This window comes from Lutra lutra, chromosome 13 (genome assembly GCF_902655055.1).
Source record: "Lutra lutra chromosome 13, mLutLut1.2, whole genome shotgun sequence".
NCBI classification, from domain to species: Eukaryota; Metazoa; Chordata; class Mammalia; order Carnivora; family Mustelidae; genus Lutra; species Lutra lutra.
The window spans coordinates 76,570,083-76,642,171 of record NC_062290.1 but is presented as its reverse complement, the minus strand read 5'-3'; the positions used below and the strand labels follow the sequence as shown (position 1 = coordinate 76,642,171).

The window sequence follows — 72,089 nt, the reverse complement described above, 5'->3', positions numbered from 1 at the left end:
GCTAGTAACCAAACCACACTTTTTAGAGAGTTTGGGGAATGCTATGTAAGTCGAAATAAAAGGCAACCGTATGTGCAGGGAGAGGCCCCATTTTTCCTAACAAAATACCAATAAAAATATAATTTTAGTCAAAATGAATATATAACATTTTAGGGGTACATGAGAAAGACTCATAGTTCTGTTCTCAATATTTATTATGACAATTAAGTTATACCAATACATCTAAAATAGTCTCATATATAAAATTCTATGAATGTGGAAAGACTGTTTTCTCCCACATGCATCTTCAACATCAGTGTCTTTGTCATGACTAGAGCCATTTTTGGGAGTTACCTCTCTCAGTTTTCCAGAGCATATCATCTACACTTCTGCTTAAGGGCTATGAGTTAATCCATAAATCATAGTCACATAGAAAATATAACCACAGCAACAGTACCCATGTTCCAAACATTCAAAAATTTTGTTTCTGTCAGTCTTCTGGTATGTGTCTGTGTTACTTAAAGCATAACCTCTTAGTTCTATTATTTTATGAGGCCTTCTGTTTAAAGCTCATTTGCACTTTCCCCTATCATTTACATTGGACAAACAGAATCCAAGAAAACTTTTTGAATCTAGGTTGGATTCTAACTAACTACATTAAAAGAACTCAGTAAGAACCTGAAATTTGCATTGTTTGAGGTCATTTCAGACTAATTCTCTTCCTCCACTATTATATTGGTGATGGAATAAAATACATTGTGAAAGCATGCCATAATTTGTGACACTCCATGAGGAGAGGAGTTGAGGATGAAGAAACCCCCTTTTCTTAGGGGTCATCAGGGAGTGAGCGGGTAAAGACCTTGCCTTATTATCAGGACATACACAGTAACACTTTCTATAAAATCTATTTCATCCTATGAATAGCACAAACATATTGTAATGTATTTGTGGTGTTACAAATTCTAAGTTGTTAAATCTTTACATTTATCTTTACATTTAAAATAACACAAATTCTGTATTTTTGTTTTTTAATCTTTAGTTGAATAGTAAATTCCCCAACTTGTAAATAAAGCCTACCACATCAGCCCCTCTTCCCCATACACATCTCCATCTTTCTTGTCTTGACTTTTTGCTTTCTCATTCTCTCAAGCAACACTGAAATTTATTTGTTCATTCAAGCAATACGTCATAAGCCCCTGTACTCCTTAGTATCTTATTAGCTCACAAACCTCAAAAGACAGACCAGCCTCATGTGGCCACAAGTCAATGGCATGTGATGCCAATTCATTCTGATCATCTTCATTAAACTTAGTTATTTCTTATTCTAATTAAAATAGAGTTGGGTTGTTTCTCTTGCTTTCCAAATGGTGCTTAAATCAGTTTCCTTTATCAATCTCTTGACTTTTCAGACAGCTCTCAGCATGACCAAAAATGGAAAGGCTGGAATGAACCAGACATTGAAGGGGAATTCAGGACACTGGCCTGCCCTAGCAGAAAACTCATGCCAGAAAATGGCGCAAGAGAATGTACAAAAAGAGAACCTGACCAGATATTTGGACATTAATTTCAGGCAATGGGAAGCCTCTGAATATTTTTTAGCTGATAACAGACATAAAAAAAAAAATCTACAGTCCACTTAACATGAACATTAAGAACACAGTCTTTGGAATCAGAGAAAACATTATATTAAATCTGTTTGCTTAATAACTACAGGATCTTAGGTATCTCACTTCCCATAAACTTCTGTTATTTAGGTGAACATAATAATATACACTTCAGAGATTAGAGCAAAATTTAAAAGACAATGAGTATATAATGGTTAGCATAGAACTTGGCATATAATAGGTACTCAATAAATGGTAGCTGTCAAGTCATATTACAAAGTCATGTTTGGGTAAAAGTAATCTGTTAGAAGTGGGTACACATGATAGATTAGAGGCAAAGAGATGATTGCAATATACAGGAAGTTTGGGTTAATGGCTTGGAATCCTACAAGATTTGGTGATTAAGAGAACACTTGGGACAAGACAGAGGACAGACTAAACATGACCAAGACAGTTAGCCAACTAGTCATCTAAACCAGGGAATGCTAGTGCCTTCCAGAAGGAATGTTGGGACAGACAGAGAGAAAAAGGATAAAAGCACTAAAGATAACCCGAAGAGGCCAGCTAATGAGCTGAACAGGAGAACGTCAGTGCTATTCTGAAGGAATGTCAGGACAGGGGAAAGAAAAGGATAAACTTGCTTGTGTTCCCTCTCTCACTGTTTCTCTCTCTGTCAAATAAATAAATAAAATCTATAAAAAAAAAAAAACCAACAACCTTGCCTTTAAACACATTGAGATTAAAATGATGGTAACACAGCTAAGGAAAATGTTGGCACATGTTTACTAGGAAGTTGAAAGCATGAAAGTATGACCTGGTTCCAGCATGAAACTCTCAGTAGATAAGTCACAGTAAGAAAAAGAGACTTTGGAAAGCCTTCCATTGTCCACAAGGATAGGGGGTGGGGGATGGGACTCATGAACCACATCACATTGAGTTCATGGGGAAGGCACTCTTACACACTGATTTTATTCTGATTTTATTTCCTTCCCTGCTCGACTCAAAGCTCCAAGAGTGCAGAGAACCTGTGAACAGGAATGCTTAGCACTGAATCTTCAAAGCCAAGCTCGGGGTTAGGCTCAGAGTAGGCTCTCCCAGAATATTGTTCTACTCATCCATCATGCTTGAGATAATCAGAGACCACAGCAATTTTGGGTTTGATACTAAACATTTTACAGTCATTGTCTTTAAAATCCACTCAACAACTCTTTGAGCTGTATATCATTATGTTGTTATTATGTTCACCTAAATAACAGAAGCTTTAATTGGAAAGAGATGCCCAAGATTTTGCAGTTATTAAGTAATGAACTTACTATGGTCAATCTGATTATCTCATGCACTTCGGAAGCTCTAATCATCCCTTCCTATGTCTTTGTTTCTTGTAAACTAGGCAAATTAATTACTAGTAGGAAATATCTTTCAAAACAGTTTTGTCAGACAGCAGAATTGAAGAATGGTAAGACCACCTGTGATGGGGAAGAGATGAAGCTGCTATGGGCAGGGCTTTCAAAGGAGAGGGGATAGAGGCAGTCAAAAACAATATAAAGGTCAAGAATTCTAGAGAACAAAAAGGTGTATGATTCAGCACCATTTGCCTGAATGACCAAAACAGGACCCTCTTTGGGAGTGGGGCTTGCGGGGGCCAGTGCTCTATAGAAGAGGATCTAACCATGTCCCTGATGGAAGGGAGAGGAAGGCAGTCCCAGTTGGAAGACCAGTTTGGCTCAGACCACCCCTGTTTGTGCAGTCCCTCCCTGTCAGGTTGGGACTCTGCTTGCTCACACCTCACCAGCTCTGCTGGGTACTTTCCTCTGTTTCATTCTAGACTCACAGCCTACCATATTCCAGTGCCTGTGTCACTCTCATCACCCAACTGGAATGAATGCCATCCTCCAGGCACACTTTTCAAGTGGAATCAGTACTCACCTCTCTTTACAAACAGCAAGAGGGAGAGAGAAGGTAGCCATGGAAAGCCCAAAATTCAGATAACTGAAAACCAACCACATTTGAATGAGGCTATGATCAGACAGGCTTTTCAAGACATTTCTACCACCATCATGATGGAGGGAATAACTCTAGATGGCCTAAGGAAATCAACCCTACAAAGATCAAAACCACTGCACCTCTTCAGTCTCCCGAAGAGTTCTATTGTGTGTTGCCAAGTCAAAAGAGGGGTTTCAGGAAATATCCCCCTTAGGCAACCTGAGTGTGTTATAGTATATAACATATATACTATAGTATATATAGTATAGTAAGCATTCAGAATCGACTAACCTTGCCCTTGGAGAAACAAAACCAAAACAAAACAAAAATCCCTAATTACTAGCTTTGCTTTCCCTCCCCCCAAAAGGAGGATGGAATAATAATGAATCAGATATTTCCCCTCTAACATCAAAATCTAGGGTGTGGAACTGACCCACCCTTGTGACTGGCTGGTCTATAGCAGAGGTGACTGCCAAAAATAGGGATTTGAACCACAAACCCAAATACAAAACCACAATTTGAGGAAACCATGTGCATACCTTTTCCCTAGTCCTCTTGCCCCTGGAAGGGGAAACCATCTATGGACAGAGTCCAAGGCTATTTTTCCTTCTCTGAAGTGGTTGGTGACCAATCTTGTTTTACAAGAAGGAAGAGGGACTTTTGCTAACTCCAGAAGCAGAGATTGCCAAGCCTGGGCAAGGCCTGCTGATGCAGGAGAGCATATGATTATCACCCAGTTCTCTGAGCATATTAACCTCAGAATATGCTCTGGGATGCACTGGAAAGGTGTCTTATTGGTGTCACACCAGGCCTAAAATTGACCCCTTGCTAGTCCCAAAGCTCCTTAAAAGCACAGATTTTATCTGTCTTGTCCCCCGATGCATAGTACCTAGCACACAATATGCACTCAAAAAAAAAAAAAATCAGTTGAATGAATGAATAGATGCCTCAAGTTTGGTTTCTATTTAGAATTAGTGATTACTTTAAATAAAAGACACCTGGCATATCACTGGTCCACACCAACAAAAGAGCTTCTGAAGGTGAGAACAGATGTGTAGGATGGCCCACAGGGTTCCAGGGACTTTCCTTTCCACTAACATTTCAGAAAAAGCACTGATTTGGGATCAGATAGAACTGGACTCAAAACCTGGCCCTACCACTTTTTCTCTGGGTAAAGTTGGGCAAGCCACTCTACTTCTTTGAGTTTTGGGTGTCCCTCTGTTAAATGGGAACAGTAATACTTATTTTGTATGGCTTTTGTGAGAATGAAACAAATAGGGCATGTCAAATGTCTAATACAGTACCAAGCCCATAATATGTATTAAATGTTATATAGCATTGCTGGTGTGATCATCACTACCAAGGACAAATAGTGAGTGACTTCCCAATGTCTGTTATCTCCATCCCTTTCCAGACACATTTTTCCCTCTGCCCAAGTTCATGACAGCAAGAAGGAAGACCACGCAATTCAGTATTCTAGAGGTCCATTCACCACAAACCTTTTTCTATCTTAGCCAGTGTTAGGCTGCTTGATGGTAAAGGGAGGGGAAAAAGAGACATTATTTGTAGCTTTTGCCAGTTTCCATGGTGTAATCTCCCAGGGGCCAATTTCAAGCCAGTATGATGTCATGAACACAGAGGGAGTAGGAGACAAGTACTAACACATCCTCACATGTGTTTTCACCATTCTGATACAATAGCTGTAAATAATCTCAATACAATAGATGTAAGTAGTAAGGAAATGATTGTAATAGTAAAATGCAGTGAAATAATTAAAAAGGATATCTTGAATATTCCTTACCTTTGCTTTCATCACAGTTCGTTTGACTCTAAGTTTATATAAAGTCCGATAATGGCTATGTTACACAACCAGCTTGCAAAATTCTTGAAAATTTGACAAACAAGCTGGTATGACCTGGTTCCAGCACATTGCTCATTCTAGCTACGTCTGCCCGATTATCAGTGTCATCAGAATGGAGTCAGGCATATGCAGTAAGCATGGACACTAAAAGACTCCAATGACTTAGAACAAGACTTCTCTAGAATTCAAGAAAAGTTTCAGGGCAATAAATTCTCCTTGGGCCTCCTCTAAAAACACCTCCAGGAGAAAGAATCCTTCCTTCAATGAAGAATCTCCTTCAATGATCATTCAGTTCTCCTAGTTCAGTGCAAGTCAGGACACGGGAATACCGGACACTTAACCTGTCAAGTTGGAGTGACAGAACAGTATTTGGAGAAAAGGGCACAGGCCATCACCTGCCTCTGCTGCCAAGTGACTGTGTAGCTTTGGGCAAGTGACTTCATCTCCCATGGCCTCATTTTCATCATCTGCAGAATGGGGACAGCACCTACCTATACATGTGGCTGATGAGATCATGTATTCCAATTGTCCTTGTGAACTGTGAAGCATCATAAAAATGTAAGGCATTGCTCCTATGTGGGGAATGATACAGAAACCTAGAGTCAGAACAAGATGGGTGGGGAAGACAAGAGGCAGGAGGTATCCAATTTCAAGAAGACAATGGAAGAAACCAGGAAGAAGAGTTTTGGAGTAGGAGGAGGATAAGGGAAGTGGGCGAGAGACGGCAGTGAGTAGCCCATTGCATCTGTAGGCATTGCCTCAGTATTTGTCCAGCCCCCTGGTCACACTCACTACAGTTGGTTCTTCCTTATTTCTTAACAGTTCCTGTATCATACTAGGACAAGATTTTTACACCATCCCTACCACCAAGAATAGATTCTCATGCCTCATGCCTCCTCAGACTATATACCATGTGCCCTTGCTGCCCATAGGGACTCCTCATCACGATGGAGCCATCTCAATGGCATTGTTGGCCTTGGAATTCTCTGGCTTCCAGCACTCGATTTTGACCAAAAAAAAAAAAAAAAGTCCTTTTTGAACTCAACCATCTTTCTGTCTCTGTCTGGCATGGGGCTTGAAATACTGCTGAGCCTCAAATGAGAAAAAATGAAAATCAATTTTAATCAAGGCAATGGCTTGCTTCTATAATGCCTACATTAATCAGGCTTTTTTTTTTTTTTTTTTTTTTTTTTTTTTGTGCAAGGATTCCTGATGGTCTCTTTCAAAGACTACCTTCTCTGGTCAAAGAGGGACAGAAATGAGACAGATGGGATGAAGTTCAGCGCTGAGACTTTTCAGATGAGACAGGCTATATAGGTAATGGATGGCTTCTCATTACAGGAGGGATGCAGAAGAGACTGGACAATCTTTTAGTGTGCATGTTGCAGAGGTGTTGGAAGCACCCAATACACTGGCTTCTCAAGGTTCTTCCAATCCTGAGACTGTCTTGCTACTATTCACATACACCCTTCCTCAGGTCCCATCCCTCAAGTTTCATAGCAGGGTTTTTTCACCCTTTGGCAGGGCTGTTGTTAACCCTTCCCCACTCAACACACCCAGCCAATAAAATTACAGGGAGTCTATAAAACAGTATTCTTCATGAGGCTACTTCTTTCCCACAGTGTCCCCAAATCCCAGCTATAGTTACACTCCTTAGTAGTCTTTGAGACCATCATAGAAACTTGGGTTCAGAAATATTTAACTTTATAGATAGGGAATCTGAGGCCCTGAGGATCACCTCTTAATTTTATTTGTATCTGTCCCTCTATCCTATCTTGCTGGCCCCTGCCTTAATCATCTCTCAGTTGGACAAGGGCACTAGGCTTCCACTGGAGACCCTATACCAGCCTCTCTCCCCTCCAACTCATCCCCTTCACAGCTCTGAAATGACTATTCTGAAATGCAAAAGTGACCATGTTCTTCCTCTGCCTACAATTTTTCCATGGCTTATCACTGTCCACTGGCATGAAAGTCTTAGTGAGCTTGACTTATTAGGTCTTTATGAACTGTGCCCTCCCTTTCTTCACCATACAGCCTATGCTTTGGTGGTGCAGATCACAATTCATTAACTGAAGACACTATGCAGCCTCATGCCTCCATGTTTTGTGCGAGTTCTTTCTCCTCTGAGAACAGTGCCACTTGATCCATCATCACTCCTACTCCACCAAGGAAAGACCTCTTCTCCTCTTAATGCCCATCTCAAACACCACCTCCCCTTGAATACCTTCCCAGAGACACTCCAACAGATTCAAACCCCTCTCCTTACACATTCCCATAGAATCTGGTACATCCCTCATCTCAGCACTCATAACTCTCCTCTTTCATTCATCAGTGTTACCTATATGTCTCTCTCAGAGCTGTGGAGACTGAATTATATTCATCTCTATCCCCCAGGGGCATAAAACAACACATAGGTCTTTTAGAAATGACTTGCCCAAGGCCACCACACTGAAAGAGGTCGTGTGTGAACTAGTTCCTAATAAACTCATTTCCTCTCTTGCTTTCCCTCAATCCCTCAGATCTGATTGTTTTGTTTACCTTTCCTCATTTTCCTTTCCATCCTTTTGTAACACAGAGAACTGACCCAAAAACCCCTAATTTTCACCTTTAAGCTTCCCTGATTGAGTGATCCAAAGCAACACCACTAACATCTATGCTGCTCTCTCTGCCTCTCCATCTGGTTATGAACTATGATCCAAAACAAACACATCTGGAGATTCTCCCAGAGAGAAATTTCAAAGAAAGGAAAAAGATGGAAGCCAATTTTTTCCCAAAATACTTTCATATTCATTATTGAATTCAACCCTTTTCACATCCACTCATCCCACTTCATCTTCCAGACAAGTCAGTAATTCAGAGAGAATGGAGGACTTACCCAAAGTTGCATAGACCTTAGGAGCCCCCAAGGTTCTAAGAAAAGCCAACTCATTCAACCATTCATTCATTCACTCATTCAGTTCTTACCATAAGCAGGGCAATATTCTAGGTCCTGAGGATACGGCAGTAAAAAATGAAGTCTCTGTCCTCATGAAGCTCACACTGTAGTCCCTAGTCTTATTTTTTATGAATTCATCTGAAACACAGGAAAGACTTATTTTTCAAAGAAGCCTTGAGCAAAAAGAAACACAATGAATATAGAGTCAGGAAACCAAAGAGAATTTGATTCCAACAATTGTTCTAGGCCACACAACACATGCTGGTCCATTATAAAGCAAGACTTTGCTTCCCAAGGAGAATTCCTCCCAGGAAGACATAACTAGCTGGCTTGGCACAACTTTGGAAAAAGAGAGGCAGAATCTGGCTGTAAAACTCCACATGGTAAAAGTCAAGGTGTGCAATGTAAAAATAACCAAAACTCATTTTCCTCCCAAACCACATAACTTGATTTAGGAATGTGTGGAATTTCAGCCCAAAAGAACACAAACATGAATGGATTACTGTACAGGTGCTTATTCCCCTTGATGGCTTTAGTTCCTTTCATTCTCTCGTTGTTTGGGCTCCTGCCAGTCACTAAGGGCAAAAGAATAGGGCTAGATTCAGCTGTGACTAACCACACCAAGTCAGTCTTTGTCAACCAAAGATTATGGTTATACCAGGTTATTAAAAAATCTTACACTAGATAATATAGAATACCTGCTGCTGAGTCCCTGTGTCAAAATAGGCAGTCCTTCCCTTTCCCCCTTTCCCTGGGCCTCAGTTTCTCTTGCTGAGACTAGTTGGACATCAGTCCAAGGAGGCTTTATGGACTCTGATAAGTTAAATATTCCTAGACCCCACATTCGCTTATTCAATAGGGATTCATTTGACACTGGTTATCAGCTGGCCAAGTGATCAGGAGACTGAGGCAGACCCAGTCCCTACCTACACGGGCTGATTCTTACACATTTCTCTTTGAAGCATGCATTTCTCTCTTATGCATTTCTCACATGGGTTGTTCATTCTGTTCCTTAATGCAACAACTATTCATTAATTCATTCTGTATGAAGCATGGCCCTAATGTACTGGGAATCCAAAATTGGGTCTGTTATGAGACCTCTTTCCAAGATGCTCAGATTAGTAGGAGAACTATGTACATACATATATACACATCAAATTCATCACAACCAGGGTAGAAAGGGATAAATGGATTGAAGAGACATGATGAAAATGTCATGAGAGATCAGATCAGAGGAAAGCAACTTATGGGTCCACTGTGATTTAGCAAACATCTACTAAGCCCAAACTCGGTAGTGCTAAGTGCTTTTAAAGATATGTCCTCTTTGAATCTTCACAACGACCACATTGCTATCCCCAGGTTGCCAATAAGGAAACTGAGTCTCAGAGAGCTTCAGGATAACTTGGTCAAGACCAGAAAACCACTAAAGTACTGGGATTCACATTCAAGTCTGTATGCTTCCATCACCCTTGCTTTTATACCTGTGAAGTTTCCTGTTTTATCACCAGGCACCCTATTAGGGCCTACAGTTTAGGCACCCTGTTGAGCTCTTGAGATAGAGAATGAAGAAGAATTTGGTTTCCAATCTCATCAGTTTGGTCTGGAAAAAAATGTGACTCTGACCCAGACAAATTTTTCACACTTGCAGGCATGGCTTTGGAATGAAGAAATTCCAATCAGATGAAGACAGGGTTGTGCTAGGCAGAGGAATAGAGACATGAAAGATTAAAGGAAGCAACGAGTCCAGAAAACTGTAATTCAAAGGGGGGGTGCCCAAGGAAGAGAGGTTTGCTGGATGCTTTGGTAGCAAGCCATGTGCAGCTTTAATTAGATCTTACCACATTTTGTCTGAAGACTATTCTGAAGTCCCTAAGGCTGTATTGGGTAACAAGGAAGAGAGGTGAATATGAGTCTGAAGAAATTCACGAGGGATAAGCAAGAATTGACTCCAGTATCCTCAAGGCTGACTCGAACTCAGATTGTCCTCCAGGCACCAACCTCCAGGACAGGAAAAGATCTACTGATTAAGATGAAAAATTAGTTTATTTTAGTCTCAAAAGATGAGAAGCATGCTAAAGACATGGCTTGGGGCCTCGGAGAGTTTCTGAAGTTCATATGTGGCTTGGAGTAGCAGAGGGGTGGACATAGCCAAAGGGCCAAGAGCTCTGCCACAGCATGAATGCAAATCTTGACTCTGCCTTTCTCACTGTTGAGCTCCACAGTGTCCTTCATCTCTCTGGGCCTTGATTTCTTTGGTGGAAATAGGGGGAAAATATTATTGACCTCCCTCATGTAGCTTTTGCAAAAGTAAGTGAAATTGCAGGTGCCTGGGTGGCTCAGTGGGTTAAGCGTCTGCCTTCAGCTCAGGTCATGATCTTGGGGTCCGGGGATCAAGTCCCACATCGGACTTCCTGCTCAGCAGGGAGTCTTCGTCTCCCTCTGCCCCTCTTCCCTGTTTGTGCTCCCTCCCTCTCTCTATCTCTTTCACGCGCGGGTGCGCACGTACACACACACACACACACACACACACACACACGCTCTCTCTCAAATAAATAATAAAATCTTAAAAAAAAAAAAAAGCAAGTGAAATTGTGCATGTGAACTGATTTAGCAGTTTCCCCACACCCGGTTAACACTTAATAAATGGTAGCTGACATTCAACTAAAATGAGCAATTTGTGTGAAGAGGAAGACTGAGCAAGTGTTAGACACTCAGTGAGTACCAGGTGCTGAGCAGGAATTATTTTATTTAGTCCTCACGATGGTTCTTCCAAGGAGTTACTAGCATCCTAATTCAGCATCCTAAGAAACTGAAATTGAGGTTTTGTTATTATACCTAATCTTTTCTTCCCCCCCAATGTCATTTCACTCATTCATAATCTGGAACCTGATTGCCTTGGATTCAACTCCTAATTCCACTACTTCAACCTTTGTTATGTAATGTAGTTTTCATGTCTTCAGCTGAAACTCAGTGTTCCCATATAAACTGTAGACCTACTGCCCCTAGTTGTGTAAAGAATTGATGAGAGGTCATAATGTAACGTGACGGCAGCCCCCACTGACCATTCAGAAATGACGTTGGCCTGGTGGTGAATGTGCAGGGCTATGAAGTGGTGGAGCTGGAGTTTGGACCTATGTCCAAAGCTCAGGTTCTTTCCTCTAAATCACATGATGGGGAAGCAACCCCAGTGTGCAACTCTGTACCCAATGGTAGGCTACATGACCTCTAAAGATGGGGAATTTCCCAAAGGGATCTAGCTGCTCCAAAAAGTCTTTCTAAACCTATCTCAGTGCTTCAAATTCCTACTATTAGTTTCATTTCATTGGGGCAGAGTTCAATGAAAAGTCAAATGTTTCCCTTGAGAGGTAAGGTAACCATATTAGTTCTTGATAATGTGTTATGGACCTCCTTTTGCATTTGAAGGCCATCACCAAGCTAAAAGTGGGATACAGGAAGTAGAAAACCAAAGTCATACACTTGAACAAAATAAACAGAAACATCAGGAAAAGACTACCATAAAGACTTCCACCACTGGTTGAACAGACATGGAGGTAGGCTCCCAGAGTGAGACAGCACAGAGCAGGAGAGAGAAAATGAGACTCCTAGTCAAGAGACATGGGTCATAACTGATAAATAAGTTCTAGAGAAAAGCTATACAGCATAGTGCCCATAGCTAACAACACTGTGCCATATACTTTAAGTTTGCTAAGAGGGTAGATCTTATGCTAAGTGTTCTTAACATTATTATTACTATGATGATTATAATTATAATAATAAAGGGGATGGAAGGAAACTTTGGGACATTTTCGTGGCCTTAGTGGTGGTGATGACTTCTCAATCCCAAACTCGTTGAGTTATATACATGAACTATGTACCGTTTTTCACATGTCAGTCACACCTCAATAAAGATTTTATTTTACTTATTTTAGAGAGAGAGATCGGAGCAAGGGGCAGAGGTGAATAGGGAGAGGGGAAGAGGGAAAGGATGAAGGTAAGCAGACTCCCCACTGTGCACAGAGCAGGATACGGGACTCAATTCCATGAGACTGAGATCATGACCTGAGCTGAGACCAAGAGCCAGATGCTTAACCAACTAAGCCACCCAGTCGTCCCCCAGTTTTTAAAAAGAAAGAAAGAAACTTGGGTCAGTAAGTGCTCTTACCGTAACTCACTGGGTCATCTCGGCTAAGTCTATTCCCTCTTCCAGGCCTCAGTTTCCCTCTCTGTAACAAAGGGCTCAGGTCAAATATTTCTAAGCACTTTCCAGCACTGACAGTCTAAGTCACTGGAGAGCAGCCAAGAGGAGACTGAATGGGGTAGGTGCTCCCTGGGGTATCTTGAGAAGATAAGGAGAAGTTAAGGAGAGAGCTGGGGTGGCCTCTGGAGACAGGCTTTCCTGAGCAAGCAGGGACCTGACTCTTATTGTCTGACTATAGATACGGGGCCATCAATCCCCATCCCATTTTCTGGATCACTCCTAAGATCGACACTCAACTCAGAAGTATCCAAAACATCTTGGGCTTGCATTATTCTATTAGTTTGGCTGAGAAGAGGTCAAGCTGATTTCCCAAAGTCAAACATCCTGAAATTGAATTTATAGAGAACTTACCCCAAAAAATGTCTTTTGTCAGTTGCCAAGTTGGAGATGAACTTCAAACCCACCCGCATCCAGTGCTCCTTCGGCTTTACCAGAGAGACTCCAATTCTGATTCCTCTGAAGCAGTGGTTCTCCACCTGGCCAACTGTGTCCTAACAGGGAACATCTGGCAATGTCTGGAGACATTTCTGTTGTCCCAGTTTAGGTGAAAGGAGTACTGCTCATAGTTGAGGTGAGTAGAAGCCAGGGGTGCTACAAAACGCCCAAACATGCACAGAATAATGCCCACAACAAAGATGTCCCTGGCCCAAAACACCAGTAATGCCATGGTGGAGAAATCCTGCTCTAGTGCCCACCAAAGGCTCAGCTGGCTTTTCAAGTTACATCATCAGGAAACCTCCTTAATAAATTACCTAATGGCTAAGCTAAAAGAGACGCGCAGGTCATACAGCTCCTGATTCTTTGACTCTCTTCATTGGACATTTACATCACAAACAATATAGGCTCCTTGTTAGGTGCAGAGATGGTCTCTTCTCTACCTTAATGTCAAAGATAAAGTCACCTTGAGCCACATTTCTACTGAATCAGATCATCTTCCTGTTGAATTCCTAGAGATGGAAGATGGAAAGATGAGCCCGAGCCAGTTTCAGGACTGGCCATGGACTGTTCATACATCAGTTTCTCTAAGTCACTGCCTTGGTTTCTTCACACTTTCTCACATCTACTCTCTGATTGAGGCAACACAGCATATCATTCATTGGTGCTACAAACACCTAGTATAACAAGGTCCATGCTGGGCACTGACTGGGGGTTGCAGAAAAAGACACATTTGCTGCCCTAAAAAAAAAAAAATCATATTCTAGTGGGAGAGGCAGACCTGTCCACAGATGCTCACAGCACAGCAGTGTAACTGCCTTAGTGGGAAGCTCCAGAAGATGCTTGATCAGGGTTAGGGATGAGAGAAGTTTCCCAGCGGGGAGAGTGAACTCTAAGCTGAGGCTGGCTAGAGTTACCAAGGCCAGAGTCAAAGTGGCAGTGTTCGAAACCAGGCGAAAACATATTCAGATGGTTAAGAGAAGGGAGAGCATGGGGATTGCCTTCCAGAAATTCTGAGTGGTTCAGTATGGCCAAAACCAAGAAAAAGAAGGGAAGAGAAGCCCAAGGTGAGGACGAAGAGAAGAAGCTGGAGCCCAGATGAGAAATGCTCCAGGGCCGGTTAAGGAACAGGGCTTTCTCCTGGGAAGGAGGACGTAGAGACCTGGTCAGAGGCACAGCTGAGAAGGATAATTCTGGCCTCCCTGTCTGGATTGACTGTGAAGGTCAAGAGTGGAAGCAGAGAGCATCTTTTGGCACCCAGGGAAGAGGTATGGTGACTGGCCCAGGGCAAGGCAGAGAGAGGAAGAGAAACAAACAAATGCATGGTGAGTGTAATGGTGGGCTCCTGGCTACCTCTTGGCTGTGGGAAGTGAGGAGGGAGAAGTCAAGAATGACTCCCAGACACCCAGCTTGGGTGACTGGGGTCACTAAGAAAGGGGACAGAGTGTGGAGCCAATTAGGGGCAACATGTTTCAGTTCTGGTTGTACTGACTGTGGATTTTCCCACCAACCACTTTCTCTGCTGGTCTGAAGCTTTAAAGAAATCCCCAGACACCCGGACAGTATGGGACATGGATGAGGTGATACACTGTGGTATGAGGTTTCCATCCACCCCGGGAGCACTATGCCACACCCAGGGCTGAGGGGAAGGAATGAAAGGCATGTCAGCAGTGTTTTTCGTGTTGTCCAATGCATTATTTAGCCAGAGAAGGACCTGGTGTGCCAAGCATCTCTCTACCTCATTTTGACCTCCAGCAACTTACAACATTGGTATTACCTTCAATTTAACAATGCAGAAATGATGCTCAGGAGGACACAGTGACCAGTTCATCATTGTGGAGTTGACATTCCAAACAGGTCTGCTTGTTTTGGAGTCCTGTGTTCTCATTAAATCAACTGTATTGTTCACTGTTCAAAAGACCCCCTTGTATTTAGAAACCTTTAAAGCAGCGAGGCATTACAGGCTCTGATGTTGGGAAAACATGGGTTCAAATCCCAGCTTCATCATTTTTTAGTATCTCAACATCCCCATTTGCAAAGCAGAAGACATGCACATCCTTTGGATACTTATATGGGAATCTCTTAGCGCTGTGGCTAACATAAAAAAGTACTCAATAAATGTGATTATTATGATTAAGTACTCTTAGGTCAATGGTTCTCACCCATGGCGATTTTGCTCTCCCCACCCCCAGGACGGCAATGTCTGGAAGCATTTTGGTTGTCACAACTTGGAGGAGAGCTGCTCCTGGCCTCTACTGGTTAGAGCCCAGGGCTGCTGCTAAATATTCTATAATGCACAGGACGACAAAGACTTACCCGCCTATAACATCAATAATGCTAAGGTTGAGGAATCATTCAATTATGAATGATCTAATCTCACTTGTGCATTTCACCAAAGAAAAAATTCCCCTTCACCAAAGAAAGGGAAAGGGACTCATGTCCTGGAAAGGGATTGAAGGAAGATGCAGAAGGCACTGTCGACAGAGTTGGATGTCTAGAATTTTCACTGTGAGAATGTCCCCATACCTTTCCTGCCATCCTGTTTTGGGACAGTGTTGGGACAATTCCTTTCTAGCCTCTTCAAAAGGAGAAAGGATGGTCCAGTGAGGGGTGCCTTGGTTGAGGGCATCCTGGCTCATCCCCCTGGTGGCCACAACCCAATCCAGCCGTGTGTGTCCCAGTTAAAGGGAGGGATCAGGGATATCTGTTACACAACATAGCCAGTGCTTTAGGAGCCTTGTGTCATTGACTCTGCATAACACGTGGTCCTATTGCTGTCATCCCACTGGGGATGATGAGGACACCAACGCCTAAGGAGACAACATGGTTCACCCACAGTTACACAACCAAGGGATGCTGTGGGGACTGGCAGTTGGGCAGTGGGGCTGCTGGGTCCACATTGACCCATTTCTCAAGACTGCCACCAACAAGACCCTGGCCTGGGCCTCCAAACCCACTGTCTCCTACATGTTTATAGGAAGCTGAGCAAGCTTCTTCCAAATACATAATTCCGGTATCACTAAAATCCCACTCAGCCCGAATCACCAGAAAGCACCTTTCACTGGAATAGTCCCTTCTTTTTTTTTTTTAAAGATTTTTATTTATTTATTTGACAGAGAGAGACCACAAGCAGATGGAGAGGCAGGCAGAGAGAGAGAGAGGGAAGCAGGCTCCCAGCTGAGCAGAGAGCCCGATGCGGGACTCGATCTCAGGACCCTGAGATCATGACCTGAGCCGAAGGCAGCAGCTTAACCCACTGAGCCACCCAGGTGCCCCGAATAGTCCCTTCTTTTGCTCCACAGATGAGAACCATGGATCTGGGTGGGTTCTCAGCCAAAGAACCAAGAGGGGCTGTCTTTCCAGAGATCCAAGAGGGGTTGTGGGGCCTGAGATCACATAGCAAGGTCGTGGCTGGTCTCCTGACTCCTGTCTGTTTCGTATTTGGAAACAGGAAAGCAAAAGGAAAAACACCAACTCGGAAAGTTGCCTTCTCCAGGGCGGGCAGAGGCCTAACCTCTGGGCAGTTTCCTTCTGAGCCAAAGATATTTGCATGAAGTGATTCCCCAAAAGACCTTGGAGAACAGATTTTCTTGTCTCCTTCCTCTGCCAGCTAGAGCAAATGAGACTCTGGATTGTTAAAATAGCAACTTAAAAGGGGTAAGTAAAACTGCAGAATGAAAAAGAAAATCTATTTGCAGATTCCAAGCCCAAACATCAGTTTCAATTCTGCAAATTTTCAAGCCAGGACCTAAAGATCCACTTTCCTTTTTAAAGAAGAAAAGGGACACTTAACTGGTCCCCAATGTCCCTTTCATAGCATCCACCTTTCAGCGAGAATGACATTGATTCATTCATTATTCCATAGCTCCCTTCCTCCCCAAAGGTATTTTGAGGCAATGGTCAAAAGTACAATATTGGGGTGGGGTGGGGAAGGAGGAGATCAGAGTCATGAGGAAACAAGAGTCAGATAGGAAGATGAGCCAGGGAAAGTCAGCAAACAGCAATGAACAATTCTTACAATAAGCTTCCTTGTAGCCAAGCCAATGACAAAAATCAATCCCACAATGCCCATAAGGGAAAAATAAGATTAATTGTTCAGGAGAAAAAGAGCTTTTTTTGTTTGAGACTCTGAGATATGGGGAGGTTGTCTGTTGCAGCAATAGCATGACTTACTGACAAATCCCCATCCCTCCACCAGCATCCCAGCCAACCCCTTCCCTTTAAAGGCACTCACCTAATGTTGAACAAAGGAATGAGCACCAGCTCAGTGTCAGGCTCTCTGATTTCCAGGTGATGTCCTGTAATCTTACCACTAGATTAGGATGTTAACACCTTTAATCCTTAGAACAGAGTTTCTCAATCTTGGTCATAAGGACATGGGACTTGGACATATGAAAATGGGCAATCCTTTGTTGCCGAGAGCTGTCCTGTGCCTTGTAAAATGTTTAGCAGTACCCCCTGGGACCCACAAGTTACCAGTAACACCACTGCCCCCAGTTGTGACAACCAAAACTGCCTCTATCTTTGGCTAGATGTCCCCCAGTTGAAAATCACTATTCTAGACCTCTGATTGAAAAGGCAAATTATATAGCCTTCTCTCCCAGCAATCCTTACCTGCCAACACACATACCACACATCAAAGACAGGACAGCCACAGTCAACACACCTGCTTAGAAAGAATGGGGAACACACAAATCCTGCCAGGCAGACTTCAGGAAGGCTCCTGCTCTGGGTGAGGGACTGTGAATCTCTTCTCAGGGTAGCTCGTGTTTGTCCATGATTCTTATGAGCACTGGGTCCATCCTTTGGGAGCCATGACCTTCCCTGGACTCATATGAAGTGGGTATCTGATATTACAGCCCTCCTTGGGCATGGTTTCCTTAGTCTAGTTTCTATTCCTGGAAGTGGGCATCCCAAGAGGGCTCTGAGACTCAAAGATTTCCTAGACAGACTCATGATGTCTTTTGCATTGTTTCACTCAATAGCATAACAGATTTCTAATCTATTTGCAGTAACTGCCAGCAAAGTTCCCTTTAAGATTCACTTCTCAACTCTCTTTTTCCTTGATTTTTCACTTCCTTGCTTCTTGTTCTCTTAAGCTAATGGCAGCTACCAGCAGGCTATATGGGAAAAAATCAAAGAAGAATCTCTTCTTTTCATCTGCTCTGTGCTCTGAGTCACCATTTTTCCAACTGAGAGGTTCTACTAGGCTGTTGTCACTTAAATCCTTTGTGAATTCCATCCCTTATTGTTTAGTATCTAAAGCAGTATGCTATTTAAAATTCAAGGGCTCACATTTATGGACTCTCTCTGTTATACGTAACTTCTGTTTACAATCCACCTAATAGTTCCCCGAGCTTATCTCACACCCCTAATACGAGTACTACAGAACACTCATGAAAGAAATTGAAGAAGACACAAAAAGATGGAAGACCATTCCATGCTCTTGGATCGGAAGAATAAACATTGTTAAAATGTCTATACTGCCTAGAGCAATCTATACTTTTAATGCCATTCCAATCAAAATTCCCCTGGTATTTTTCAAAGAGCGAGAGCAAATAATCCAAAAATTTGTATGGAATCAGAAGAGACCCCAAATCGCTAAGGAAATGTTGAAAAACAAAAATAAAACTGGGGGCATTACGTTACCTGATTTCAAGCTTTACTACAAAGCTGTGATCACCAAGACAGCATGGTACTGGCATAAAAACAGACACATAGACCAGTGGAACAGAGTAGAGAGCCCAGATATGGACCCTCAACTCTATGGGCAAATAATCTTCAACAAAACAGGAACAAATATACAGTGGAAAAAAGAGAGTCTCTTCAATAAATGGTGCTGGGAAAACTGAAGAGCTATATGTAGAAGAATGAAACTCAACCATTCTCTTACACCGTACACAAAGATAAACTCAAAATGGATAAAAGACCTCAACGTGAGACAGGAATCTAATACATTACCAAATACCTACCATTCTATCTCCAATTTTCCTACCTCTTCCCCGTGGGATGGTGAATTTCATGAAGACAGAACCTACCTTTCAAGCTGTTGTAGGCAAAAACCGTGCAAATACCTCTGCCACTACATGCCCTGGCCTCCATCTTTCAGTGCCAAGTCCAATTTCCTATCACTCCTGGTCACTCTACTAACATCATATATTTGATGTTCTTGTTTTGGAGCACTCCACCTCTTGTCCCAATCTCTGCATCAAAATAATGAACAATAGCTCTCAAAACAGACAAATTCTAAAATTTTGGTAGATCACACCCTAAAGGTTTATTTCTCACTTATTCAAAGTCCAATGAAGATAGGCTTCCCCTTTCTGTTTTGGAGCTGCAGATAAGCCAATTGCTTCTAGATCCCAAGCAATGAAAGACAAGATTTTTAAAAGGCATCAGGGGATAAACACCCAGTAAAACCCCGGTAGAAAGATCATAGTGCAAGTGTGTTTCCTCTCCCTCTCTCTCTTTTGTGGCCTTGGCAAACTGTAGCTATAATACAGAGGAGAACCATTCGTGGGGACAGTCACCTGGTGCCCCCAGGAGCACCACCTTCCTCAACTTTCTTGTGTAGTACTGGCTCTCAGACACTGGAAGGAATATCAATAAATCATAGATAAAGGACTAGCTTAGTGAGAGAGCTAGAGACAATAGTAGGAGAAGCCAGTTCTTATGGGTTGTGTCATTGTTCACAAATATTTTCTGCCCCTTTTTGGGTGCAGAGTTCCCATGCCCACCTCTTGGACATAAGACTCTGGTCAATGCAACATGATTGAAGGTGACATGTGTCACTTCTGGTAGAAGCTTCCAAGACCAGTGCATGGAGACCCACATCCTCTTTCTTCGACTACCACGGGTCAGCCATGTTTTAGGTAGAGGCTGCTTGCTCAGCCTGGGTCTTGGGGTGAATGGGAATCAGAGCAGTGGTCCCAGCCTACAGCAAATATACAGGGTAAGCAAGTGGCAAGTAAACAAGGGTCTCTCTTTTTGGCCAAAATCTACTCAGGGTTCTGTGAACTCTTCTCAACTAGGCTCTGACTTTGGAGCTCTGGTGTTTGTCTCTACACTACCCCATCTTAGCAAAAACCTGCCAAGTCAGTCTAGCCAGAATCCTCCTTCCCCTGTATCTGATCACTCTAGATATCCAGTCAGGCTCTTCATCCTCCATCCTCTCCCAGGTCACGTCTGCTCACCCTGGCCTGCCTTCAGTAAGAATCCTGTTGGGTCAGTCTAGCCAAAATCCCCCTTATTCCCAATATTTCTTCTCGGTAATATTCCATCTGGTGATCCGCACCCTACTCCTTAGCTACAGATTTTCCACTTGCCCAGCTGACCTCAGAGCCAAGTGCAATGTCTACCAGGCCCCATCGAAGCGGTCCCTACACCCACCGTGATAGCTCCCTTTCAATAAAGTCTGCCTTACCATTCTTTAGCAAGGGTCCTGAATAATTCTCTCTCTCTTTTTTTAAGATTTTATGTATTTATTTGACAGACAGAGATCACAAGTAGGCAGAGGCAGGCAGATAGAGAGGGGGAAGCAGACTCCCCCCTGCTGAGCAGAGAGCCCGATGCGGGGCTCGATCCCAGGACTCTGAGATCGTGACCTGAGCCGAAGGCAGAGGCTTAACCCACTGAGCCACCCAGGTGCCCCTGAATAATTCTCTCTTTAATGTTAGAGTACTATTTTTTCTTTAACACAAGAACTCAACCTTTGGTCCTGAGAGCCCCTGAGATCCTGGGATTGTCTGTTACTACAGCATAACTTAGCCCGTGCTGCTGCTAATACCAGTGAAGGAACTGCAAGTGATCCTGAAGAAGAGAGAATGCAGAGGGAACACGGTCATTGTCATCAACCACCTGAAGAGTTAAGCAGAAAAATAGCACTGGATTTGCTAGTGCATTTCTCCCAAACTGGAAGACACAGGGAGGTAGCCCAGCCCAAGGAAGAATGTTTTGAGGGTCAGTACTGAGCAGTTGGTCATTGGCTGTAACTACAGAGGAGCAAGCAGGTCTCTGGGAGGGGAGGATAGGAGGAGGGCTGTGATGCTGTGAATATAAGGAAAATCTATACCGTAGGTGACTTTTTACCCTGGAGTTTCCACCTGCCAATCAGGAAAACACAGAAACTTAGCACAGGCCAGTACCTCAGCTAAGCCAAAGAACACATGCTCCCAGGGAGGCCAAAAGGGCCCAGATGCAGTCCTTCTCAGGGAACTCATATGTATTTTCTCCACCAGACACAGCTACCCATTGGGTGTTTATGTCACTGTCCCCCTTCCTCTCTTTGTCCCTATCTCTCTATCTCCCTCTTTCTCTCACCACCCTGGTTTCCATGGATCTCCAGGGTGTTATCCCTCTGTGTCTCTGTCTTTGTGTTTTTCCTTTATCTTTGTGTATTTCTGCCTCCATCTCTGTCTCCCTGTGTCTATACATCTCAACCTCTTTCCCAGCTTCCCCTCTTTCCCTCTGCAGCATGCGTTGCCTCCTTCAGTGGACCACTCAGATGTTTGGGATGAAAAATGGCTCCAATGAAACCAGTCCTCACCACAGCTGGTACTAAAAGCACTGACTTGCTCAGCCATGTCGTTAGTCTCTGATTCTTTATTACCACTTCCTTTTCACCTGTAGAGTGGAGCTCCTCCCCAAGTCAGGCATTATTCATCTCCAGCCTCCGGGTTTCCAGCTGAAATCTTGTTCTCAACTTCTCCCTTCTAAATTCGAAAATCCGGTTCCAAAATCTGGCCCTGGTTCCAGGAGAGTGCCTTGCCCTCCTTCCCAGCCTGAGCCCTCTGTCTAGCTCCAGAAACATTCCCCAGAAAGGCCATGACAAGGGTGTGGCCACTGTGAACTTTATTGGGTACAAAGGGTGGAGGTTTAAAGACTCCAAATAGAATGTTCCCGGCCAGGGACTCCCACCCTGGCCTGGGGAGCTGCCCAGCCCTCTGCCTCACCCTCATTCCTCCTCTTCTCCCATGAAGTCCCCTGGGTGCCTTCCTCAGCTCCTGCCTCCCGCCTAGGCTCTTGCCCTGACCTCCAATGGCCACACCCTCTATGGCTGGCAGTCTGACAGGAGGGCAGAGAAAACAGAGCACAGACCCAGGAATGTGGAGGTCTGGGTTCAACTTAGCTTTCGCTCTTCTGCTCCCTTTTTGGGTGGTTCACTCCTCTGTTGTCTGTTTCTTACTCTTAGACATTGGAATTATAAGCCCACCTGCCACAGGTGTGTGAGAATCAGGTAAGACCACGTACAGAAAGCTCCTGATGCAGAGCTAGAGTAAAGACGGTGACCACGCAACATTTATTCCCATCCTATCTCTTCACCCAAACCCCAGGTCCCTCCTCATCTTCCAGGCTGACCTAACTAGGGACAGCAATACGGACTTCTTGCCACCAGTCTACTCTGATGAGTCAGGGGACATGCAGTCAGTTGTTATTTACTTTGAATAGAACCCTGCCACTACCACCATCCCTCCCCACCTCCATCCTCCCTTTTCTATCCATGACACCCACTCAAACCCCAAACATCAGCACTCCCTCCTCTCTGAGATCTCCTGGACCCCTCTGAACCATGATCATCTGTCTCCACTTTGAGTCTCACTCACTGGGCACCGAAAACAAGGTGTGATGAGTCGCGCGGTGTTCCCCCAAACCTTCATTTAGCATCCACTCCAGGCCCTGAATTTGGGAGACTTGGCAGTGAAAAAGATAGAGTCTCTACCCTTGCATTGTTTCCTGGCTACTGGGCGGGAGAGCTGTATAAATAAATCATGACAATGCAATGTGATAAGACTTCACTAATTGAGATGTGGGCTGGACACGCAGAGAGGAGGGAGCTCTACCTTGACCTGGGGCTGTTGCTAGGAATGCCACTTCAAAGCTTAGCCCTCTGCCCCTCTAGTTTAAGAACCGCTTGACTCAACCAAGCGCTGAGAGCCAATACTGTCTATGTTGAGAGGTAGGGCTACAACCATGGACAAAATAATCAGGGTCATCTGACTCAGATCTGGGTCATGTCTATATCTTCAGTTTCTGCCTCAGCTGAGGCCACCAAGTACCTAGGGAGTAAGGGAAGGCCTACGTTCACAACCAGGCTTCACAACCTAGCAGCAGTCTCGGTTGAAACTCAGTAATAACGTGAAGGCCAGAGGAAGAGCGCAAGAGACAGGGTGGTGGTTTGGCCTGGCCAAGACTTCTCTGGCTCCATTTTGCTCGCTCCAAACCTGCAGGCAGGGTGTCACTATCTGGTATGTCTTTCTGCCTCTTAAGTCCCTTGCTTCACTCTTGGACCTTTGCCAACCCTCTGTCCACCTGAGCACTCCGCTCCCAGCTGGAGTGTGCCATCTCTCTAGAGACAGGGCTCCCTCTAACTTCTTCCCACAACCAAATGATCAAAAAGTGCACAATCCTAACTTCAGGCCCTTTTAAGGGAATGCATATGAGCTCTAACAGCGGGATCTGATTCAAGACCTAATTTATTTGGCAATACAGGCTGCCTGGACCAGAATCAGGAACATTAAAAAATAAATAAATAAATAAATAAAAACTTTCCTCTGTGAAACAGACAAAACAGACACCCTGAAATCTATTTAACTAACACTCGTCCACATGGTTTGTCAGAAGTTCTTATCAGGACCACACACAGCACCCACTGACTCTTGTTTCTTGTCTGGTTTTGGGTCTCAGAAGGACAGATCTGGGACTGTCATCATCCTTGGATCACACCATTGTCATGGCCCGTGCTTGGCCTGCTTTTTATATCACTAGTTAATTGGAACATTATAAATATCTATGAACCCACAACATAAAATGAAAGACAGGATATTGGGGCACCTGGGTGGCTCAGTCGTTTGAGCATCTGCCTTTAGCTCAGGTCATGATCTCGGGGTCCTGGGATCCAGCCCCGAATTCCCTGCTCAGTAGAGAGCCTGTTTCTCCTCACCCCTCATCACCACTTGGACTCATGCTCTCTCTCTCTCGCTCTCTTGCTCTGTCACTTTGGAAATAATCCAAACACACTTTAAGTGGGAATTGTTAAAATGAACTGTCATACTTCTGTTTGAGAGAAGGTCTACACAGCACTGAACAACTTTATTCCTGGAATGCTGCCATTTGGTGAGATACACGGAAATTAAAATGGGATATACAAGGTGAGCCCTTGTTTAAAAACAAGAAAGAAAGGCATAGAAAACTAAATTGGAGGGAAATACTCCAAAAGGTCACTACCAGTTTCTAGACAGTATAGCCCAGAGGTCAGAAAACTACTGCCCACAGGTGAAAACCAGCCAGTCCTGCTTCTGTACAGTCTTCACACTAAGAACAGTTTCTACCTGCAAATGGTTCTATAAACATGTATATGATACCTTCAATTTTGCCCCTCAGTTCACAAATTCTAAAATACTGACCATCTGACCCTTTGGCAAGGGGGACCGTGGGTAATTGTTTTCCTCCCCCACCCCAACCTTTTTATTTTTGGTTCCTAAAGTCAAAATATGTTACTTTTATAATCAGGAAGAAAAGTTGTGTTAAAGTTGTGAATTATATTTTAGAAAGGTTTCCATTCAAAATGGTTGCCTTATTTAAGTTGTCCCTTAGAAGGCGTGGGTCAGTCATTGGAAAGTCTTTCATCAAATAGCTCATCTGCTGAAAGAACCAGAAAGGGAAGGCCCTGCCACCATCTACACCATTCCAGGAAGGTGGAATTGTGGCCTAGATTAGCCGTCTTGCCGGAAGCATGCGGATATTGCACAAGTCCAAACACGCTTGGATGTCCAGAAGTCATTACCAAAAAAAATAACCATTTTTCCCAATTTGGGAAGCAACAAGGAAAACGTCTGCCTCCCCACCCAGCTGCCCATACTAGCTATTCATTGCACATCCTGGGAAAACTGCCACATGGCACAGTCTGGAAAGGGGGTTACTAAGCAAACAAGGATATATAGAGATAGGTGGGAAGAACAATGAGTGGATTGAGAAGCATAGAGACCCTGAAAACATCAATGGCAGCAGTATCTTCAGCAATCAAAATTCGGCTCCTTGGTCCCATTTTATAGATGGGGAGAATGAGGCCAGAAATGATTTAGAGTCATTTCTGTCTCAGTGAGATCAAGAGCTGAAAAAGACCTTAATTTTAACAATCTCTCCAGTAATTGAGTTTCCTCTAAAATATCCCCAGTACAGGGTTGTTCAGGTCCCACCTCTGGAAACAGCATGAGGAGTCATTGAATAACATTGACAGAGTCTTAAAATTGAGCAAAAGCATGCTTCTCAGTACCTTCCACTCATTGGCCTATTTCAGCTCTCTGGATGCCACAAATCCAAAATCCAAAAAGCCCTAAAAACCTGAAAGCTGTTATAATGCACTTGGCAGAAAAAGCTAAGTTGAAAGGGTGCACACGTGTGTGGGGAGGGGGGGTTCTTACCTGTCTGACTTAGCATGAACATGTTGGGAGGCAGAAATATTTCTGTGTTTGGTTATAGGACACTGTTTCAAACCCCACTAAGAGTATTATGTAATATAAGGCAAATGGAGGGGATTATTAAAGTGAACCATATGAAAATATTATTATTTTAGGTCAAAACTGGTCAGATAATGGTGATATCATAAAGCTCAACTTAATGCTTTTCCAAAACCTGACACCAAAGATTTTGAGTGAAGAAACGAAGGATCTGTGATAGAGAGGAGCATTCACTTTGGAGCTCTGTGTGATAGGTGCTGTGCCATGTGAGATTCTCAAATTAATTTTGCACCCACACCTCTGCCTGGGACCCCAGACTCATCATTCACTGCCTTCTTGTAACGTCACTTATGCTTGGTTGTCTAAAAGTCACCTTCAGTGGTGCACATCTTGATCTGAGCTCTCAAGCTTGCTTCCTTCCTTCCTTCCTTCCTTCCTTCCTTCCCTAATGGCATCTCCATCTTTCTAAGGCTCCAGCCAAGAACCTTGGACCCGGACTCTTCTCTTCTCTTTCTCTCTCACCTGACATCCAACTGGATAAGAAATTACATCTGCTCCGGGCACCTGGGTGGCTCAGTCGATTAAGCCTCTGTCTTTGGCTCAGGTCATGATCCCAGGGTCCTGGGATTGGATCCCCCTCAGTGGAGTGTCTGCTTCTCCCTTTGCCTGTTGCTCCCCCTGCTTAAGCTCTCTGTGTGTCAAATAAATAAAATCTTTAAAAAAAGAGAGAGAGAGAGAGAGAGAGAGATTATGTCTGCGCTACTTCAAAATATTTCTGAAGCCCACCATTTCTTGTCACCCTCACTGTCACCAACTCGTCCAGTCTACCATATTGCCTCACTTGGAGGATTGTGGCAGTTTCCAAACTGGTCTTCTTGATTCCACCCTCCATTTGGGCTACTCTCAGCACAGCAGCCTGGATGATCCTTATGAAGCAGAATTAGAACCTGCAATTCCTCTACCCTACATGCGCCAGAACCTCCCCACGACACGGAATGAGAAGCCAAGTCCTACCCATGCCCAGAAGCCCTCCCTGCATGGCCAGCCTCCTCCAATACTCCTCTGACCTCATTGCTTCTGGTCTCCTTCTCCTCATTGCTCCAGCCTTCCTAGCCATCCCAACACAGCTGCTTCAAAGCCAGGAACAGTCTAATCCCAGACACCCACGGCTTCCCTCACCTGAGGTCTTCATTCAAGCACCTCCTCTTAGCAAAGATGGGCTTTTCTGACCATCCTGTGTTAAGATGTAACTAAACTAACTGCCTATCTCCCTACACACTTAATTTATCCTATTTGCTGGCCATCTCAATCCACTAGAATATAAGCTTCATGATGATACCGATTATTGTCTGCTCTTGTCACTGCTATAAAGTACTCAGAACCCAGTATCTAGAATGCTACCTTGCACATAGTTGGCCCTCAAATGCAATAACTCATCATTTATCTGTAGCCTCTTTACCTTCTGCTTTGGAATCCACTGAGAATCTAGAAGAAAGTGAGAAGTAACTTTTAGCAGCCAAAATGGATGTCTGTATCACCAAACAGTTTACAGATGGCAAAAAAAGTGCATGAAAAGATGTTCAACATTGTTAGCCATTAGGGAAATGCAAAGTAAAACCACAGTGAGATGTCACTATATGCCTGCCAGAAGGGCTAAAATGAGAAATAGTGATAACACCACAGGCTGGAAGGAGGATGCAGAGAGGATGTTGGCTTTTTCACACTTTACTGGTGGGAAGTAAAATGATACTACCACTCTAGAAAAGAGAGTATGGCAGTTCCCCACAAAACTAAGCAGGTGCCTACTGTTATGACCCAGCAATTTCGCTCTGGGCATTTACACCAAAAATGAAATGAAGGCACGTTCACACAAAAACCTATGCACTGATAGTCACAGCTGCTTTATTCATAATAAGTCAATCTTGGAAATAACCCAGGAGTCCTTCAATGGGTGACCGGTTACACCAGCCATGCTACATTCACACCATGGCATACCAGTCAACAATCAAAAGAAATGAACTATTGATCATGCAATAATTTGGATGGACCTAAAGGAAATTATGCTAAGTGGGGGAAAAAAGTCAATTTCAAAAAGATACAGACTACTTCCTGTATTCCACTTATATAGACTGTATATATACAGTCTGTATATATACAGACTGATTCCACTTATATAACATTTGTGAAGTAACATGATTATTGAGTTGGAAGGCAGACTGGTGGATGCCAAAGGTTAAGGGAGAAGGTGAAGGAGGGTGTTAGAGGTGGCTGTGAACTATAGCTGTGGGATCCTTGAGATGGAGCTTTTTTGTGGCTTGACTGGGATGATGGTCACATACGTCCACACAGGTGACAAACTGCACAGAACTAAATATGTATACACAAATTAGGGCATATAAAACCTGTAGGATCTGAATATCAATGTCAATGTCAGTTTCCTGGTTGTGATGTTATGTTCTTGTTATGCAAGATGGTGCCTTTCGGGAAAACTGAGTAAAGGGTATACAGGATCTCTCTGTTTTGTTTCTTACAAGTACATGTGAATCTACCTCTAAAACTATTTCAAATAGATGCTCATAGCTTCATGCCCTAAAACTCTTATTCTCTTCCCATAGGACATTCCCCAGACACAAACTCAGAATCCATTGATCCTTCCTTTAAAAAGAAGTATAACAAGCTTAGTTACCAGGTTTTGTAAATAGCCAGTTACATTAAAATGAGGAGGGTCTGCTAGAGTTCTCAAGGTCACACAATTGAAGGACTAAGTCCCAGATCTTCAGATGCCTAATCTGGTGTCTTTAGTGTTCTCCATCTTTTGAGGCCTTCTTATATTATGGCTGATAATACATACTTCTTCATGTGAACCCATACAGCTAACACTTTTAAGACCCGGGTTTGATTAAGCATACCAACTTCCTAAAGAAGAAATACAAGAGTGAGAACACTTTGTAAGCTCCTTCAAGATGATCAGATATTAAGTGTGATTGTGTGTTTAAAGTTATAATGGCAAAGATTTATATTAATCTTGAAGAAAAGTTTCATAGTAGGTTTGTTAAACCGAGAATGGGTAACCAAGGGACATAAAAATCATCCTTCGCTGGATTCTTTGGAAATATTTAGATGCTTATTTCAACAGATGTCTATTAAGATCATCATTACATGAGGAGCTACAACCATAAGGAAAGGATGGGATTTAGCACCTGCCCTCCTACATCTGATGATTTAATGGGGTGATAGGAAAGTAGTCAGTCACAGTCTAGTATAAAATATTTGATGATAGGGGAAGGATAGGAATCTATAAAAATAAAGAAGATAAGCATCTCACTCAATCTTGGAGCCAGGAAATGAGAGAATGAAAGGAAGGTTTTTGATACAAAGTTTTAAAATAGGGGAGCATGGTGATATGAAGGAAAAGTCTAGAAGCTGTCACAATGGAGGGAACAGCATGTGCAACAGTGTAACTAATCCATATTGCATTTGGGAGAACTGCCGCTTGGAAAAGTCATAAGAGATAAGGCTGGACACTGGGGAGGGGTGATGTGGGTAGGGACCAGGTCATGAAACACTTTTCTGAGTAGACTACAAGGCTTAGGCCATGAAATAGGCAGAAGAAACAACTGAATGGAGGTGTGAATTGGACTGGTTTCTACCACATGCTACAGGACATCCTTAAGCTTTCCCATTTCTGTTACCCATCTTTTTTCAGGGTCCTCTGCTCTTCTCCAACATTACCCTCCATAAGCTTCAAGGCCTAGTTCCAACACCACTTCTTTCTCCAGGAAGCTTTCCTAACCCTTAATTGGAAAGGATGGCCTCTTCCTGGGCACGCTGGGTGTCGGTATCTGTGTATATGCATAGTAGAGTGGTGTGTGCAGTGTAGTGCAATGGTTATGACACTTCAGAGTCAGCCGACCTGAGTTGCAATCCTATGGTTCCATATCCTTATCTGTCAAGTGGGAATAAAAACATTACTATGTCAAAACATTATCTCAGGACTGAATTACTTCACTGATATATTTAACTCACTTGAGAATAGTGACCTGCACCAAGGAAATGTTTAATAAATGTGGCCCTCATACATGCCCAACTGTGCATAAGACCTATCACTTGAGGGATGCCTAGGTGGCTCTGTGGGTTAAGCCTCTGCCTTCAGCTCAGGTCACGATCTCAGCGTCCTGGGATCAAGCCCCGCATCAGGCTCTCTGCTCAGTGGGGAGCCTGCTTCCCTCTCTCTCTGCCTGCCTCTCTGCCTACTTGTGATCTCTCTGTCAAATAAATAAATAAAATCTTTAAAAAAAAAAATCTATCACTTGTGCTCAATCAACTTGGAACTAATCAGAGAAGAAAAGTCAATGTCCTCTTCTCATGAACAGTCACCTCTATGACCTCATGCTCTTTGCTTAGACAACTGGTCCACTCAGGCTAGGTCCTCTCCTTTCACAGGTAGATGTGTAGTAGAAGCAAGAACCCTGAATAGTGATTTAAAGGAACAAGACCATCTTCCTGGCTCCTCTGTCTTAACCCCTGGACCACTGAAGGCAAGTGCCTTCACTTTTTCCAGAACTTTGACATTTCCAGCTGCACAAGGAGAATGAGCTCCTATGAAGCTCAAAAAGACAGAGGGCCTGGCAACATTTTGCAAAGTGGTGATGCAAACGTGATTTCTATTTCCAAGCCACACCACACACCTCCCCATCCTTCACTTTCACTTCCAGAAGCAGCACACACCCCAGACCAGCTTGGCTGGCAGGCCTCCAGGGCAGGGACAGCTATATTTTAATTCGCCCTGCCCACTGACTTGATGGATTCTTTTTCTCCTCCTCCAGGGACTTTCCTAACTTCCTTCTGTAAACGAAGGAAGGAGCACATGAGCACACTGTATATAAATACGCTTGGGAAAGCTTTCTTCTTCTTCTTCTTCTTTTTTTTTTTCCTAAACCAAACTTGGTTTCTGTTGTAGGCGGTGCATTCCCTAGTGGGGCGGGGCCCAGTGTGTATTGGAGGGGGAGGGGAGAGGTCAGGGGGAGGAGTAGGCAGTGATTAAGGCACCCACTGTGAGCGCTTGTCTTCTATTTAATGGAGGGTCTCTCTGCCCAGGGGGAGTCAGAGCCCTGTCTGGACCAGCAGAAGGATGGCAGAGAATCTGGGGCTGGGCTTCGGGGAAACGGCCAGTGTGGAAATGCTGCCCGAGGAAGGCAGCTGCACGCCCAAAGCCAGAGCCAGGCTGGCAGCCAGGAGCAGCGCACACTGGGCCCTCACCTGCTGCCTGGTGTCGCTCCCCATCCTGGCAGGACTTACCACCTACCTACTCGTGGGCCAGCTCCGGGCCCAAGGAGATGCCTGTGTGTTCCAGGTAAGCACTGACCCAGGGTTCTGTGGTCCCACTACAGACACCTAGCAAGCACAACAGCTCTAGACAGACGCCCGTGACCCACCTCACTCCCTGCTTCCCCATGCAAAGGAAGCAAACTGTGAGGTCTGGAGAGGTCCCGTTTGGTGTTTATCCTCAGTAATTCCAGGGGATGAATTGTGCCCCCTTTATATTTATATGGGAACAATCTCCAATAATATATTTTTAGGTAATTATAATCATCTTGAACTGATAATCTGGGAACATTCTTTTTCTTTAAAAAAAATAATAAACCTCCTTAAATTGCATAACTAACATGTGTCATCAAAGAAAGTTAGAAAACACAGAAAAGGAAAAGAAGATAATTATTTCCCACAACTGCAGAGAGGTGACCACTACTGACACTTTGGGGTATATGAGTCTATATTTTTTAATAAGATGAAATTATTTTGAAACTCCAAAAATGTTATCATTTTATTTGTGGTTAGTAAATTCAAAGCAACTTGATAATATAGATGGTTATGTTATAGTCCTATATATGTAAGTGCTATAATTTATTTAATAAATACCCTTTCTTGGATTTAGAAATATTCTCTTTCAGTGTTCAAGAAAGAACCTCTTGCCTGGTTATCTATCTTCAGATCTTGCTGGGGGCTCGGGGTAGAGGAGTTTAGTCAAAAATGAATATAAGGACAAGTCATAAGAGACTCTTAATCTCAGGAAACAAATTGAGGGTTGCTGGAGGGGAGTAGGGTGGGAGGGATGGTGTGGCTGGGTGATGGACATTGGGGAGGGTATGTGCTATGGTGAGTGCTGTGAACTGTGTAAACCTGGAGATTCACAGACCTGTACCCCTGAAACAAATAATACATTATATGTTAATTTAAAAATGAATATAATCTATAGGGAGAATAATGGTGCCAATTAGGGGCTATAGGTATCAAGGGAAACTTACTCTGGACTAGGAACTTCAAAAATCTTAAAGACTGAAGACAGTGCCATTCAAATAACACACACACACACACACACACACACACACACACCTGCATGATCTGTGATAACAGATTTCATCTGAGTCCAAAGTATTAAATTCCAGAGGAGAAAACAGACTTTCCAATTGGTTTACCAGGAAACCTGTCTTCTAAGCAATGCTGGCTGACTTCAGAGCAGAAACACCAGGAGAAAGCAAGCAAGCCACAAGCCGTGGCTGATGTGTAACTCTCCACACCCCCTCAGGGTCAGCAAACAGATCTTGATTCTGGCGGCAGTGTCCACGGCCACATGCCATCATTCAGAAAACATAGAAATAGTCAGACAGCCCAGAAATGCCATTCATGTTAGAGAAGAAATTCAAGGCATGGCAAGTCAGGCTGTGACCTCTAGGCCACCATGGAGCTGATTTCTACCAAGTCAAATCACAGTGTCTAGTTGGTGTTCTGGGACTCTGCGTTTTAGCCGGAAAGAGACTGTTGTTCTTGAACGAGGCATTGAGTGGTCTCCACTAACCTGAACTTCCCTGGGTTCTAGAGGGTAACAGTGCCTCTGCCTAAAATGTGGGGTTGAGATCCCCCATTTTGGCCGAAGCCATAAAAAAAAACTCCTTTCTTGATCTAGAAGACCATCAGGCTCTGGAAGCACCTGGAAACCAGTCACCACCACTTGGTAGGGGGATGCCATGGTCCAAAGGAGCCAGTGATTTGCCCTGTCAGAAAGAGAGTTGGAGACAAAGGCTGTCACCAGACAGGAAGCCCCCATAAGGAAAGGCATAAGTGCTTGTTCTCTCGTAGCTACTCAAGAAATGAAAAGGCTAATAGTACATTCTGTGACCCCTCAATTGATCTCTCTGGAGAGCGGAAACACAGAGGTTAGTGGGGTGGCTCGCCAGACTGTAGAAATTCTCAGTCATCAGAAAAGGAGAAAGGGAAATAGGGGTGAGGCGGGGTCTCATGGAGCAATCAAGAGTCCTGAAAAGAAACAACTGGCCCATTCAAACAAGAGAGTTTAAAGAAGAATGTGTAAAGAGTTTGAAAAAAGTTAAAGAAGAGTCTGCTTGCTGAGATGTAGGCAGATAAAAGGGAAACCGAAGAGCTGGAAGCATCCTGGGGTTAGCAATGGTGGGAAGCCAGTCATCACCTCTTAGCCTGAAGGGTCAGATGGAGGGAGGAGTTTTAGGGGAACCCAAGGAGAAGGAAAATATAGGAGAGGGCTAGCCTGCCTGCCAAACAGCAGGGAGGAAGCAGGAAGAAGGATGGGAGAACTGGCCATGCTCTGTTCCCTGCCTCTCATCCCACTGGCCAGACTGGAAGTCAAACTCAAAAACCAGGAGGCAAACTGTGCCCAGAAATCAGACTCAGGGGACATAGGGCAGGGCCGAGAAGGGCAAAGAAAGGTTCCCGTGGGCAAATGGAGAATAACCAGCTCAGAAAAGATGGAAGATAGGATTTAGGAGGGGAAGCTAAGTCACCAAGGACAGCGTGAGTGGGCATAACTAAGGTATCATGGCTCGTAGACATTGAGTTCAAATCCCAGCTCAGCCACCTCGGGCTGGGTAAAAATAGCCATGTGGTTTCATTTCTTTGGACCTGTTTCCTTTTCTGCTGAAAGAGGATGCTAATGTTAACTCCCTGGCAGCGCTAAGACAAGTGCAGGAGCAGCTTGTCAGACAGGAACGTGGGGAGAGTTACACAGCCGGCTCCTGGGGCATACTCTTCATGGTTACACCAGGCGTCAGGCAACTACTACCAAAAAGCAACAGTGACTGGTGTAGCAATGTTCCAGGTTTTTATCAGCACCAACCAAAACAGTTAAAAGAACTGTCCAAAATATATCAGTTTTAACCTGTACCCTTCCTCCAGGGGTTGTGTAAGGAAATACTCGAAGCGACAAAATCCTTACCCAGGTAAGCTTGCAGAGCAGAAATCAAAATCAGATTTGAAAAGGTTTGGGATAACTACCTTTATAGGAAGTGTCCATAAATATGGCATCAATTAAATACAGCCAATTAAATATCTCCATGCAGTGAAAACCTGTGGCCGATATTGTTTCTAAAAAAAATGATGCATCTCTGTAGGTAAGGTTGGAGAATTTCTCAAAGATATGTTATTAAGTGGGGAAGGGAAAGGTACATAACAGTATATAGAATTGGAGACATTCCTTTTATATATATGTGTATATATATATGTATATATATATATATATACCTATAAATATTCACATTTATGAATATGTTTTTAAATGCATAGACTATCTCAGGAAAAGACAAGAGATTGGTTGCTTTGCCAGCATCTAGTCTGGGGGCCTGGGTGACAGATGAAAGAGAGAGACATTTTTAAACTTAGCCTCCTTTGTACAAAATGTGTATGTTACATCTACAAAAAAAAAAAACAGAGAGAGAGAAAGAGATAGTAAAATGTTTTAGGATCATTGGACTCCTGGAGAATGTCGGGTAAAGTCACGCGTTGGAAAAATCAGTTTGAAACCTGGCCTAGCCACTTCTTAGTCATGTTACGTAACCTCCCTGCAACCTCAGGTTCCTTATGTATGAAAAGGAATACTTAGAAATAAAGTATTTAAAGTGTCTGGCAGAAGGAAGGAAATTAGTAAATGGTAGCAATTATCATTATTATGATTGAGGAACTTCCCTGCTCGTGGACATGACATCGTATTCCATAACTTCTCCACCTGCTCTGGAATCTGCCATCACCAGGCCAGAGAGCAAGTTTGAGCACTGGAGGGCCTTTCTTGGTCTCTGATATTTGCAAACTATCTCCCTCCCTCCTTCTCCACCTTGGTCTTGCATCAACAACCTACACTCCAATCCATTCTTTACCCAGTTACACTGGACCATGGCCTGGGCCTTCTTTGGGCCCTTAGTGGCTTCCCTTGCTCTCAGGCTGGGTGTGTGGGCCCCATGCTGGCTTACAGGTGCCTGGAGACCAGGTTGCATCTTCCCCAGGCACTGCCCTGGCTCACACAGGGTCTGTAGTCCAGGCATGACTAATGCACAGAGCAGGCCCCCAGTACTGTGCAGCACATTGGTGGGGGTGTCATGAGACACAACTTCCTTGGACTGTACCCCTGTCTCTGTCCTTCCCTTCCAGTGCTGCTTCTGGAATCCCCACACGCTCACCCCAGATTCTCCTTGCTTCCCTGCGATCTCCCTTCCACCTCTTCCTGAAAATCCTTACAAGGCTCCTAGTCCTTGATCCCTGCTCGCCTCTCCCCTGCACACCTGCCCCTGAGACCCCTACCCCCACCCCAGTCTCCATCCAGAACAACAGGACCCCATAGGGATGCCAGCTGAGGCTACAGAGGGATGAAGGCTGACCTTATAATAATAACCTATTAGACACCAGACACCGGTCTAAGCATCTCCATACCTAAGGTTTTTGGAAGAACTAAATGAGATCGTGCCCATAAGCCCTTAGCCTGGTATCTGGCATATATGCCTGTGTGAAACATTTGCTGTTATCACAGGGTTAGTCCTTGAAATCACACAATGAGGAAAGTGCCACTATTAACTCCATTTTAGAGGTAATGAGCTGCAGCTTAGAAAGCCCAAACCATGGGCCTAAAGTCACACTGAGTGTGACATTGGGATTCAAATATTCCTCCAAAGCCCACTGTGCTGGTCTGCCTGTGGTGTCAACCCAGCAAATCCTTCACTTCTTGGGGTGGTCAGGATCATCTAAGAAGGATTTCCTAAAAAGTGCCTGTCACGTAGTAAGTGCTCAAGAAATGCGAGTCTCTTTCCTCCCCTGGGGTCACCTTGCTGTCCCTGGCACACAGAAGGCACTCACTAAGTGCTATTTGGGTGGCAAAAGAGAGAGAGGAAGGGATACACAAGGTACCTGACCTCCTTAAGCCATCTGCTCCCCATTGGTCGAAGGGAGAGGTGAACCCACTTTCTTCATAGCCCCTTGCTAAGCATTCTGCACGACGATGTCAGCAAGCTCTTGCCATGAAGTAGATGTTCAACAGACAAGATTTCCCTGCTTACTCCATCTTGGGTGTGAGCCTTTTTGTCTCACTCAGGCTATTTCCTCTTTGGAAATGGGGACAGTTCTGACAATCCCTTTCCAGGATTGTCTAGAGAAAACAAACAGTTGGCTGAGATAAAAGTGCTTTGGAAATTGCAACACACGGAGCCCTCGGTGGCTTTGCCCCGGCTCTAGCCTCTACAGGTCCTGACACACTAGGCAGAGGAGCCCGCTCACTCTGAAGGTCAGGCTGGAGGTAAAGGGCAGGAAGACCAGAACTGGTCAAGGGGTGTGAGGGCAGGGTGAGCCCACCATGGGCATGAATCCCAACATCTGTTACATCTCTGATCTGATGACTCTGGGATCCATTCATTCACCTGTTAAAATAAACACACACATGGGACTCCCAGGTGACTCAGGCAGTTAAGCATCTAACTCTTGATTTCAACTCAGGTCATGATCTTAGGGCTGTGAGATCAAGCCCTGCCTCAGGCTCCATGCTCGATGCGGAACCTGCTTAAGATTCTCTCTCTCCCCCTCTCCCTCTGCCCCTCTTCTCCTCTCTTCCTCTCTAAGAAACATATAAATAAACACACACGTTGCTCCATGCCCAGCACTGGAGGCTCCTAGGTCCTCACCAGAAAGACCACATGCTGTCCACCTGTAAGAGGTCATCTCCCAGCCTAGTCTCCTTAATGAGGCCCAGCCACTGACCGCAGTAACAAGGGTGGGATTTGAAATGGATGGAGGGCACATTCCATTCCCTCAAGCCCTTTGCACTGGAAGGAGCAGAAGTCCAGAAGCCAGCCATAGATGGAGGAAGCCTCTTCTGTTGGGAGAAGGACTAGGCCATCCAGAGCTCCTAAAGGATCCAAACCTGCCGCCGGTCATAGAGAGACCCAAGAATGGCTTCTGTATACCACCGAAGTGGTGAAACCAAAGGGAACTTATGCAGAACCAACAACATGCAACACAATGTTGACTGAACCCAAAGAAAGATGGAAGGTGAATTGAATATCCACTGTCTGTGTGGGCTTCCTCAGGCATCAGGATGCTCCGGGGGTGGGGGAAGAATGATGCCTGCCTTCAGTGATGAGGAGACTGAGTCTCACCGAGGCTAGGGGACAAAGTCAGATTGCTAGGAAACCCTAATGCTGAGATTCCCACAATTGCTCACCTGCCAACACCACCCAGAGGGGTTCTTAGCTCCACACCCCTCTGAATGTTGGGTGTGAAGCCCTGTCCAGTACACTGGGGAGGGTAATGAATCGAAAAGGCCTTGGAATAAAACATTTCCAGGTTGGATTTATCCTTGCGCAAGTACAAACAGAAAAGTGAAAGGCAAAACCGAGGAGGCAATGAATGGTCTGTGTATTTCTCCTAGAAGTGCTGGGAGGGTGTTATGGGTCATAAAACATTGATGTTTTTGCAATTGCGGCATTTATGACACCAAGAAATGGATCTCTCTTCCTGTTTACGAATATACTAGATGGTGGGTATGGGGCATGGGTGAAAGGCCAAATGGGCTGTTAGTTAAAATACACTCAAGGGATTTGTTTCTGGGGAAATGCCAATAAGAGGATCTCAAAGATCATCTTGCTTCAGGTTCCGTGGTCCATGGTGTGTACTCAGCTGAAGTTTATGGGGCTCCTGATAAAACACCTTGGTCTGAAGGTTCAGATCTGAGACCCTCCATTTACTCTTTGACCTTTGGCTTACAAAGCCTCTAAAAAGGTGATGCCCTCCTTTGAGAGTAATTGGAGTGGTAGACAGAAACCGCGGTATAAGACCTGGCATTCGGGGAGCATGAGACTGGATAGCAGTGTCCCTGCCTCCATCCTTTTCCTTCTCTAGTTGAATTATTAGAGTAATTCCAAAAATGTGTCAGGGATTGCCAATCAGCATACCCCCCCCCCAAAAAAAAGTGAGAAGAAAAAAAAAGAAAGAAACTCAAACAAGAGTGAAAAATCCCCTGACCTATAGAAACTAAGGGGTAGAAAGCACCGGCTTGCTTCGCTTGGCCTGGTCAATGCTAGCAGCCACAGGCACCCCGCTGTTCTACTGATATGAATCCCCACGGGCAAACACGTTTGCCTTTTCTGACTCTGACTCCTGGCCAAAGCTCGCAACCTTCCAGAAACATCTCTGGAGCCATGACCAACCAAAGCCTGATGAAAAACTTGGAGGCGCCAGTAACTAAAAGATTATGGCCATATTAAGTTTTAATTTTTTAAAATTTAAACAACTCAACACTTGGCATGTGTTCTAATATAAAAAGGTCTCTTTTTTTTTTTTCTTATTTTTTTTTCGATTGCCAAACTCAGGCAAAAGTCACTGAGGTCAAACCCACTTCCATCTTCTGGCTCTCTCTTCTACCTTTCTGCACCTGAACATCAGCATATTCTGCTGGTAGGATAATCTGGCAGAAGTGCCAGGCACTGTCTGAGGCACTAGAAATCTGTTGGTAAGCAAGAGACAGACCAGGTCATTGCCCACAGGCAGCTTGGATTGTACTAGAAAGTGAAAAGCTTTGTTGCCAACGAGAGAGGGCATTGACCCAGCTCAAATGTATAAGCCTTCCCCCAAATAAGCTACTATTTCTTTGTCTCAGATCTCCTCTTCATTCATTCTTGCTTCCCATCACAAAAATCTTCCTCCCATGAGAGGTATTATTAAGAGAAGCAGCAGGGGAAGGCTGTCGATATTCTTGGAAAGAGTCCCAGCTACTGTTCTTGGGGACTCTTGGACTGTTGAGGTCTTCAGCACCTGCTGATTGAGATTATCACAGGCTCCAGAGGAAAAGCAGACTCTAGGCCCCCAAAATGTGTACACGTCCAACCACACATGAAGATAACTGTGTGCCCAAATTACAGAAATCCAGCAAAGAGGGAAATGTGTTCACATTGCAGATACATGCTAATGACAAGGAGACTCTGAGCCAAAGGGAATGCTCCCGTCTCTTAGCTGAGTGTCTGCTTAGACAAAAATAAGCAGATGTTCAAGAAGATTTCTCAACAGAGTACGAAAGGAAGCCGAAGGCCAGCTGGGATAGTACCATTTCAGACACAAGAGGATTCAACCATGCTCTCGCCAATTCTTCCCCTTCAGTTTTCAGCCTCGCCAAAGACCAGATTTTTTTTGTTTTATTTTGTTTTGTTTTGTTTTATCAGCTCCGGTAACAGCAAATAAGGAAACAGGTTACAGAATAAGCTCATTTCTAGGCTGCTTCTGCACCCCACCCCACCCCCAAAGCCCATTGAAGTTAGTGATGCGGGACAAGTAGTCACATCAAGTGGGTTTAGGTTTTCCGATGCAACTGTATTCACAACACTATGCTGAATGTATATATGGGTTCACATGGCAGCGGAAATCCTTGTAGTTTCCCAGCTGCTTCCATGCTTTGTTGGGCCTTCATACTCTTGCACAAGTTATTAGCCTTGTCTGGAAGGGTCATTACATTTTATCACCTGGCTAATACCTGTGGGACCTGTAAGACTCACTTCAGAGGTAATTTCCCCTGATTCCCCCACTTCTGGGCTGGGTTCCTATTTTCTGAGCTCTGTGTTTCCCCTACTGTCACAGTGCATGGAGCTGCTGGTACTCGTCCATCCACCTCACTGGAGGGGGAGCTGATCCGGAAGTGAGAGGATGCAGTGGCTTAGGGCCATGGAGTCTAGAGTGGACTGGCCTGGTTCAAATCCTACTTCTCCACTTTCCAGCTGTGGGACACTGGGCAAGTTACTTAACCTGACTGAGCCCCCTTTCCAATATAAGGGTATGAATAGCAGCTACCTTAAGAGTCATCACAAAGCCGAAGGAGATGATGCGTGCGACAAGCGTAGCAGAGCATGGCGCCCCTCCTGGTTCAACAGATTGTAGCTACACTTCCTGCATCTTCCAAGTCCTTCAGATCATTCTGGGGTTGCCTCTCATGGCTGCAGCACAGAGTACCCAGAGAGGAAGAGATAGTGGGTAACAAGAATCGGGTGGTCAGCTGGGACCTTGAATGCCAAAATAGGTATTTGGGCCTGTGTCTAGAAGGCCATGGAGAGCCATTGAAGTTTTATGGACAGAATTGTATCCCCGTAGAGTAGTGCTTTAGAAAGAGCACTCTGAGAGCAGGCGAAGAGATTTCAAGACAAAGAGAACCAGATGCTAAAGGACCAGTTAAGAGGCTGATGGGAAAAATCCAGGAGAACAGTGTGCTGAGGCCTATGAGAGCGGAGAGGGGGAGGGAGGCACGAATGAGAAAAACTGCAAAATAGAAATGACAGTTTGGGTTTGTGGGAGAAGAAAGCAGCAAGTTTCAAGCCTGGAAACTGAAGGCAAGCAGTTGCCCAGCCATTCACAGAATTAGGATGTAGACGATGGAAAGACAATGGGGTTTGTTGTTCAAAGACAAGACCTCTGCCCTCAAGAAGCCTTCCAGTGGAGGTTAGGTAGCTTGGTTTGGGACTAAAAAGAGCCTGGCGGTCTGGGCTTTAATGAGATCACTGCAACCGCAGACCTGCTCATGGTCCTGCTGAGCAATGACACAGCTACACCCACATGACCACACGGACATGTGTAGAGAAGGCCATGCACACAACACCACCCCAGAAGACACATGTAGACATACAAAACACATCGGCTTCTCCCTCCCCCACTGCTGGAGCTGTCTGCTGTCACACCCACATGGACACACAATTCCTTATTCACAAGTACGATCTCACACACACACACAGGCTCTAAGATATAGAAATGCTCACACGAGGATCCCTGTCCGTGGGAACTATGTAGTTACAAGGACCCAATCAGAACCTTCTGAGTTGAATCAATATCATATCAGAGAAGGTTTTCTTGGAAACGGTAAAATGTAAGGTGGTGATTTTATCCCTAAGCCAAGAACTTAGCTTTGCTTAGCTTTTCTCCTGAGCTTTTGTGTTCAAACACAGTGATTCCTTCATTTCCTATGCGTTCTTTGCCCTGACTCCTACATCTGATTGGATCCTTATCTCAAACCCAGGGGTTATCTGAGGCTAGGGATGTTATTTTTCCCATTTTTCAAATGAGGGCACCAGAGCTCAGAGAGGAAACGTGTCTTGCTCAAGATCATATTGTTGATAAATGGTGATGGCAGGACTCAAATTCCGGTCTGTCTCCAAAGCAATTACTCTTCCACTCCTGTGTGGTGTCTGAAATGGTTCACAAGCTAAGATTGCAAAAATGGACATGTCTCCATGTAATGCACAGAGACAAGGGGCTAGTGGGAAGGAGAACAGAGCCCTTATTTCTTTTTCTGTATCATTTTTTTAAAAATAGTTCTAATTTTAAATCATGGTGGAAAAAAAAATAAAGCAAGTGCCGTCATTTGTTCGAATTTTAATAGAAGCAGTGACAGCAGTGTCAGAGCATCCTAGAAGAGAACAGAGAAGGCTCTCAGGACAGAAATTCACAGTTGAGCTTCCAAGACAAGTGTAGGAGAGAGAAGGTCATTGGGGTGCTGAAGAAGGAAAGTGGAGTACTTGGGTGCAAGATTCCCCTCCAATGAGTATTCTTATTGCCATGTCTGTCATCTCAGAGTGCCCAGGTTGGGTAGCAGCAGCATCTTAATCATGCCCTTGTTATGGGCAGCTGTGGGGTTGAATGACAAAAGGACCACAGGTAGACTGAATCATATCTTTCTTTTCCAACAGACTTCAAAAGGACTAGAGTTTGGATCTTCACATCAGCGAGCTTGTAAGTGTGTTCATATTTGTTGCCTTTTCTTATGGGGAACAGAACATTTAGTAGTTTGGGTATGGGAGGTTCAGAGGGATGAAAATCCAGAAGATAAGTAAGTTTGCTTCCCAGTCACTGAAAAGACAAAATGGCACTGTGGCCAAGTGCTTTGTCTATGGAGGTGATGGCCTTTGGGCAAATAATGTCACCTGTCTCTATCTCAGGTTATCCACCTATAAATTGATTATATTGGTACCTACCTTCTCAAGATTGAATCAGTTAATTCCTGTAAAAGTATTAGAACAATGCCTAATCCTACCTGCTCCCTACCCATTTCTTAAATCATCCAGATGCTTCAGTGGATATGGCTAAAGGGACCCTGAATAAGGCCAAAGGCCAGTTTGCCCCCTCCCCTGCAGCAGCAGCAGGGAGGAAAGGGCAATGTGAGTTCATTGAGCATAGACCATGGGATGAGAGCACTCTCCATTCATGATAGCAATGGATGTGCCCATCTTTGAGATGAGAAAACAGAGTCTTGGGCAGGTTAGAAACTTGCCCTAAGTTATGGGCCAAGATTCATTTGTGCCCAAGACTCTTCTTCCTGAGGCTTCTCTGTCCCAAAAAAAAAAAAAAAATGACAACAATCCACGATGGACCAAGCTGAAGGAGAAGAATGTTTCTCTCCAGTTGCAGGCACCACACAACTCCAAAAATACCATCTTTTCTCCAGCCACCCTGACTCACACAAAGCCTGTCTCTCCTTCCCTTACAGATGCATCTACCGGAGCTGGTGGAGATAAGCCAAGGGCACATCTGACAGGTATTTCTCCCTGGTGTGTTTTCCAGGAGATCATGTATGGCCCATGGGCCCAAGATTTCTTTCAACGGGTTTGCCAAAACTCATTCTAGTAGCTTCAAACCGGAAACTACACACCTTGGTAACAGACTGCTTCTCTCAGTTGAGGGTTTTTGTATGTCTTCCTCCCTTAAGGGGTCCAATGGCCCATGTCTCTTGGGCATTCTCTTTCAGATTCTATCAGTCCTCTCCCTTTCTCTCTTGTCTCTCTCTCTTTCACACACACGCCCTCAGTCATTCAGAAATGGCTTCCCTCAGACGTAGTGATTTGCATAATTCTGAATCTGGTCAAAGATGAAAGACCCCTTGAGTTGTTAAATGTATTGAGTCCCTCTGTACCCCATTCAAGATGAAGTGATTAGATATTTGCATTCAGAGAGATATTTGCGAAGAATTTTTGTTGATGTGAGAGATTAAAAGCAGCTTCAGAATATCACCAGCTGGCCAGTTTCTCAAGCCTAGTGTTGACATTTCTGGCATCTGATTCCTGAAATTGCATATACAGCTAAGACTCCAGAGAAAAGAGCGAGACTGTGCACATATATGTGTTAAATACCCGTTAAAAAACCATGGAGTTAAAAGCGAGCATACTCTCCTGACCTATAGGAAAATTTGTGGCCCACAGGGGAATATCCTTGAGACCCTAGGCATGTGACTTACATATGACCAAGAGGAAAATGTTTGTGGTGAGTACTGAGTGAGAACTAGGACCAGACAGACACCAAGTCACCAGTCACTTATCACTTGCCTTTAAGAATGGGAAAGATTGAACAAGCCGGGCAGAAAAATCCTAATAACAGAGTGTGAGGTATCACCCCTCTTCTTAAAAAAAATTAAAAATTAAAAAAAAAAGAGGAAAGATATGGCATATGAAAAACAAATCCTGACTTAGTAAGGAGAGAGTTTTTGCAACTGGATCATTGCACAGTGGGAGAAAGGAGAAGGATAATCAGCAGTAATAGGGAGAACGCGCTGGCCAGGTCGTCTGCGAGTGTCTAAAGGTCAAGCTAAAAGGGGTTTTCTTTTACAGAAAAGAGTGAACAAAGCTAGAAAGAACAAGGAAAGAAGTGGGATCATCAGAAAATGCTTTACCCAAAGGCCAGCCTACTCTCGGGGGGGGGGGGGGGTAGGCCAACCCTCGGGGGGCCTGGAGGCAGGAGAGAAGCTGAACCAAAGTTTGGTTGACAAGCATTATGTTCCTGTGGATCATTGAGGACAGTACAGTTCAGCTAATCATTTATGAGGCAGAGAATGGCGATTTGGAGATTCTGGTGTCTGGTCTTGCCAGAGGTAGCCGGGGAGAGGGAAGGGGATGCATCAGTTTCATTTAAATCATTTGGAGAAGAGGTTTATCGCAGTGGGCTGTTTTCCGAAACACCAAAGAGTAAGATTTCTTAACCTCCAGTATTTCCCAGGATCCCAGAGCTCAGGTAAAATTATAAATTATCAGCAAAGAAAACTCGGGCTCAGAGAAGCAAAGTCATTTGTCCCTAAGATGCTACTCTCTGAACAAAATTACGTGTCTGCTTACATCTCTTCCACTCATTGATCCTCAAGAAGCTCGTTAGCTGTTGGTTTTATTCAATCACTTTACTCTGAACACAATACGACACTCTTTTTGGCAAAGTCCACAGGTTCTGACACGAGCAAATTTAACCTTTCTCTTGTCTTTGCAGTTGTCAGACAAAGTCCCATGCAGTCCTTGAAAAATCAGTTTCCGGCTCTGCACTGGGAACATGAACTCGGCTTGGCCTTTACCAAGAACCGGATGAACTATACAAATAAATTCCTGGTGATCCCAGAGTCGGGAGACTACTTTGTTTACTCCCAGGTCACGTTCCGGGGAACCACATCTGAGTGTGGTGAAATCCGCCAAGGGAGCCGACCGAACAAGCCAGACTCCATCATCGTAGTCATTACCAAGGTAACAGACAGCTACCCCGAGCCGACCCAGCTCCTAATGGGGACCAAGTCAGTGTGCGAAGTAGGCAGCAACTGGTTCCAACCCATCTACCTAGGGGCCATGTTCTCCTTGCAGGAAGGGGACAAGCTGATGGTGAACGTCAGTGACATCTCTTTGGTGGATTACACAAAAGAAGATAAAACTTTCTTTGGAGCCTTCTTGCTGTAGGGGTGAGGCGAGCATACTTGTGTGAAGGTCCTCTGCCTCCTAGTTCTTAATTCTCCTTCACTCATATGCAATTATAACAAGGTTTTTCTTTTTGTTTTTGTTTTGAAGCATTCCACAGAAACAGTGGCTTAGCTATGAAATTTGAAGCCCGAAATTTCATACTGTATATGCCTTACTGATGAGAATCTTAACCAGAAAACAATAGAACAGAGCTGACATATGACTGTGGTTGCTTGGAAAAGGGGTGAATTTCTAAACACTGAGACATGACCACCAAATGAATGGAGGTCTACTCGGAACATTTCCACCCCATTCATACCACACACTGGTCACCAGTCGGCCCAGTTATTATGGGAGTTGATCATGAAACATTTGCTTCAGTTCAGGAACCTTTGATGAACATCCAAAGCCCTAGAAAACTGTGTAAACCCTAGGGCCAAATCCTTCAACAGTTTCTCCAAACACATACTTTAAATCCTTGTCTTAAAAAAAAATGAGAAGAGAGCTGGTATTTCTCATGAACATTCAAAAGGAAGGAAGGAAGGAAGGAAAAAATTGATTTTCATGCCATCTATGGCAAATGAGAAAAGCAACCCCTCCTTTTATTATGTACACAGGCATGAAAATAAACAAGTGTGAGTTCCACGTGCATATCAAATATACAACAATAGCATTTACTCAACACAGTTTTCTTGAGCACTACCTTAACCCAGAAGATACTATGAGGAATAAGACAGACTATTCAAAACTTGAATGAATTCCACTCCGTGGTTCCTGATTAAATATCATTCAACGTCCTCCAAGTCCTAAAACAATATCTCATCTGACACTAGTATGTAAGATTTCTGAAGCTCTCCGGACTGTGTAAGATATCCAGCTGATTAGGTCATTCAAGAAACTCTAGCCAACTAGACCGGCTCTTCAACAAACCAGATCGATGCCCAGAGACAGCAGACTCATTCTCTGGTAGGTGGGTGCGGGGGGACAGTCAATCACCAGATCTAGAGAAATTAACTTAGATCGGCTTCGAGGTGTGACTCACAATTTTATCAGGGTATTTTTCTCTTAAAATCTTCAAGGGATTTCAATATGGGCTGAGCTAATCAGCCCAGCCAAAACTTCTCCCCTGGAGGAAAGGCAGGACATTAAGAAGGTCCCTCCTGCCTGTCAGTGACTTCTACTCTCTGATCTGTATGATTTTCCTGCACTGATATGCCAAGGGTAGGAGGGGCATCTCGGCTCTTCACCTCAGTTGATTCGTCTATAAAGTAGGAATCCACCAATTTGTTCCCAGGATCAAATGAGCTCATGGGGGAGGAAACACGTCCACTCCGAGCATTCCGTGCAGTCAAAGAGCATGTCAGTATGACATGGGCCATGACCTCCAGCATGCTGGCCCCTATTGTCAACACTACCCATTGCAGGAGACCTTCATGAACGGGTCTAAAAACCAACTGGGCACCCAGATCACTCTAACGCTTGTTGCCAGGAGACTACAGAGGCATGAAGGTGTGTGATGGGGCTTCTGAGCAGGATGATTTGTGTTGCGGTACTTAATCGATATTTGTTGAGTTATATAAAATAAAAATTGATTTCTGGCTTCTCAGTGAGATTAGGGCTCTCGAGCCTTCTCAGCACAGTGAGCCCAGGGCTCTGCAGGAGCAGAGAGAAGGGTGTGGTGACCTCCACCTGATTCAGAAGAGTCTCCATAAAGGAAGTGAAGCCTGAACCCATCCTGAAAGAGGGTGGGTGGACAACAGATGGTCTCGGGGAAAGGGCATCTGAGACGGAGGAATTACCCTTTACTTAAAGCAGAAAGGAAAGGTTTCTCAGTAACTATAAAACCAGCTTGATAAGACAATGCTCCTTCGACCTACTCCTAGAACAATGTTTGCTGGCAGATTGGGATAATTTTTATCAACAACTCCAGGGTACCTCCAGGATCACAACTCCCATCCCGTGGAGAACATAAAATGGTCTGGCTGTGTTTGCCTGTGTCCTAAATGTGGGGTGCAGGACAAGATGTGCATGGAAGAGTCCAGAGTGACCCCACTCACCTTCTTCTCCACTACAAGGAACTCTGGTAACCAAGGGTCTTCAGACCCACCCACTGCACCTATGGAGATCTGGCGGATTTGGAAGTTCATCCAAGAAACAGAAGTTTCCTGCTATCCTAAAAGACTCGACCACTTGCGGAAACTCTGTCACTTCTTTATTTTGGTCCCGTCATAAGCTGGTTTATTGAAAGGTGTGTTGTGCTGAAGTGATCCCAGCTAAATTTGTTAAATCCTTATATCTTGTACCATTCAGAAAGGGCCAGCCAAGCATTTCCAATAGGACTCGAGTCAAAACTTCTGTTTGCTAGGCATTCTCTCTGTGGCCAAAGTTAGTGCACTAGTTTTTAAAAATGAGGCGAGAGAATGCTTGAGAACATGCTGGTCTCCTAAGAGGAGTAAATGAGATGCAGTCAAAGACAAGGCAAGGGAAGAAGGAGCAGCCTATGTGCTTCAGAAAATAGTTAATTTGGGGGGAAAATGCTCTGCTGGTCCAGTGTGTCTCAAAAGGCTGAATTCCAATCAATTCCACATTTACTGAATGTCTACTCGCTCTGGGGACACAGAGAAATTATTTTAGTCTCAGACGGGTTCATTCTAACTGCTCAGCCCCTCCATGGTCTGCAGACCCTTTCATTTATATGGGTAGTATTAGCTAAATAATTAGCCAACTTTAGGCATGTGGGTATTTTCTCATTAGGAAAATGAGTGCCATCTGATGAAGGGTGATCATTAACAAAATGATTTGTGTCTATGCTAAGTGGTTTTTCACATAGCTGCTCATAGAGTTTTCCATTAATAAAAGGGGATACGATAAAGAGAGTGTTTCCTAGAGTAGAATCCATCATTTAAGCCATAAGTGCAGATAGGTTATCATCTCCTGGACTTGAGTCTGGCCCTCAACACCCTGAGAACCTGTGGATGAGCCAAGAAAAGATGAGAATCTGAGAAATGTTCTGAAAAGCCCATGTGCCTTCAGAAAATGCAGGAACCGTGTTCAAAATGCAGGGGGTACTCGCATTTTGACCCTAGCCCAGTTTAGATCTATTTGGCAGAACTTCATGGCTTGCTTTAGCTACGAAAAGTCCTAAATGTTTTGACTTGGGTACAGTAGGACTTTCACATCCTGAAAATGTCTGGTTCCGTTCAACAACAGGGCAGACCGGGTCCCTTGGCTCCAGTTCAGCCTAAGCTACGTCACCCCAGAGGAAGTTCCACCTCCGCACTTGTCAGTAACCCCTCTGGATTATAAAAGTTTGGCTAGCTTACTGTGCACGAGGCACGGCCCTTGCCAACATTCTCTTGCAAGGTATTTTCCCCAGTCCTTCCCCAGTCATGTTCCCATGATTGCGACACTGGGGCTTAATTCTTCAGGAGAGGATTGTGCATTATACTCTGCACCTTTGCAAAACACAGGCAGCAGTCTCTTGTCTCAAGCTGTCTTGCTGTCCTAGGGCTCAGAGTCCTGAAAGTGTTTTGCCATGTACAGCGGAAATTTTTTTCTGTGTGCACCCCTCTCCTGGATACTCTATGTGATTGCATCATCGTGGCAGCTGGGCCTGAGGAGAAGTCAGTGGATGGCTAACCCCTGAATCCTTCTGCTCTGATGGTGAAGGAGAGGGTGATCAGAGCCGTCACACCTGTGCCCTGCCCCGCACTGACCACCATATTCAGAGCTTCCCAAGCTCTGAGACAAATTTGGCCCCATCCCTTCCATCACCCATTTTGAGAAGAGAACGCCAGCCCAGGTGGAAGTTACTTGTTCCAGGCGACATAGTGAGTTCATGGCAGATCTGGGGCTGAGATACCGTCTTCAAGAATCATAATCCTGGGCTCATCCAGTTACCCTCTGCTCTTAGCAAATAGTGTTTATTTTAATAACTAGAGGAGAAAAAAAAATAACTGGAGGAGAGATTGGAGGAAGATGTGAGAAGTATTATCGAATACCTATGGGGGATATGAAAGGGGGGAGGGGACTGCTTCCATGTCCCTTAGAGAAAGCACTGGGGCTAAGGAGTGGCAGTTTACAAGGTCATCATTTCTGGCCCGATACCCAGAGAAGCTTTTTACCCCCAAAATAGAATGTCCCCAAATCGTGATTTCTCAGTCCATGGATATATTCAAGCAAAGGGCTTATCTCAAAGGTTCTGGAGAAGCCATTCCTTCATTGAGGTGGCAGGAAGAGAGAGCACAAAAGGAGTTCTGAGGTCTTTTCCAAATCTATGATTATGTGGCCATTTGTATTTTTTTTTTTTTACAATGAGTATTTTTAAATTGACTTCTGTGTGTTCTATTGGATCATGAAAGCTGGCCTTGTCAAAAGTCCGGCGGCTCTCAGCCTGCAAGTGGCTGCCATTTCCTACTTGTTCCAAGAGTATCCAACACACAATGACTGTTTGATCTTGACCAATAGAGAATGTTATGGAAATCTACAACCAATATGATCTGCAGAGTTTACCTACTCCAAGTTACATCATTTTAATGATGAAGAAACCCGGGCTTGGGAAGATGAGATAATCAGTCCAATGTCAGCCAGTAGCGAGTAGCAGCGCTGAGACTAGAACTCATAGCTCCCAACACCCAGCCCAGCAGTCTTTTCATTTCATCCATGAATCCGTTTTGTTTTGTGTTTTGAACATTTGTCACATGAAAACACTTATCTAGATCCTGGAGAGCAAGACAAGAAGGAACATGATAGGCAAGACCCACTCTCCTGTTGTGAACATTCAGGAGGAGGGAGAAACACGATGTTGAACAAATAAGGTAGCTGAACTTACTCAGATGACTTTGTTCATAAAGTCGGTAAAATATGTAACTGCCCCCGCTTTTGTTCCAGGGGTATACAGAATGAACAAATGTAGGTATTTATGTGGTTTTACTGATAAACCCCGAGCGCTTTCATTGATTCTATGTTTTATGTTAAAACGTCACGATCCCAAGGTAAAGTGCATATTGTATGAGTTGGATACTGGTAACTGGTAATCATCTTATGTCTTCGGGCACTACTGTGTGAATTCTAATCACTGTGAAAGAAATGTATGTGTTAATGTATTTAACAGATGTAACTTAATCGGCACAGAAAGCTGCAGAAACTTAATAATTAGGTCGATTCTTTTGTGAATCTGTTCATTTCATTTTCTTTCCAGATGAAGATCTAAGGATAAGATCTTGGGATTTTTTTTTTAATGCACCTAATTCTCCATGTACTTGAATGCAAAATGGCAACTGATTTTTCACAAGTTATAATAAATCTTACAACAATTGTGAAGTCCCACAAATTGTGCCACTCTGGTCAAACAGCGGGGGGCAGGAGACAAGGAGGGAACCCACTGAGCTTCTGTGAATTAGAAGAGTCTGTGGGTAAGTGGCATATCCAACAACCCTAACAGAAAGAGAAGCCAGAGGGTGTTGTGTTAGTGCTCACGGAGCTTGAATTTGAACCCAGGACTCTGACACAATACCCCAGCGCCTCTTACAAAAACAGCAATTGGCAAGAATCCCAAAAGGGTTTGACTCAGCTATCTCTTTCCCTTTTCCAGAGCAGTCACTGGAGTCCTCATGGACACCCAGCCAATATTAAGCTGGGACCATATTAAATTGTTATTTCTGTGGGTCAAAAATGGTCACACAGAAATGTCATTGGTTTCCAGCTAATCTTGTGGATAAAGTCAGACATGGATTAAGGGTGAAGAATAAGGCTTTCCTCCAAAACTTCAGTCTCAAAAATTTCCCTCCCAGTGGAAAAACCTGTGAATGCAGGGGTACCCCACAGAAACCCCCTTCTCACATTCAGCTTGCACCCACTCCTGGAAGTGATGAGGGCAGAACGTGTTTTACTCTTACGGAGAGAAATGAATTATTTGCCCTCAACTTATTAAAAGCCAAATATCTACAAAAGTCTTGATGCCAGTTCCCCGGTTGAGAAAAACCATTTGTCTAATCTAGCTCACCGATGTCAACATTTTCAATCAGTTCTCAAAAGAACTCTCCATCTCTAGGAACTTGGGAGCACAAAGACAAAACTAACCAATGGTTAAGGTATTTTTACTACCATTCCTGTTTCCATTGCATAGTCACCTACGCACATATCATAATAACAATAATTAGTAATAATAATCAGTAATAATAATAATAGTAATGCCCAAAGGTGGAAATGGAGGAAATAGCAGATCCAGCGTCAACAGACCCGTGTTCCAGGCCCACGTCTGCCAGCTGGCACATTCTGAAGCCTTGGGCCAACCAACGACTTCAGTTCTGCAGATCTCAGTTTCTTTCTCTGAGAATCCTGAGCAGAGGTGGATGAAGGAAGCTCAAATCCCTTCTCCAAGCAGTTTACAAGCAGGTCTCAAGAATTCTGTGCTTATAATGCCTGGCTTCCCAGTGAGCTTCCCTTTTTCAGGAGTTAAGAGGTTTTCTCCAAGAGAAAGCAAAATTCCCCTTGCACCTTAGGCTACAAAACTCTCCAACTCGCCTGCGGGGACTTTTCATCTCATCAGGGCAGGACATAGAAAGGTAATAACTGGAATCGGGATGTAAAGTCCAGGGTTGGTGAATACAGTTCCATTTTGACAGCAATCTCCACTCCCCTCTGGCTTACAACCTGTGTCAGAGGCGCACTCGCCATTCCATGTGACCCAGCCTTCAACACCAGCCTTGGGGTAGACATTCCCTCTGTTCTTCCCTTATGTCAGACACTGAGCTCAACTTCTGATAGCTCGTCTTACTTCAAACATGGGATGGGATCACGCTCTCGGCCCATTTTACAGCTGAGGGAAATGAGGCCCAAGAGATGAAATCCACTCATCCAAATTACTCAGCCAAGCCACAGTTTGAACCCAGGCAGAATAAAAGTGCCCAACACTCGGAGTTTATTGTTAGCAGTAAATAACAGTAGCTAATATGTACTGGACTCAGAGTGCTGAACATTTCACCTGAGCTATCCCCCTTAATCCTCGGTCAGAGCCCGGTTCCCTAGCCTCAAGTCAATAAAACTCATCTTTGTGCCCAGAGACTGGCACTCCTGGGAATGGGTTTCCAAATCCTCAAAAGATGATGGTGTCTTTCATTCAGTGCAATAACCATAGACTGAGCAACAACTTTCACCCCACGGGGGATCCAAGTCTGCTGTGCCTTCCTGCACACCATGTGTCACCTGAAGTCTCATTGCTGGTCCCTACAATAGGAACACTGGCACTGCTCCTATTTCCTATCAACCCAACCTTACCCACACCAAGGGGCAGGAGTGGGGACCCTAACTCTGGCTGCATGTAGGCTTCACATCAGCCCCAGCTCCCAACCACAGGATCACTTGGGTAACTTCTCCACTGGCCCCAGGTCCTTTGCAATGTCACCGCACATCCAGGGTGACGTCTGGGGCCCCATTTTGTCTTTGTGTGTATTCTCTATTCTGCTTTTATCAACCACAGAAAGATTGACACATCCCCCATGTGCCAAGCACTGGGCTAAGCACATTGCAAACATACTTTCCTTTTGATCTCACAGACCCTGGAGAGAGTTGTACTCTGTACAACAGAGTAGGTATAGAGACTTGCTGAGAGCCACAAAGCCCAGAGTGATACATCTGGAACTGGCCCCAGCAGTCAGTCTAATTTCAGCTTCTCATTCACTGCCTTGTTTTGCGTCTCTGCCTCTTGCTCACTGTGTGGGCTTGGGCAACTTGTCTAACATCTTTGGACCTCAGTGAGAATTCCTAAGTTCACTTCCAGCCCTAAGAGTCTAGGATCCCAGCCAAGCAATACCAGAATTCTCATCATCTCCACACTACAGATGAATAACATTAGGTCTCACCTTTTTGGGCGACATCCTACAAGAGTCCTCTCCTATCTGGGCTGTGCATTCATCACAGGAAGCCACGAGGCACCATCATCAAAGCCCTTCCCAGCAAGCCTTGTCTGGACTTGCCCCTGAACAAAGCTGTTTGACTGGTTCCATGTTTATCTCTTGCTTTCCAGGGCAATCATTTTCCATTTTTTTTTTTCATTTTCCATTTTTGACTGCATGTTGAAGGGTGTAAGAAATAGGGATAGATTTAAAAACCCCAATATCCCAAGCCATCCCCTTGACTAACTAAATCAGAAACCTCAATACTGGAAGACAAGCAACCATATATATTTTTTTTTAATGCTCAGATAATTCTAGTGTACAGCTAGAGTTGAGAACCAGGATTTTCAAAGCACTGGCATATGAAACAAAAAGCAAGAACCCAAAGCTAGACATATCTGTGCACTATTCTCAGTTCTATGACATTCCAGCTATGAGACCTCAGAAAGCTGAGCTAGCCGAATTGAGCCTTACTTTCCTCATCAGCAAAATGGACATAATGGTGGACCATGCCTGCGGGTGCCCTTGTTCTGATAAAAAGAGATAATACCCATGAAGTTTCATGACCCCTGGTCATTGCTCAATCAATGGCCATTGTCACTCTGCCAGTAAGTCACCTGGAAACTCTGTTCTCTATATTTCTTCCCTTCCACAGTTAAGGAAACAAAACTAGATAATGGAAACAATAAGATTGTCATAAAGGGAGGTAGGGTAAATGATGGGCTGGGGACTTGCCTAATTCATTCATCAGTTGACATTTCATGAGCCACCTCAGTGTGTGGGCCCCTGCTGGGTGCTGGGAATGAAACAGTCACAGCTATTGGGCTCACAAGCTTCCACACCATTGAGATGGTGTGAGGGGATACAATGAAGAAATTAACAAAGAAGACTGCATTTTGGTAAGTGATCCTAAAGGAAACAAACAAGTTCTGAAGACAGAAAACAAGGGGGCTCACATTCCATGTGGATGATTCTGTTTGTTCAGTTTAGTTAATATTTGGACCTGGGACTTCACAGCACAATCGTTAATCGATAGCAAGCATGACCCACTCCGTGGGGACTGCTAATGACTAAGACCTTCAGGGGCAAAGAACAGGATGGCTGAGAGCTGGCCAGCTGCCAGCTATCCTGGAGCCAAAAGCACACAGGTCGCACCTTGGACTCCTCCCACGTGGTTGGCGATAACTACCCTCCCAGTCCCTTGCACTCTACTCCACACTCTTGGATGGGAAACATTTCTCCTGCAACTATGGCATAGGGGTCCCAGAGTGCCTCCTGGCATTCCCTGCTGTTTTTCAAGAATGACACCTAACTAGACTTTGCTTCTCTCTGTGCTAGGAACTTTCCCAGTTTTTACCCTGGCCCTGGGGAAAACCATCTGACACTGCTAGAAAAAGCACTGGCATGTGTCCCTTCTCCCAAGAGTTCCATGGAGAGGAGAATAGGGTGTGGGTGACAATACCCATTTTACAGAGAAGTAAACTGAGGCTCGGGTAGGACACCATCATGCCCAAGGAGTCATTGGAATAAAGGAAGCCGGGTCCCATCAATCCCAGTACATGTTTCCAGCCCCATGGTGTGTCTCTAGAGGATTCAGTCCCCGGGCAAAAGGCCAGAGTTACCCAACTTTACACAGAGAAAGGAAATCCCTGTAAGTGCTTCCAGATTTGATGCAGGCCAGAACAGAAGAGTAAGGCCCCACTGCACGGGGATATTCTCATGAGACTGGACACTCTCCCTATCCAGCAATCCTTTGGAGGCTCTGCCATCTTCTACCAATGTCCCAAGGCAGGAGGTGGGGCTGTCTTAGATTGGTCACGCTCCCTAACTCCCAACATTTAATCACTAAAGCCGACCCCCATCTTTTCTTCTTTATTTCAACAGCCTGCTCCCTGTCCCATGTGCAGCCCACTCCAGTCCACCCACCACACAGCAGCCTGATGGGGTCTTTCTATAACAAATCGAATCATATAGCTTATAGTTCCAGCAGCTTCCTGTCCCCTCTAGGGGGAAATCCAAGCTCCAAAACTTGGCATCCAAGTCTCCTCTTGGTTCAGCCTCTCTCTGCTTCAGCTGGTGCCCCCTTCCCCTACGGTGCAGGCAGTGGTATGCTAATAAATGTTTAACAACCAGCTCTCCAAAATAAAGCCCTGATATGTACCATTTGCCAGTATCTGTGGTGTAGATATCTGGACCATGATCACATCCAAGCAGCTGACGTATGACCACGGAATGGGGAACTGGGGGGAGAAAAGTACTGGCACACCATTATATCATATTTCCACCTCGCAAATACGGTAGAAATAAGTAACCACAAGAGGCTAGAGGGCAGTAAAATGTAGTGACAATTAAGAAGTGACATATTTTTGAGTATTTATGACCTTTAATTATAGTGTTACCTTTAATATAATGTATTTAAATGGAAGCTGATATAATTTATTTTTTAATCATGGCTGTGATTAATGACTGGCTCACAAAATTCCTGCAAAGTTAACATCCAGCTCTTGCAAATTGCTACACGTTGTCTTCAGCCCCCCGTGGCTAATGTGCTGCTTTTTCTCATTTCTTGGCCTACTTTACGCTCTGGGGGGAACACCTGCCTTCCCCAGTACCTCAAGGGGAAGGCCCAGCCCAAGTGTCACTTCCTATCTAGAACCTTCCCTCGATGACCCTGCACAGGGGCTCCCTCGGGCCCCCACCCTCACTCCCTCCTCCATCGCAGCTCATTGCTTTTCTGTCTTTTCCCCATGAGATGGTGTCTTAAATCCCTCTTGGGAACTAGCATCACGGGGAGCCTGAATAATGTTCGTGAAGCAAACTATGACACAGAGTCCCTCTCTGTTCATGGTTGTCTTTTGATTCCCAACTAGTGGTTGTTTATTGTTTTAATATTATTTGTTATATTAATTTTATTATGTGTTATTCATTATTGTTATTATTTTTTATTACTACTTATTTTCAATCAGAAATTATTATAGGGTTTATCCAATCCCTGAGGATCTCGCCCAGAGTGAAAACATGTGTTACATGGAGGCAGAAAGCAGGTTAGGGTAAGTGGACAGGGACGTTTCCAACCTAAATCCACAAAATAAATTTTTGTCATGGATGTTTTGGCAGAGATATAAGTTCAGAAGTGACCTTCATCCCTACTCCAGACCAACTCTCCCCAGCAAGAAGACAGGAGACAGAGTCAGGACAGGAGGAAACTCAACCAACCCAGCAGTTCATCCCGGACCCGGCTCTGGAACAGGTCAAGAGTGAACTGGGAGCAAGAACTCGAGCACCTGCCAGAGCAGCTCAGGTGGCTGCTTCCCAGTTGCTCCATTTTTATTCAATTCTCAAAATAATATCCATCCAGAGTTACCACCTCCATCCCACAGCTGAATAAACTGAGGCTTCAAGAGGTACTGGGACTCTTGCGAAGTCTTCCCAGTTGGGAGCTTGGGAGCTAAGATTTGAACTGAGGGCTGGCTCAGTTCTAAGGTTTTAAAAGTTCTACAGCTTTTAAAAACCACAACGGAGTGGTTTTTATTAAGTGCTCTTAATCACTTAACAAAACACACTTCTCCTTTGTCCCCTTCCTTCCAGAAGCCAGGGGAAGGAAAGAAGGAAGGAAGGGAGGGAGGGAGGGATGGAGAGAAGGAGGGAGGGAGAAGGGAGGGAGGGAGGAAGCTGAGACTGGAGAGCTTAAGAAAACTGAGCAGTGCTGCACATCTCGCAAGCAGAACTCAGCACCCAGAGGCCCTCCTCCTGCTGTGCCCCACCATTCCGACCTGCCAGGCCTCCAGCCCCACTTCCGCCTGCAGCCACTCCCAGAAAAGGGCAGCCGTACAAATCAGTATCTGAGCATCAGCTCCGAAGAATGGAAATCAACACACAGTTGCTCCAGAAAGACAGGCTCAGCATCAGGATTATTCAAGAAGACAAGAAAATAGCCCATGATTGCATCAGACAGATACTCTAAGCAGTACCCAATGGCTTTGTGAACTGAAGAAGGAAGCTAAGAAGAGAGTACTGAAAAATTTGCTGGACATTTCCCTGTGCTTCCCCAATAGTCCCCCTGAAATGAATCTTGAAAGGTTAAATGTAGTTTCATCACAAGTGTGGGTGTCAATCTCATACAGGAGAGAAAAAATCATTATACGCTCCTTCAGCCTTTTTTACACAAAGGTCTGTTGCATGAACTCTGGGCCCCAGGGCAGAACCCCAGAGGGAAAATGAGGCCCCACACAATATGGTATGGAAAAGCCCAGACAGAAAAACCAGAGACCCGGATTCTCTATGTTGCTCTCCCAAACACCCTGAGCTGGGTCCCACAACAAAGTTATTGCGCACGGCACACTGCAGAGGGAGCCACCGGGGGACCCAAGAGCAGAATGGAGATCACAGAGGTCACACACTGGGGGCTTCCATGGGGTTCTGACCAGCCAGAGTGGAAACAGATAACAGGAAACCCAGGCATTCCATTGCAACTCCAGAAAGGCCGTTTTTAGGAGAAAGCTACACCACATCCCATGTGTCTCATCCTAACAAGCCCTTAGAACAAGCCTTGGTGGGATCAAGTTTGCCAGGAAAAAAGCCCAACACCCACAATAACAACTCAACAAAAATCTGCACTCTCAAAAACATAGCATCTAGATATGTGACATGATAAACAATTATGAGACATGGGGGGGGGAATCAGGGGAAATGTGACATGCAACCAGGAAAAAAAGGAAATCAGTAGAAACATAACCAGAAATGGCAGAGTTGTTGGAATCAGGAGGCCATGTCTTTAAAATAGCATTTATAAATATATTCACAGTTTTCAGTGAAAACAACAGGAGCAACGAGTGAACACCTAGGGACTCTCCGTAAACAACTGGAAGCTATGGAAACAATCAAAAGCAAATTCTAGCAAAAAATTCTAGCAAATTCTAGCAAAGTCTAGCAAAAAAGACACTCACCATATCAGAAATTTTAAAATTCACTACATGGGCTAAACAGCATAATGTACGTTGCAGAAGAAGAAACAAACATACTGATGAACTCATGGACAGGTGAATAGAAACGAACCAAACTAAGGCATACAGAAAAAAAAAAATACTGAAGCAGAACTTCAGGGACGTGAGGGAAAAAATCAGGTCCAACATATATATTTCATTCGAGTCCCAGGAAGAGAGGGAAAAAAACAGGGAGATGATGAGGATGATTCTAAAATACACGAGGAAAAAAGAAATTAAGTGGAAAAGATATTGATATTGATGGCAAAGATTTTAATTGTACCCCTAAGAGTCATCAGATCTCCCCAACTAGAGTAGTAGAACCTCTAGAGCCCAGAAGTAGCCCCCCAGATGGACTAGGGTCTCCTCCTAATTCTACGGCTAAGAAAGCACTAGTTGGAGAATTTTCAAATCCTGAAACCCAAAATGTGGATGCCTGAGACAGGGTGGTGTGGATTCCTTACAGTTTGGCCATCTTAGCTTTCAGGCACCAGTGGGCTCTTTGGAGGATGCTCCAGGCCCACACACCACGGGTCCCAGCAGCAGTCCCAGCAGCAGTCCCTTCAGGGCAGCTGGGCACTAACAAGTCAGCCGTTAAGGCAGTTCAGGGGTCCCCAGATGCGATCGCCCTAGCTCAGCAGCCACACAGAGAAACTAAGACTGGATGGAAGGAAACTGGCTCCCCATTGGCCACAAGCAACCTGAGATGAGTCTACTGTTGTCTCAGATGGCCCATGGAGAAACCCCCATCCACATTTTTATCAGTAGTTATCCAAAGTCATGCAATTCATTGATAACCTCGGTAATGAAGATTTCCCTGATCACTCTCCATAGAGACCACCCATCTCTCATTTCCTTCATGGTGCCTTGTGGAATCTATTTTCATGTGTTCATAAAGCAGTGGCTACATCTGCCTTTTACTGCTGGATCCCAGCACCTAGCACAGTGCCTGGAAGATACTGGGTACATACTGAAAATGTGTTGAATGAAGGAATACTCAACTGGGAAATCATTACTGAAAGGAAGAACTATAGACTTACACACCCTTAAACATGTGCATTGAGTAGGGTTAGGGTGTTTAACTATAGTGAGTCAAAGACTTGAAATTTTAAGTTGAAATTAAAGTCTAAAAACATAAACATCCTTACGAAGGATATTAACTCTATTCCTGAGACATATTAATGCTACGAAACACAAAAATATTGCAGCTTAAACATCATCATAAAAAAAGTCTTTAAAGCCAGAATATACCTACAATTATTCCTTAATAGAAGAGTTCCCCATGTGCTGAATTCTAAGCACACACGAATTTGATTTTGGTAACCTTAAGAATTCCAATTTTCATCTAACTGAGTAACTCCAGTTGGGTGAAAGTTACAGAAAAGAGTTTAAACTGGGCACCTGGGTGGTTCAGTGGGTTAGGCCTCTGCCTTCGGCTTGGGTCGTGGTCTTGGGGTCCTGGGATCAAGCCCTGCATTGGGCTCTCTGCTCAGCAGGGATCCTGCTTCCCCCGGCCCCTGCCTACCTCTCTGCCTACTTGTGATCACTCTGTGAAATAAATAAATAAATAATCTTAAAAAAAAAAAAAAAGAGTTTAAACTGAGAGCCAAGGAATAGGATGCTTTGAAATGAAAGTAAACCTTAGCTTTTGCAAAGCCTTGGTTAAGATGGACAGAACAGAAAGGGTGTTCACACAGAATGCAGGAAACACGCAATGCACAGAGAATACAGGAGGCCCAGGAGAAAAGAACTGCAGATTTTCTTGACACACGATTGAGGACCAAGACACACACATACACACACACGCACACCCAGGAGCCTCATGAGATGTGCAGTATCAAAACAACCAAATTTACAAAATTCAAGAACATTCCCAAACCCAAATCCCTAGAAAATGAGGGTCCTTGAGGGTTTCTCTGTAAAGAAAAATTTCCACACCAGTCCATTAGGAAGCAGAGAAGTTAGCCTCTTCCCAAATGAAGCCCCATCATGATAAATCTTGGAAACCAGTCAATAAAGAGTAAACCTTGGGAGAGGGTGTTCTGCGTGACTAGGCGGCTCTGTGCTTCTCCATGGGGCTTCTGACCTGCCGAGTGACCGTGGGCATGAGACTTAGGGCCTAGAAGTTCCTCCGGCTGCCCAGCCACGGGCTTTGCCCTGTTCATCAGCAAAAAAGATGGTAGTGACACCTCCTCATTCAGCTGTCGTGTGACATGAGACCCCGTGTCTACACTGCTCAGCGCCCTCTCTATTCTCCAGAGAACATTATCTACTACTCTTTGTATCTCAGATTTCTATTTCCGTGGGCTGAACACTGATGTGTTCGTGCCCTTCTCCCCATTTCTGCAAAATATTCAAGAAAGAAAAGTCAGAACTCTCTTGGAAGCAATCAGCTCACAAACGGTTTGAGTCAGCGGTAGTGGGCAAGCCTACATTCTTTTTCTTTTTTCCTTCTGCTAATGTGAGCACATTTCTATCTTGTGCAGTCTGCCATTTGGAGTCCAGACCATCAAAGCAAGTTAATTTAAATGTTACAAGGGTGAAACAGAAATCCTGGGGAGAGTGAGGTAAGCTGCCAACAGCTTCTCCAGTCAAAAGACACAAGTTTTGTGAAATCAGGATTAACCCCTCAGCTCCTGCAACGATGTGGGACTTCAGAAAAGGCACTCGTTATCTTCTCATTGTGTTGGTTCCCAGCCCTCCCCAACTCTCATTTCAGCAGCAGGCACACGACACACACATTTACACACAATGCACTGACGTATACACACACAGTCACACAATTTGGCCCCATGTGTGCGCGTACACACACACAAACTGCCTCATGCATACATTCAGTCTCTCCTGCTTGAACACACACACACACACACATACATATTCACCCCCACATATGTGTACACACTTTGACACACACATTCCATACCCTGTATGCCTGTGTGCACACAGACCCTCAGAGTCTCTGGGTCCCTTTGCTCTTCCACCTAGGGGACCAGTCTCCACACCAGTGGCTTCCCTGTCCTATGCATTTGAGAGGGAGTAGAAGGACCCCTACCTGGACAGTCTTGTTGCATTTTCTCTCGCCTTGGAAGTTCAAAGGATGCTATGAGATGGTGCCAACCGAGTGGAAGAGTAAGACTAATTTGAAAGTTGGATCTAAGGATCTTTGTCCTCAACCCCAGCAATTCTGATATAATAGAACCCAGAGTTAGAACGGAGGGGCACAGGAGTGCCTGGGTGGCTCAATCAGTTAAACATCCAACTCTATTTTTTTTTAAGATTTTATTTATTTATTTGAGAGAAAAAGAGATCACAAGTAGGCAAAGAACAGGCAGAAGCAGGCCTCCTGCTGAGCAGAGAGCCCGATGAAGGGCTCGATCCCAGGACCCTGAGATCATGACCTGAGCTGAAGGTAGAGGCTTAACTCACTGAGCCACCCAGGCACCCCAAGCATCCAACTCCTGACTTTGATTCAGGTCATGATCTCAGGATCGTGATATCGAACCTGCCTAAGGTTCTCTTTCTCTCCTCTCCCTCTCCCACCCCCCCCAACCCCCACTCATTCTCTCACTCTCTCTCACTCTCTCTCAAAAAAAAAAAAAAAAAAGAATGGAGGGGCAGGTGTAGCCCTTCTTCCCACACAGTCCTTTGTCCTATGTTCTCAGAACATCTACTCACTCTGAACCTCTCAAAGCTCTCCCTACAACTCTTTGACAACTCAGTGCTTTTGTACTAGATCTTCTAAATATCTGAGAAGCCTTTTCTCTTCTTCTGCTCCCTGCCCTTTCTCAGTCTCCTCGGCTCACTGAAGGGACCAGATCAAATGTCCCTTCAACCAGGAAGCCTTCTCTGACTGCACACATGCCAACTGGGATAGCGTCTCCCTGTTGGCTCCCCTGCAGGGCTGAGCTCACCCCTAGCACTTACCTATTCTGCTGTGTCACCTCCATTGGCCTCTTCCACTGGACTGTGAGCTCTGTGAGAGCAGGGGTTGCTCTTGCTTCATCTGAGAGTCCCAGTGTCCATCACATGGCAGGAACCCACTGTTTATGTGTGCATGCATCTTGTTATTCACAAAGGTAAACAGGAAATGGTAAACTGGTTCTGATGTGTTTGTACTGAAAAACATAAGGATATCGGGGCTAGAGACCCAGAGACACTAAGGGGCCCCACCTGAGAACATCCCTGTGGGTTCAATCTTAAACCGTTACATCTCTTTTTGATGTCTAGCACCTAAATTTCACTTAATAAATAGTTGTCTCATGAGTAGATCAATGAATGAAATGAATAATATTGCCGGGGGTGAAGAAGTTTATGGAAAGCTCTGGCCAATAGGAATAAGGCATCCAGGGTTCCAGTTTTATCTGGATTGTGGGATTCACTGTTTGAACCTGGGCAAGTTCCCTCCCTTGCCTGAGTCTTAGCCTTCCCTCTGTACAATTAAAGGATTGGACCAGAACACTGGTTCTCACACTAGGTTTCATGAAGACCCGGGTGGCCACTGAACACTTTCTTAGCTTCTACAGAACAAGAGGGGACTCTGCACTACCTGAACATGAGGCTTCATAGGCCACACCAAAGAGTTTGGGGTAGATGAGCCTAAAGGGCCAGATCTTTATAAGTAACCTAAAGGAGCAAGAAGCCCAGCCTAATGGAATATGTCTAGAATTTTCCATGTCAACAGAAATAAAGCTGAAGCTCTAAAAGGGACAAAACTTAAAAGTCAAGGACAGTATCCTCTGACAAGTGGTTTTTGAAGACTTCATTCATTTAGCTCATAAGAGAAAGTTCTCCCTGACAGCAGTGATAGTTTCAGGAAGTGGGAGAAGATGCTCTTTACCTGCCATAGATTCAGGAAGAAGAAGAGCGAAGCCTTACCTCAGGGCCTGGACGTGGTTTGGAAGCTCAGTCACTTCCCCCATTGAAAAGGTTAAAGAAGTTACCCAAAGCATTACGGAAGCTAAAAATTTTAAAGGACTTTTGGGTGAATGCACTAATTTCCCTTGTAGGTGATGAAGGCATCCCAGCACCTCCCCCCACACAGGAAATGAAATCTGCAAGATATGGAACTTGGAAATTCTATAGTCATACATTGATACCAATAAAGACCAGCTAAAAAAAGAGGGAGACTTTTTTTTTTCCTATTTGATTATTGCCAAAGAATGTACAAGAGATCCTAAATTCAAGATGCAATGGGGAAATGTTGGAGAACTCCGTGTAAGAGGAGGGAAACGCCCAGTCCTGTCCGACGTCCCATTTCTGCAACAATTTTCTTCTGACCTGAAGGCTCAACCAAACACTTTCTCGCCATGAACTCAGACTTTATCTCCCTCTCATATGCTTCTTGCAAGGTGTAAATAGGACATAAACCACTAACCCAGTGCCTGAGTTGCAGTAGGTGCTCAATTAAAAAGAGGGGTAGTGGGGTGCCTGGGTGGCTCAGTGGGTTAAAGCCTCTGCCTTCGGCTCAGGTCATGATCCCAGGGTCCTGGGATCGAGTCCCACATCGGGCTCTCTGTTCAGCAGGGACCCTGCTTCCTCCTCTCTCTGCCTGCCTCTCTGCCTACTTGTGATCTTTGTCTGTCAAATAAATAAATAAAATCTTGGGAAAAAAAGGGGGGGGTAGTAACATTTGGTTTCTGACACAATTTCTGAATTCAGCCATTCTGTTGCATTTGTTTAATTGTAAGCTTCATTCCCATCTAAGCAGGAAAATTCATAATTAATAATGTATGATTATCATTTCCCAACTTTGAGGGGAACTCAACCACAACAGCAAGCCAGAAACCTCAAAGAGGGTGCCAACAATCCAATTTGGGAAAGCCTGATAAATCAGGCTCTCTAGGGTCAGGCCTGGAGAGGTATTACTTTAAATCTTTCTATGTGGTATGATTGAGTACCTCTAGTCTATTGCTTCTGGAGGTGAGTAGATTGACACAGCAAACCAAACATGAAGAATCCCATTCTCTCTCTCTCTTGAACCCTCCAGTGGTTTCCCATTACAACTAGTATCATGTGTTCTACCAGGTCCTACATAACCAGGACCCCTCCTGCCTTTGACCGTTATTCCTACCACCAGGGATACCCAGAGACTTGGTACCAAATGCCCTCCTGCTCATAATGTTTTTCCCAGAATTCTGTATGGTTTGCTCCTTCCCATTAGTTATTCTTAGATCAATTGTCACCTTCTTGGGGAAGCCTTCCCAACCGTAGCAAACCCAATCCCCACCTGTGACTGCTACTTTCTCCCACTATCCGCACACACCACGTAGCACTACCTCAAATCATGTGTGCTTGTTTTTAATGTCTATCTCTCTCCACCCCCACTAGGATGTCAGCTTCTTGGGAACAGAGATCCTGCATACATTGCTCGTGGTTCCGGCCCGATGCCTGCAGAACACGGCGTGATGCAAGGCAGGCACTCAACAAACACTGATTGAATAAATGAACTGAGTTCTTTTTTTTTTTTTAATGGACTGAGTTCTTTGGCCTCCTAAAGTGATGTTAAGTCCATAGGTCCTCTCTGTTGATATGTTGTGAATCTCAGGGAAATTCCCCTCCTGAAATTCACTGGATTATTTTAATAAGGAATTGGAAATCCTAATTACTCAGTTCACACAATGCTTAATGAAGCTCCTTTCAGTTTATTCAATTAAAAACCTTTCTTTCTCTTGACCTTGCTGATTTAATAGCCTTAAACTCTAAGAAGTGAGAATAAGAAGGGGAGCAGGGGTGGGGGGGGAAGCACCTCGTAGCATTCTTTTTCACCAAAGCAGCTTGATTTAATCCTACGATCCACATTTCTCATGATTGCATTTATGGCGCAAGGTGAATTCCTGGCTCCTGAAACTTCAAAGCTATAATTACACCACAAGCCTCAGGTCCTCCCCAAGACATATTGCATATGCATATGACATGATGCGAATTCAGCAATTCACTGAAGTCTGGAGACAGTGTATAGAGCTGTGGTTGTAACATGTTAAGAGCAGAGCCTCTTCATTTAAATGAAATGTGAGATGCTTTGAAAATGAAACACTCAGGAGGCAGGACCCCAAGCTACTAGGGTTACTGCCTGTGAACACAGATCAGCAAGTCAGATCACGTGGGGATTCTGCTGGTCATTCCACTAGGTGAGCAGGTGTGATGCAGGGGTCTCAGCCCAAGTGTCCATTAAGAATGTGAGCGGAAGTTGGGTCCCTCATTTCAAGGTATGGGTATGCTTTATCCAGGCAACAGGCCCAGCACTTGGAGGGCACTGTTGCTCAGCTGAAGGTACAGCAACTCCACTTAGAGATAAAAAGCGGCTATGATGTGCACGTTCACAGTCCTGCCTTCCAAAGCCTCTCTACAGCCTCTCGGAGCTGTGCTTTCCAAAGGGGTTTCCGCAGGCTGCCTTTAAAATCTCACCCTGGCTGGAATGGGATTCCATCAGGTGAAAACAGAGCGACGCTGCCCTGATGAAGTTAGGTGGGAGAAATTCCAAGAACCTTCTCCTCCCCAGTCTCTCTTCACCTGTCTGGAGACTGAGGCCAGAGCTCTCTACAAGATGTGTGCCAGGTGTGGCGCTTGCCACCGGGAGGGCTGCAGGGGATCACGTGACTGAACAGGCCCAACTTGTATCCAGAGCTCGATCAAGGTGTGCCAGCCTGTTGGGGGAAGGCCAGGGGTGGATTATGAAGGATCTGTCATGACAAAAAGAACAGGCACTTCGATGATGGAATCTGTGAAAAATAGAGGAATGAAGAGAAGAGTTGATATTTAGGGAGGAAGATGGAGAAAGAGATTGGCACAGAGCAGGGAGGCCAGATAAGACCAAAGCAGTCAGTGGAGCTCGTGTGGACCTCCTGAGCCGGGCTTTATTCAGAGAGTCACAAGCATCACCGATGCTGTGAGGCAAGATGGTAGGAGACCACTTTCATCTTCCTGCCCGGGTGGCTTGCTGGCGTTTCTCACTTTTAATGGCAATTTATTTATTTCTGGCTCAAAGGAAGCAGAAGAAAATGAGGAAGTGACCTCGAAGGATTAGTGATTATTCCTTTCAATTCCTATCTGTTGAGTATCTACTACACACAGGACATTATTAGCATATCCAGCAATTAAATAATAATGTCTGGACATTAGATAATTAAATAATAATATCCATACATTATTGCCAGAGACACCATCATGAGTAGGACAGGCAAGACCTGTGCTCTCATGGAAATGATATTCTAATGGAGGAAACGTAACAAACCAGTCACTACCTGGAGAACGAAAATATGGTGATGGACTCAGGAGTGGTTGGGTGGGCAGAAAGGAACCAACAGCTGTTGATCAAAAGAGGGACAATTCTAGGTACAGAGAGTAACTAGTGCAAAAGCTTTGAAGTGTGATGAGCTTGAAGAGTTCAAGGAACCAACAGAAAGCCAGTGTGGTCTAAGACGAGGAGGTGGGGGTAAGCAGTGCAGGGAGAGATGAGGTTAGAGTGGAAAATCGGGGCCTGACCATGTAGCGCTCTGTATAAGGAGAAAGAGTAGGGCTCTAATCCACAGGCAATCAGAACCCATTATAAGTAAGCAAGATAGTGGGACACTGAGGTGGCTCAGTCAATTAAGCGTCTTCCTCTGGCTCAGGTGATAATCTCAGTGTCCTGGGATGGAGCCCTGCCTCGGGCTCCTTGCTCAGCAGGAAGGCTGCTTGTCCCTCTCCCTCCACCCCTCTCCCCTTCCCTCCTCCCTCTCCTACTGCCTCTCCCCTATTCCCCCACTCATGGGCACGCTCTCTCTCTCTCTCAAGTAAATAAATAAAATCTTTAATTTAAAAAAATACGCAAGGTAGTGACATAACCTGAGTTATATTTTCAAAAAGCCATCTGCCTGTGGTTTTGAAATAGATTGCAAAGGTACAAGAGTGGAAAGAAAAACACCAAGTAGGGGATCATCTGGATGATCCAAGGAGACAAAATAGGGCTATAGTCTATAGATGTAGACTCAAAAGAAGTGGATTGATTTGGATTACGTTTTTCAAATAGATTCCACATGATTTAATACTGGAATTGATATAGGGATTGAGGGAAAGAGAGGAGTCAAGGTAACACCTAGTTGTCTGGGCTTTAGCATCTGGGTAGATGTTGCTAACATTTACTAAAGTTGACTTCACTTGGCCTTGGGTGTGGGGAGAATTCAGAGTTGTACTTTCACTATGTAAGTCTCGTGATGCCTTTGGAATAACTAAGTGGAGATGTCAGACAAGTAATAAGCAATACAAATGTACAGACATGGGGGAACACAACACTAACCAACATACTTGCGTATCATCAATGCAGAGATTTTCTTAACTGAAGGACAGTTGGTTACATAGAGATATTCTTAAAGCCATGGGCTGAGTGAGGTCACCCAGAAAAACCACACAGATACAGATGAAGAAAGAGACCCAAGAGCATCCTGAGACATCCCAAGATTTAAAGGTTGAATAAAAAAGAAAGCAAAGGAAACTGAGAAGTGTCAGCCAGTGAGGTAAAAGAAAATCCAGGAGAGTGGAGGGTGGGGGGGGGTCATTGAGCTGAGAGAAAGGAACTTTTTAAGAAACAATGCTGCTGGAGACCACACAAGGTAAGACCCAAGAAGTGACCACTGGACTGGACATCAGAAAGACCACTGGTACCTTTGATAAGCAGTGTTTCAGTATGGTGGTGAGTATCTGTTTCTGTCACCCATCACTTAGCAACAAGTCACCAAGTACTTAATGCTTAAAAGAACAAGTTATAAATTCTCACGATTCTCTGGATTGACGGGCAATTCCTCTGCACTTGACAAAGGGTGAGCTGGGATGATTACAGTCATCTGGAATCAATGGGCTGGAACACCCAGCATGGTTCCCTCAATGGCTAGAATTTGATCCTGACTGTTGGCTGGGAGCTCCACTTGGGCTGTGGACCAGAGAGCTACACCTGGCTTAGGTTCCTCACAACATCTCAGTTCTGAGAACAAGTGTCCCAAGAGGGACCAGTCCATGAGACCCGCCCAGGCAGACACTGCAGGGATTCTATGAGCTAGCTTCCCAAGTCATGGAGCGCTGCTTCCATCATTTTCTACTGATCAAAGTAAGCCCAGAATTAAGGGGAGGGGAAATAGACTATTCTTTTTTCTTTTTTATTGAAATGTAGTTGACATACAACGTTACATTAGCCTCAGGTATACAACGTACTGACTTGACAAGCCCATCTGTCACCCTACAACACTATTACAATACCATTGGCTATATTCCCTATGCTGTACTTTTTATCCCAAGACATTCATTCCATAACTGGAAGCCTACACCTCCCACCCACCTCCCTTCATTTAGTCCATCCCCCCAACTGGTGGTTACCAGTTGGTTCTGTATTTTATGGGGGTCTATTTCTAGATTTCACCTTTCAACAGATTAGCAAAGAATATGTAGCTATATTTAATCTTCCATAAGACCGTAGCCTAACGGAAGTAAGTTGAGAGGGGAATTTGAGGTGGGGAAGGGGAGCAAGAAACCTCAGATAACTCAAATTGCCTACACACAAGCTCATGAACTTGGCTAAAACAAAACAAGGCTCTTATTCTGATCCTACTAGTAATACCTCCAAGCTTAACTCTCAGTTTACAACCTTCAAAAACTGAGAAGTATGAAATTAAATAGGAATTAAAAATCAGGGGTGTCTGGATGGCTCAGTCACTTAAGCATCTGCCTTCAGCTCAGGTCATGATTTCTAGGTCCTGGGATGGAGGCCTGCATTCAGCTCCCTGCTCAGCACCCCGCTTCTGTTCATGTGCTCTCCCACTCTCAAATAAATAAATACAAAGTCTTTTAAAAAAATCAAACAGTAACTGTACTGGAAGAAAATAATGATAAAATAGTTATACATTAAAAGGTACAAGACTTCCTAAGAGTTCTGACAGTAGAAGCCAAGAAGTAAAAGACATTCAGACTAGACGAGTATTAAAATGCATATCAATCAAAAAGTAGGATTTTAAAAATCACCAAAACTAACTATATGTATAGTTGTATATATATAAAATAGAAAAATTGAAAATTAATTAAAAAGCAACTAAAAACTATGAAACATTAATAAAATCACCTATGAATTCTTACAAATCAAGAAGAAAAACAAACACCTCAATGGAAATGGGCAAAAAAAAACCCAAACAGCCAATAAATAAATAATAAAACACCGAAGCTTCACTGGCAATCAAAAAATGCAAAATAAAATGTTGACATGGCATTTTCTGAAAATTTAATGGGCAATTGTTTTTAAGTCAGCACACAAGGTGGGCAAGTTTCAAGAAAAATGGCACCATCAAATACTGCCAGAAATATTATGAATCAGAACAGGCCTTCAGGAGGAGAATTCGGCATTCTTTATCAAAATTCCCAGTTGGATACAGGGTACTATTGCTCTACAAACACAGATTGTTCTTCCATATCATCAGGCCTTTGCCAGACCCCTTCCCCCTCTCTGGGATTCCTTATCCCATGCTCCATTGGTAGGAAAATCCTATCTGTCACTTAAAACCCAGCTTGGCTCCAAATTCCTCCAACAGGACTTCTGTAAACCCACCTCTCTCCAAGGTGGGAGAAACCACACGCTCCCATGTACTATTTCTGTAACTTTCTCAAGTTCGTGTTGCTGTCACACTGCAATTTAATTACCCATCTTTTACCTGGGCCATCTGCCACAAGTCTTTTAAACGACTCTCAAGTTCTTCATCTGGAAAGGAAATTAATACCTTTTCTGCAAGGCTGTTGGAAAAATGAAGATACTCTCAATTTGTTGATATGTAAACAATAAATGACAGCTTTTCAATTCTTGCTCTTTCTATCTGCGTCCAGCTCTCCCTTGCTCCTGGATAATGGGCTTCCTTAGCATGGTTCAATCCAACTCTGCTTTTGTTCAGTCACCTTAAATATTAAAAATAGTCTCATTTCTATTATTATATCTTGGTCCATTTATTTTTTCATTCCCATCTCATCAAATTCTCCTCCTTCTTTGCCCGCCAGCCCAGTCATGCTTGCGGTACCAGAAGCCTGGGCCAGAAGGGGTTGGATGTGGTTCTTGCTCAGCTCTTCCATCTTCCCCGCCTCTCTGCCTCTGCTGTTGAGGCAGGAAAGAGGGAGAAGAAAGGTGATGTTGTCCTCACCCAACTATGGTGGGGGGACTGTCCTCACTCCCCAACTGGTGGGGGGGACTGTCTGCTTTCTTTGTTGTTCATGACACCCATTCCCTTGTGTAGACAAACACACGGGAATCTTTCGGGGTGAAGGTGAGTCCTGTTCTTGTTAGGCGTCTCTGCTTCTTGGTCCATCTGTTGAAGGACAGGCTGTTTCTCTCTGGGGGCCAGTGTGCAAATGCAGGCTGTTTTGTAAAGTCACTTGTGCTTGTTTGGAGGGCTCTCCAAGGACTTCCTTCCACCCAGTCCTTGATGTGGGAACCTGGGTGAGGTTTAACATCCTCCACTTCTCCCAACACCACCCCCCCCAACCCCTAGGCAGCCTGTCCTACAGCATCTGTCTGCAGAGGTCTCTTCCCCCATCAGTAGTCCCCTCGGAAGAATCAGCAAGAAGGTTTAAGCCCCAAGCACTTTCTTGGGGTCCACTCCACCCAAGGGAGATTCCTCTATCATTTCAGTGGGAATGCAGCTCCCATGCTTCTCTCAGATCCACTGGCTCTCCACAACCTTCTCCACAGCCAGCACCATCAGCTGTAAAGGACCAATTTCTCTAAAGGTCCACATATTCAAAAGACTTCAGAAGTGGAATAACCAGCCCTCTCCAGCATTGAGGGAGGGTGGGGGGGACAGATGTCAGGTTTCCCCAGTTTTTAGGAAGGAGAGGGGCAAGTCAAATGCCCCTCCTTGAGGAAGGGAAGAAGGGAATGGAAAGTCCATGAAACCAGTGCTCTCCACCCCCACACTTCTCCTTCTCCTGGCTTTCTTTTTTTTCTTTTTTTCTTTCTTTATTCTTTTTTTTTTTTTTTTTTTTTTTTTTTAGAAACAGAGTGAGCCCATGAGTAGGGAGGGGCAGATGGAGAGGAAGAGAAAATCTTAAGGAAGCTCTACACTCAGCATGGGGCCTAAAGTGAGGCTTGATCTCATGACCCTGAGATCATGACCTGAGCCAAAACTCAGTCAACATTCAACCAACTGAGTCACCCAGTGAGCATCCCTCTCCTGACTCCTATGCCCCACTCCTTCACTTCTCACTGGCAAAGGCCATCAAACTTGCTCAGCCTCTGGCATCTGCAGCACACAGGAAGTCTTTCACCAAGAACTAGACCCCCTTAACATGGATTTGGAGGAATCTACTAACTCAACAGAATGCTGTCTCTATTCCAAACCCAGTCCCGTCTGGTAACTTCCAGCAACATGAAAATATATGCAGCTTCAGACTAATCTGTTCACTCAGAGAAAGAAAACAAGTACCTAGCATAGTGATAGTGTGTGGTAATCAATACCAGTAGTTACTATCTTTGTCTTGATGAGGGACTCTTTCAGAAAAGAGACTATATGTTGTTAAAGTCACTTCAGTTCGGGACGCCTGGGTGGCTCAGTGGGTTGGAGCCTCTGCCTTCGGCTCAGGTCACGATCCCAGGGTCCTGGGATCAAGCCCCGCATCGGGCTCTCTGCTCAGTGGGGAGCCTGCTTCCCCCTCTCTCTCTGCCTGCCTCTCTGCCTACTTGTGATCTCTGTCTGTCAAATAAATAAATAAATCTTTTAAAAAAAAAGTCACTTCAGTTCAATCTAACAATTATCAGTTAAAGACCTTCTGTGGCCTAAATACATGGCTAGCCATTATCTCAAGGAGCTTATGGCTAGTGGGGGAAATAACAAGGAACCAGATGATCACAGGAAAGGGAGGAGTGAAGGAGACATCACAGGCAAGTTTCCCAGTGGAAGGAAAACCAGAGCTATTCAGCCCAGGCTAAATAGGAGTTGGGCTAGTGAAGAGAGATTTAAGTAGAAGAATGAGCCCAGGCAAAGGCCTGGAGGTACAGTCAGACTGCTGTGTTTGGGAAACTGGAGGGGTTTTAATATGATTGAGAGAAAAGGACTGGGAGTGAGGGGGGAAATTAAGGGGCACAGAGAGAGATGAGGCCAAAGACATAGAGCCAGGGATGAGTTTCACTATAGGCCATGTTAATGACTTTGGACTTTCTCTGGAGGATCGTGGGGAGCCATGAATGAGCTAAAAACAGGGAAAGGATCTGATAAAATTTCTAGTTTGGAAAGATTATTCTGGCCCCACTCAGGGGGAAAAAAAAAAAAACTGGTCAGGGGCAAGATTGGAGTCAGGAAGATCTATGAGGCTGCTGTTGCTGTTGTCCAAGGAAGAGGTGACAGTGGCCTGGACTAAAGCATAGGCAGAGGGATGGAGAGACAAGTGAAGACCAGAGATGTCGAGGCACACCCAGCAGCCCCCAACAACTGATAGGATGTAGTGGTTGAAAGAGAAGGGAACAAGTACAATGCCCATGTTTCTGGTGTGAGTCATGGAGTACGTGATAGTGTTACTCTCAAAGCTGGAAGACCCCAGGGAAAAACAGGTTTGATACAGAGGATAGGAAGGTGGTGCATTTAATAGTGGACGTGGTTTGCATATGCCTTTCAACAACCCCGTAGGATAGATAACAATATTTGCATCTCAGAAACAGAAACACTAACAATCTGGGAGGTGAGAGCTCATA

General features: G+C 44.4%; 1 protein-coding gene across 1 annotated transcript; it reads left to right on the top strand.

The window, feature by feature from the left end:
• The first annotated feature begins 30,546 nt into the window (after nt 1–30,546).
• On the top strand, nt 30,547–49,788 carry TNFSF15 (TNF superfamily member 15). The gene is made up of 4 exons (XM_047700949.1): nt 30,547–30,863; nt 41,515–41,557; nt 42,312–42,359; nt 44,072–49,788. Exons 1-4 carry the CDS (start codon nt 30,642–30,644, stop codon nt 44,524–44,526), a joined length of 768 nt encoding a protein of 255 aa, XP_047556905.1. The 5' UTR covers nt 30,547–30,641; the 3' UTR covers nt 44,527–49,788.
• The last annotated feature ends 22,301 nt before the right edge of the window (nt 49,789–72,089 follow it).

Coding starts and splice junctions, on each gene's coding strand:
- TNFSF15 (XM_047700949.1), top strand. CDS start 30,642: ATGGCAGAGAATCTGGGGCTGGGCTTCGGGGAAACGGCCAGTGTGGAA. Junction 30,864..41,514: donor GAGATGCCTGTGTGTTCCAG/GTAAGCACTGAC, acceptor CTTTTCCAACAG/ACTTCAAAAGGACTAGAGTT. Junction 42,360..44,071: donor GCCAAGGGCACATCTGACAG/GTATTTCTCCCT, acceptor TTGTCTTTGCAG/TTGTCAGACAAAGTCCCATG.